Genomic DNA, 71,031 nt, shown 5'->3' with positions numbered 1-71,031 from the left:
CAGCGGTAATATAGAACGCTGACCCTGCAAATGAGAAGCTAAACACACAATTTAAACTCACGATTACACACACACATTACTAAGTAGTTGGAACACATGGATCAACTTTGTTTCTAGCCGTTTCCCATACAGTTTTCAATATATTCTTTCAATATGTTTTAAACCTATATTACAACACAGGCTCTTACAGCGAGATTGCAGAAATATTGTTATTTCTACCCTTCATTTTCCTGGTATTCCCCATAGTCGCTGAAGGATTGGTGAGGTGGGGAGCTACTCCAACCAAATGAGACTCGCTGCTCAAATGAGAACGAATGGGTTTCCTAACAGGGATATTATTAAACACACAGCACTGGTGTTTCAAACGCATTAGTGGGACTGATATGAAGTTGTTCGGCTGACTGGCGGAAACAATGAACTCTGGCTAACGTTATTAATCGGAATCATAAATCTATTTCTCATCCGGTCCATCAAACAATGAGGTAGAGGAAACCAAGCACGGTTTCCCATTAAAACCACAGAATGCTACACAATAGTGTCGATGTTCACACAGACACACACAAAACACAAAGGGAGCGAGTAAAATGGAAAGCAAAATGGGGAACGGCAGAGGAGGAATACTATTTTTGACATCTTTATGTAAGAAATTAATTTATGCATGGCCTAAGACGGACTCTAGTTTATTGGTTTCTTTATTGTGAAATGGAATTCAATGCAGCGCAAAGGAGGAAAATGGAAATAGAGGGACTTCTCCGTTTGCATCAGGAAACAGTGTTGAGGCTGTAATGAAATTAGAGCAGGCATTTTGATTATCAGTCTTTTTCGGGCTGGAAGGAAAACATCTCCAACAACAAATGAATCATTAGCAAGAAGGGTAAAAAAGCAATTTACTACACTAACAGGCACTGCAACACCCCACGGGAAAGAGTGCATTCACGAGCACTGCTGTTTGCTCCGGGTTTGTACTTCCTTGCGTCTGACTAGTCCCAATCTGTGCGAGCTCTCCTGCCGAAACAGTCCAATGAGCATCCAAATGAGACCTACATGGAGCTTGTGTGTGTGTGTGTGTGTGTGTGTGTGTGTGTGTGTGTGTGTGTGTGTGTGTGTGTGTGTGTGTGTGAGTGTGTGTGTGTGTGTGTGTGTGTGTGAGTGTGTGTGTGTGTGTGTGTGTGTGTGTGTGTGAGTGTGTGTGTGTGTGTGTGTGTGTGTGTGTGTGTGTGTGTGTCGGGGGGGTTACACAGGAAGAACACAGAGGAATCAACTAATCTTTTTTCATTAAGTTAATGTAAGTAATAGTTTATTTTATCCATTTTCAAATGGTTTTTGTTTTTTTCCACACCACTTCAGAACTAATAAACATGAAATGATGAGTTGGATCAATGTATTGCCAAGAGTTCACTCAACTCACAGAATGATGTTTCTGGGCTGAAACCATTAGCAGACCTCTGAGTGTGCATTGTTCAAGTTAAAACTGTCCAGGCAGCCGTTTCTGAAGTTTGCAGAAGACATAAGTGAAAGACAGTGGGTTCGATGCATAATAAGATTCATGATTGTTTCTCAACATAATAATTAAAACAATGCTCCCAAGATGAACGTTACGATTGAATTCAGTCCCTACCCCGACACTGCAGTTGTTTCACCTCAATATCTTAAGCTTATTACTGTGAATGCTGATTTAGCATTCATTGCTTCTGTTGTCTTCTCAAGTTAAGTTAACTTACATTTGCAAGGCAGCAGGGGAACTTACACTCTTAAGTTGAACCAGCTTAGAGTAGTTTACTGTGGAGGTGAAAGACAGAGGGACTAGATGTATAAGGAACAAATCTGTGCAACAGAAAACATCAGTTTCTGTGAAAATGATCAAACAAACTGTATTAAAGCTGAATGAAAATTCAGAGCTTACTCGGGGAGAAACCAGAGACCTGGGAGTTATTTAGGCTTCCATCTTTTGTATCATTCCAGCCTTGAAGCTACTCAGAATGCATGACTGATACAAAGGACTGACTGAATGCATATTTTACTTGGTCTCTGTACACATATCAAATATTGTCATAGTTTATTATGTTTACCTGTCCTACTATACACAAAGCACAGAACCCTTGCACTTATCAGGTTTTAGCCCCAATCTGAAAGGTTTGATGTGTTTTATGACAAGATGTATGAATATGGATACTACTGGTACCAGGGATATGATGACATTGATGATGAAGATGATGATGGTTTTGGTGATCCCCTGACCTTTCATCTATAGCCCCACCACCAGGTCAGGAGTCTACAGCCATAGCAGCGGCTCTGTGAGGCTGAACGCTAATGTCAACAGGATCCATGCAAAAGTTGTAGAGGTATTACACTCATGTGACCATGTGACAGGGTATCTTAATATTTATTGGGTGTATTTCTATAAATTAGCTGTCGATACTTATGGCCCCCAGAGGATGAACCGTACTTTTTTGACCAACTGACCACAATAAGGCCACGACGTTTACAAACAAAATATTAAATCTGATGGGTGGGTGGATCCCCATGAAGTTTCCTGAGTCCGAGTCGATGTGTAAAAATGGGAATTTTCACAGATTAATTAATTATTATTATTATTATCATTATTGTGGAACTGACAATGTGATCATGTGCCCAATTAAAATGCAAATGTACATGTGCAATAGCACACCAATCTTTCAATAAAGTACTCATTTTACATTCACTCTTATTGCTACAAAAAACATGGGAACACCTAGTTATATTTAACAGGCACAGTCTTCACAGGTCTGCATTGATGCGTTTTGTGTTAGCTTTTCAATCGGAGAGGCTGCTAGAGCATCAAATCACTTCAAAAATAACTCTTCTCACCTGCGTTTGAGGATTCGGCACTAGGCAATATGATATTTGCCACCTTTAGAAAGCTCCTCAGCTGAACTATTATGCCAAAGTTGGGCCTGCATATAAAAAAGGATTCTGGATTAGCATTTATTTAGAGTGAACTTGATGTGCAAATGCCATTTGCCTTTGTTTCAAAGCAGAGACTTTCACCAATGCAAGTCAAAAATGTCAGGTTCCCCTGACATATGTGTGGAATACCATATGTTCACTGTCTACACGAAGAACTCCAAAATGAATTCAAGAAAAAATAAATAATACAATTACAAGACACTACTGCATGGAACACGCATGCACAGTTGGATGGACACACACACACACACACACACGTCCTATGACTTGATGAGGTTGTTATGATTAATGGAGGTGAAAATCACTTGCAATATAAGAGGCCCATTTGACTCGCCTAACTCTTTCAACACACACCCATATCACATGCTGAGTGCTCAGCCCTTGGTGCTTAATGGAGCCCTCATATGGGTTATTGATCGGGCAGACCGCAGCTAGATTAATTTATTCTTCCAATCAAGCTTTAATTAATAGCAGGACACTGGTAAGACCTCCATTAAAAGTCCTGGTCATTACTCACAGCAGGAACATAGAGGAAACCAATAATCAAAACAGGGCTGATTCTCCCTTGTCCCATATTCAGGGCTTCAGCCAGTTGAACCAAGGAAACTAGAGGTGTTGTTTATCTGAAACAAAGTATCAAAAAGGAAAACCAGGGGAAATTTGACGTTGCTCTTGTTTGAGAAAGACATAACAAACCAAGGAAAATACACAGATATATACAAATACGGCGATAAATAAATAGCTGTATATGCAGTTACACACATACACCAACATGCACACAGTGACGGTGAGAATGAGTAGAAAGAGAGGAGGAGGGGGGGGGGGGGGCAGGATGGAGATGGTTGGGGAAAACAGACAGCTAAGAGGTTGAAATGTGAAAGCTGGAACATTTGCCAGACTGCATTCAGCGGACCATAAATCTCTCATGCTGCTGTCCACGCTCAGAATGATTATGCTAAAAGTGGATATTGGACCTCTCCCTGAAGTTTGTGCCATGAGCGAGCAGGAAGTAAATACTTAGACACGCACGCACGCAGAGAGAGAGAGAGAGAGAGAGAGAGAGAGACAGAGACAGAGACACAGAGAGAGAGAGAGAGAGAGAGAGACTTTGAGATGGGCCTTTAGTCCTAAATGTGTGTATGGCGAGGAGGAGCGGATGGGAGGAGGGGGAACTTAACAATTAGCGTTCATAATGAGATCAGGGTTATCAGACGGCTCGCTGGTCACGGATGATGAAAAGAACACTAATTCAGTTTGTCTCTTCCTCTGTTCCGCTGGCCCTCGCTGCTTGCTAAGGAATGGAGGGAGAGAAAGAGGAAGGGTGGGGAGATGTCCATATTAAGAATAACTCCTATCAGACATGTGCTAAATCATCTCTGCAGTGTAATTTCATTGCTTACATTGGTTACAATAACTGCGAGCTTAAGAGAGCAAAATCCATCATACAAATCTCATTCTCGCCTATCTGCAGCTCTTGGTCACTGCCAAGGTTTTTGACTCCAAAGTGTTGTTGTTTTTGCCTGTCACATGCCATTTATCTAAAAATAATAATAATAAGACAGCGCAAATGACGTCAACACTATTTTCTTTTCTTTTTTTTTACCTCTTATTCCCTTGCTTCCTGTTTACTCTCTTATTCACCTGCTGTTATAAATAGTTCAAAGTCTGCCCTGGCTGCACCTCAGTTGGAGCTAAATGAGTGTAAACAGCACTGACTGGGCCAGAGACAGATGAGTGCCAACGTCGGGGGAGGGGGGCAGAGAGATGGATGGAGACGCAGACAGAGGAGGAGAAGACAGAAGAAGGGACTTCCACACACTCCTCTCTATAGAGTTGCTCGTGATAAACGGCCTCAGCACAGCCCTCCGTGAGCTGAAGCCAGACAGCAGACCCAACACATACAAAAACACAGACCCACTAATCGGCAGCACGCATGCAAACACACGCACACAAGCAGGCAGAGACATAGTGATTTGCTGTTTAGACTTAAATATATACTTCTTCAAACCCTGAAGTAGAAAGGACAGCAGATGGGTGTATTTCCTCTGAAAGAGAGTTTTGTTGCCACGCCCTGCAACACCCACAATCCCACTCTCATCAATGGAGCCTAATCATTAAGACTGATTGGGAGACATCTCAGTGTGAAAGGACCCCCCACACAACCCATCTATCACTAACGCACACACAAAGTCACCCACACACACATACATGCAGACACGCACGCACGCCAACACGTATACACACACACACACAGACACACACAGGCTTCATCCATCACCCCCTGTGGCTGGTCTATCTGAGGTCTCAGTGATTAGTTGTCCTGCCTGGCTGAATTATGACGTTAATAAGTCACCATTAGTTCCCTTGTCCACACCCACTTCACACATGTGAGTGGGAACACACGCACACAAACACACACACACGCAAACTCACACAATGACCCAAATAACACAGCTAAATCTTCTATTTGGTCTTACCATCATATATACAAGAGAGTGAGTTAAAAAAAATAATCCCCCCTGCTGACTTTTTGCATTATTTCGTGAACTACAAGATTTTGGCTATCACCATAAAAGTGAAAAAAAAAGTATTCGTCATAAACGTTGAAGCTGATGAAATCCCTTTGTAGTACACGTCTATATCCACACAGACCTTTTCCAAGGGAGGCCTTTTAATTTGCCCGATGAGGAAAAGGTACATGTAATGAGTAACATTCATAACGACTGTATTCCATTCAGGTGAGCCTGTTTCATGGCCCTGCTTTGTGCGTGTTGTCTCACTGGCATGGTTGACTGGGACAGTTAATGGAACTGAGCCACTGTTACTGTCATTAGTGACACCTGTGCTTCTCTTGCTGTGACAAGTCACAATGTTTACCATACAAAAACTGGACTATACCAAGCTGCGATGACCATAGGGGTTCCCAATGAACACCACATAGCCTTTTCATTAGAACACACACACAGCACAACAACTTATTCCTTGAGGAAAGGCACACCGGGATGAAATACCCCAGGGCCAAATAAAGAGCAGCGTTGCTGTCCATAGTACTGAATAACAGGGGGGAACTTCTGCTGTCACAGAGAGAACATCAGTACTGAGATCTAGTAATGGCAGGGTAGTCAACATAACTCAACCATGCAAATACAGATAAGAGTTGACAGAATTATAATATGAATACAATCCCTCTCTGTCAATGAGAACACTGTGCATAACAGGTAACAAGGAGCACAGCCTCAGATTCAGTAACGGCACAAATATTACCTACACAGAATGATTTCCACTCTAGACTTCTATTGAGCCATCTTCTGTTATTGCAACATCAAATTCCTCCTTCTTGGCCCAATTCATGAGACTTTCATATCATGGTTATAGAAATGATGACCAGAAATTCCCCTTTTACATTACTTCTTGTACAGTGCTCAAAACAAAGTATTTCTATTAGATTGTTGTGAAAGAAACAACACCAATAACAACAGTTTTATATGCACATGCAGTACCAAGCTCTGGTGGCATTCAACAGCAAATACCCCATCTTCAGTCAACATAATATGCCTGAAGCATGCGAGTAAACATCATATTCATTGAGGTAAGACAAAAACAGAAGGGGGAAATAAAGTATTACGGTCATATTTCTTGGCAGAATGTCTCAAAGACAGCAAGTAAGGGTCGAATAGAGTAAAACACTCCATGGTAGTCTACTGAGAGGAAAACCCTGCAAGTCAAATATGACAGATTACCGACTAACTAGAACGAATGTAAAATACATAAAGTACTATGAAACACATTTAGATTTGCTTCCGTACCACCAATTTCTTGTTGAAAACCTTTCCGGTGTTTTTGTTTAATCGCTATGTTAATATCACCACCGCTAGTTTAGTTAGCTCACCAAACGGGTGCCGTGGCACTAACAGGAAAATATAACAAAACTCTTCTTCTTCTCCATTTAATGGTGACACACGTGAAGGTGCATCACCGCCACGTACAATGCAGGAGTGTGGAAGTCTAAAGTGAAAAACAGACTATTAATTCCGTCTATATTTAGTCGGGTTTTGTGTACGGAGCACTGGCACTGGCACCTCAAGAATGCTGCATGAAAACTGGATTAACATTTTGGTATCATTGAAAGACACATTTCCATAATCTTACCCTGCCTCAGCACCTTCGCTCACGAGCCACCATTGCATTTACTAAAAAGTATTCTCTAAACTGGGATCCACCTTAATTTAACCAAATTATTCATATTTTAGCCAGAAACTGTTTTCCTGGCTATGAAGAGATAACTGCAAATATATCAGTGTTGCACGTGAGTCTTAAATACAATACAATGATCTTATTGAATTTGATCTATTGCACAGTAGCCATAATCTGAACTGTATGAAGTGCAGCCCAACCCAACTGATAACAAACAACTGATCCTCTTTTAACATGTATTCTTAGGGTTGGTATAATAATAACAAGCCTCCTAGGACCTTTAGATCTAAACATTCCTACAGAACATTGCAGTAGGCTACACATTTAAGAGGCCCTCACCATACACCTGTGTTATGTGTTCAAGTTTTAAAAAATGGCCAATATATCATCATCATTTTTTTAACTCTTAAATATTGTTTGCCACATTGGCCTCAAAAATGTAGAATCAGATTGCCTCTAATTGTCAGTGAAGGGAATAGGGCAGACAATTTCCCCTCTCCCACTTCTTGTTGCTAATTTGTTGTGTGTCTTATCCTCTTTGTGTGTTTTTGACATCACACAAGGACCCCAGAAACATGTCCGAACAAATAGCAGCGCTGCTTTTATTGCGATATTGACTTGTGTGACCTTGACCCCTTAAAATGCACTAAAATACTGACTACTAACACTCCATTTTAATTATTTTGACACCTCCACCCTTTCCCGTATGCAGACAGAAACATCTAATTTCATCTTCATTGATTATATTTCTCCATCACCATGTGTTCATTTGTGTTCTTGTGATATCCATGGAAAACCTTCCATCAGTGGGATGACCTTTGATGAGAATCTACCTTCCAGGTCAATAACATTTTGGCCAGACATTGCCCTTACTCAATACCAGCTATATCTTAGCTCTGGCTAAATCGATATCAGAGAGAGATGGAGGGACAGAAACGGAAGGAATAGTGTGGCCATTAGGGGCTGTAAAATATGCAGGTATGCCTAGGTTTTGGGATTAAATAATTAATTAGGATGGGTCGATGGTGATATGTATCATTGTTGTTTGATAAGATATAGCACCATCTGAAGATAGCCCTAGAGAAAAATCTATGCAGTAGGTCAGACTAGACTATTGATTAGCATATATCTTATAGAAGCTCTGATGACAACTAAATGTGTGTCAGTGAAAAGTCCATTTAATCAATAGGGAATCCTCATATGCACCATTCTGTTTGATGAAATACTTAATTAACTACTTGGAAGAGGTGGGTCGTGTTCAAGCTATATCGAGTCATTCAGGTGCTTTCCTGGTGCTGTGCGGGGGAAACAGTTTAGTTGCACATTAATACCTAGTACACCTGGGATGCTCTGCCTGAGCACATCTCTTGTTGTTGCAAATTACAGTGTGTTTCAAAGTTGCATATTGCAAAAAAATATGACCCAGAATTATTAAAAGTTATTTGTTGTTTTATATTTGTTTCAAATGTTGTCAATATTCCTCAAAACATCTAAACTTTTCTCTCAGATTCAGGCTAGTTGATGAGTAGGGGCCTTTTGAGCACACTGCCTGGATAAAAGACACTACTATACTAATACTAATTGCAACATATTGCTTTTTAAGTGAAGAGTCATATAATCTCTTTTCCATACCCAAGGGTCATTACCTTCCAAAGTAATGCATGAAAATATTGCTGACAATATGTACTAGTGGTGGATGTAGGATACAAATTCCAGACAGGGCTTTAGGGAGAGCCATCTGCTGTTGAGTTCCACCATAATGACCGGCTTATGAAAGCTCTGTCCTAAAATTTAGCTCTATGTATGTAGCAGCAGACAATGAGCCGTCTGCCATCTGGGAAAAACAACAAGTCCGCTTTCCAAATACACTCACTGCTTTGGAAATGGTCTGAAGAGGTTCTTCAAATGGCTGTGCAACATACTTGCGAGGGCATGTGCTCTGGACAGATCTATTGCCTTTGGTTCGTATATTTGGAACCAAAAAAAAGACTTATCATGTCATGTGCAATACTAAAATATCTGCATGTGTGTATAGTTTTCTCATCCGACATCAGACAAACCCCTTACTTTATTCTGCCCCTCTACCGCTCACTCACGGACGTTTCAACTCGTCTGGGGTGAACATGTTTGAGTTTGAGCAAGGTGTTGAAATTTCACCAAAGCTGTGAAGCTGTGGGTGAAATGGGATAGTCACTCTAAAGTAAGCTGGGATCACATTATTATTCTTTGATACAGTGTTCATAAGTTTAGCTGACATAGTGAGTGTGCACAAATATGTTCACACAAAAAAACACACACAGAAAGAAACACACACAAAACTGAATTCCCCTGCGTGAGGAGGTAAGCATTATGCAGCTTCAGTTTCTCTCTGGCACACAGAATTAGCTGAGGTTAATGTCTGCACTTCAGCTTAGAAAGCAAGGGGAGCGTACTGTGCGTGTGTGTGCATAGAGGAGCACTGCGGGGTTGACCATTTTCTCTTCTTCTGTAACTTCATTAAAGAAATATAAAATGGCAGGCCATTAGGGCAAACACATTCAGCCGCCTCTTATTGAGAGATGCTTTTAGAAAAAATCTAATTCACCACAAATTGTGTGGCACTCCAAGACTCCAGACACACACACACACACACACACACACACACACTTCTCTAATCTTCCCCAGATGACTGTAGCTCTGTGAGCTCTGTGAGGGCTGCAGGAGGAGGAGATGGGTGGCACCGCGTTTTCATAATGATAAAGTGGCACCTCAAACATGGCCGTCTGTTCGCCCTGCCTTCTTATTAAATAGAAAGAAAGAGAAGGAGAAAGCGAGAGACCAACTGAGATTGCAAAACAGACAAATTTGAATTTCGCACTCATTTCTCCTTTACCCCGCCTCTAACAGCTTCCATGTTCTCCCCTCTTTCTTCTCGGTGTGTGCTTCCCTCTCTCTCCTCCTCTCCTCGTCTGTGTGAGTTATTAGGGATGAGAGGAAGTCATTCTCCGCGTGTGGTTATTAGTATTGATCTGAGCGCCGCTCAACAGCCGTTTCCTGCTGATTTCCTCTCGTTCGCCCTCCCTCCATTTCTTACTTTATATGGCCCCCACCCACATCCATCCATCTTAGCTATGCAGCTGCTCTACAGTGAAGTTTCAACACAGCACTTTGTCTGCTGTCTGACTGATTTACTGGATATTGTGGCCTTAATACTGCTACACACACTCATGCACATACAATTAACTGACCACAAAAACAATACATTTAAATTCAAGCCCAGGCTTGAGTATTTTATTGACCAATAAAGCCTCACACACTCATCCACTTCATTCCTGCTGTTTGCACACAGTGCAGTCCCTCACACACGCACACACACATGCACACACACACACACGCACACACACACACACACACGTGTATTATTGAAACAATCATTATTTACTATGGGGTCCTCAGACTCTTGTCACATGCACGCATGCAATACTTTGCCTGGTTTGCTGCTGCTGAGTCTGTTGTTTGCAGACTTACAATAAACAGAATGACATTTTAGGGATTGGCAGGTAAAAAGCAATAAATCAGCTGATTGCCTTCTAATAAATAAATCAAAAAATGTCAGTTTTAATCTAGTCTCGCATAGCCAGACCTGCACAGCGCACAGCTCTAAAGTAAAGTCTGGCTACACACTATCATTCAGGTATAGCGGAAAAAAACTGCGCTGGCATGTTTGTATTTCTTTAAAGGCAGAGTTGGTCATCTTGAGAAACTAGCAAGAGTACGCTAGATGTTAAAAATCGTCTGTCCAACAAACCCAGCCTAGTGTTGCAAACTCTTTTCCAATCAACACAGCTAGCAGCACTAGCTCCAAAAATTGCTAAATCTAGCAAGAATGTTGTCAAGTCGGCAACACTGACCGACTGTAACTACAAACACCAATCCATTTCAATGCACACACACAATTACACCCTATACACACATTCTGTAAAAAATCCCAGTGTGTGCAACTACTATGAAGGTGCACTGGTAACTCTTTATTATTAATGAAGAAGTGTAAATGTCACAGGTTGAAGCAGGTGTATTATTGATAGTATTCATGTCAGTTCTCACCAAACCCAGTGTATCCAGCCAACATCATCCGTCAAGAGCTGCAGACACACAAAAAACACACACAGACAAGTATGCACGTGTGTGAGCACTGTCAAAATCACACACAGATTGGGAATCAATTAATAACTAGATTAGATAAGTGCACTAGTGAGTGTGTGTGTGTGTGTGTGTGTGTGTGTGTGTGCGTGTGTGTGTGTGTGTGTGTGTGTGTGTGTGTGTGCGTGCGTGTGTGTGTGTGTGTGTGTGTGTGTGTGTGTGTGTGTGTGTGTGTGTGTGTGTGTGCGTGTGTGTGTGTGTGTGGTTACTGCATCATTGGCTTACCTCCTTTTTGCCACTGGTAAAGAGCTGACACTGGCCCCTTGACACTTTGCTGTGGATAGGAGTCACCAAACACAACCAGTTTCTATCCCTATTCATCAATGTTAGATTGTAACTCTCTAACCTCAACCTTCAGCCGTAACCTTAATCCTGCAACCAATCCAATGGATCGTTACCTTTAGCATATTTAGTGCTATTGGCATGTCCTTCCTCTGTGACCATGTCTATTAGTCTTGGCTAATAGAGCAGCCATCTGTAATGAAGACACACTACATAGTTCCTAATGGCTTGTGGAAGGGATGTAAACAAGGTCAAAAGTAAAAACCAAAACAGCTCATCACAATGAGAAGAAAATGACAGAAAACCATCATCACGGTCAGACTATAACTCGGCTCACAGCAGCAGTAGCTAACACAGCTATTTGTGAAAGGAAAAGGGGAGCAAAAGGCCAGTTAGGGGGAAATCATATTGTTATCTACAGTCCAACTTGGCCTGTCCATGTCGTTGAGAGGCCGGGGAACACAGTGAGTGTCTTTCCCAAGCTTTGTGCTGCTCTGTGACCAGGAGGACACTGGTTTAAAAAAAGTGCAACTTTTAAATAGAGTCCAGCTTCTGAGGAACAGAGGCAAAGATAGTCCCTCTTACAGCACACACTGACACAGTCACACAACCAGACGGGGTTTCCTCTTAAATTGAGGCTTAAAACTGTTCTGTTTGTCACTGCCTTTCCTGAGGACATTTAAAGATGTTACATTTTTATAATCCGGCACTTCTAATATTTTAATCTATTATCTATCTAATAGATCTATTGTATTATTATGTTTACTCTATTGTATTTCTACCTATTTTCTGTTTTTTGTATGTGTATGCTTTATGTTAAAGGGACAGTGTGTAACATTTAGGGGGTGTATTGGCAGATGTTGAATATAATATTCATAACTATGTTTTAATCAGTGTATAATCACCCGAAACTATAATTATTATGTTTTCCTTAGCTTAGAAAAAGCCATTTATATCTAGGGAGGGGGTCTTTTATCACAGAGTCCGCCATCTTGCACCGCCATTTTTCTACAGCAGCCCAGAACTACACTGGCTCTAGCGAGAGCTTTTCGTATTTAGCGCTATCTGAAGGTAGAGATGCGTTCCCAAAATCCGGTATTAAACGGGTCCGGCTGCTATATAAACAAAGATCGTAGTATTGATGTGATGAAGTGAACCAGGTAAAGTGAAAGATACTCAAGTTTCCGGCAACGCTTGTTACTGCATGTTCAATAAAATATTTGCCATTAAAAAGCCAATACTTTATCAATACATCTGTACACATGTAAACGAAAGTGAAACCTATTTCATTCGACCACCACCGCTATGTTTACACAAGCACAGCAAGAAGGATCGGCCAAAAGCTTTTTGTCATTTTTTAAACCTTCTCTGCCAGCTGAGACAAAGCAGCCAGGTGGACAGAAGACAGGAGGAATGACTGATACGGATGGATGTGTGTGTTCTTCATTCTTTATAAACTTCACTTAGAAATGTTATTTATTTTATTGATATTTTACATTTGTTTCCAGTGAGATATTAATTACTTTATATAGTGACTTTGCTGTTTTAAACACAACTGTTTAGCTATATCTAAATTATAAATAACTTCTCATTTTGTTCTGAATTTATTTGTTTTTAAAAACAATTATTTAGTCATGTAGAGTGTTGATAAGAGTAGCCCCTGTACTAAAATCCTAAAGATACCTATCACTACCTGTAGGCCACCATAGTTCTCCAACAAGCTTTGAAAGAGAGGGGTGGTTTGAAACAATAGGGGAAGTTGAAGAGATATGCGAGGAGTCTTAGGTGATCATTCCCCATCATGACATCATCAATTTACAGTCGTAGTCACACCATGATACAAAATATCCAGTGATTTAAATTTAAGTGTGGAGCTGATGTGCTCCTTTAGTAGAGCCTGGTCAAGGGACATTTTATGCACAATACGACCAAAAACAAGGAGGGAAGAGAGAAGCAGTGGCCCTGATTTTCATTCTATGATAAAACTTTATTTTAGCACGTGATAAAGCTGAATAGGAAAACAACAACAAATAAAATATTCAGTAACAGAGGGTGTCTCACTTGGATGTGAAAGTACAATCATTACAAGACATTATGTTGATATTATATTCTGGTTCCTGCATGTTGCGCTCTAGTTCCTGTATGCTCAGTATTCAGTATATAATGAAGAATACTATCAATCCAGAAACACACATGTACCGTAGCTCATTTACAAATATCAAAAACAAATGTACTCTATTGACATGCCCCATTAGTGTGAAAATCAATATACAGGGACACACGCATTCAATTATCAAGATCTAACTGGCTGCTATATTTAGAAAATGTGAAGTGCAACAAGGATTCTGAATATTTCTGCTATAGGATTTTTCATGCTCTTGGGCAGCATTGCTCTGGATTGATGACAAACCTGTATAACAGCCTCTTGTGTTCACTTCAGCCTATAGAGCAAAATGCTGAGTTACATTTCTGTCTCTCATTTGTGCTCGTTCCCTCTCTGTCCCTCTCTCCCTCCCCCTCCCTGCGACTGTGAATGATATTCAGTTGCACATTAATCCGCCCTGGATATTAATTACAGTCTCCATTAACATTTAATAAATACTTCCCAGGTGGGCTTGCTGCTGAGTGAACTGAGAGCCTTATCAAATATTAGGCCTTTAATTGGCCTTTCACTCCAATGAATGGCTTTTTAATTAGCGTGCAGTTATCATCCCTCCACCAACCACAGGGCTGATCAGCACGCGCAGATGTGCCAGTTTTGCTGAGTGAGGGTATCTTAATGACCTGAGGTAGGCCACTCGTTGCATAATACCCCATTCCTGTGGCCAAGGGAGGAATAGTGCAGTCTGTGGGTTGCAGGCCACAGCCAAACACTAAGTGATTGTCTGTGTCGTAGCATTTAGATCTATTGGGATGGCAGAGATACAGTTTTCCAGTAAGATACTCACACTCTCATACTAAAGCAAATGCAACTGGTACAAAGTAGACCAATACAATTTCACTTTTTCAAATTGACCAATCAGGACCACTGTGACTTGCAGATGTTTTCTTCATTCATGCATTTGCTTATAGTTATACCCATTCATTGTCTTTGCTGCTATCCATGCATTAAGTAGAAAGCAGGGAACCGCCATGCACTGATTTCCAACCCTGAGCTAAGAAAACACCCATATTACCCATAATATACATGTATTTTATACAATTTATTCAAGGGTTTCCTTACCATTGAATAAGGGCCAGAAACTCAAGGTGAGATTGGGACCTGGTTTAAAGAATTTACAACTAAAGCAGCTTCATCGGTTATTTTAGAGGGTTTTCAGCAATTCTGACAAAACATTTCTGGGACAAACACTTTTGAAACTGAAATGTATAGATATTGAATTTTGCCACAAAATACCAGCAATCAGCGACTTGGTCTTAAAATATCTGCATCAGCATCCGCCGTCAAAAATTAAATATTCTTTCAAAACTAATATGGAGACAATAATGAATAAAATACTCCAAGAGTTCTGATTAGAAATAATATATTACAGCCATATCCGACTATCACCAATTATTATACACACACACAGACCCAGGCACATACACATATTCACACCAATATGCTGTGAAAACATAGCAGGAGAGAGTGACAGCTGTCACAAACACTTAAAATCACAGAGACAGAGACACGACCTCGCAGCTTTGGCTGTACGCACAAACACTTCCAACATATACACTCACACATACGTAAATCACTCAAAGCCATCTCCCCTGGTCCTCTAGTGCTTTGATAAGCTAAGCTAGAGCAGGATTTGTTAAAAAAGCATAAGTGAGAAACACAGGATATAGCCCACAGACTTTTTTTTAACCCAGTCAGAATTAGCTGTTTTCAGCACTAATGGGGTAATTAGGATGTAAGTGCAACAGAAATAAGGTAATGGTGGTGTAGCTGACTTCAAAAGATTGAAAGACAATTTGCTTGATCGTATAATTTTTATGACGACAAAGAAACTAACAGCATGGGATTTGATTTCGTCAGAAACAGCACTGCTTTTCCTGTATTGATCAGATCAGTGAAATGTATGGGATTCTTTCATCTATGGACACTTCTAAGATAAATACAGTAATAAATGAAACAGTCGTACGTTGTAACTTTAGTGTGACACATGTCCTCCAGACTGTTGGCAAACTAAAAACACATGAGATAATATCAGATAGTTTAAACACAGAAGGCACAACTTGAATTGTTCCTTCTCACAGATGAAAACTCTTATTCTGTAGCTGTAACTAACATCAAGCATGCATAACAACCATTCACGATACAGATTCATGGGATAATGTTCTTGATCCAATGAGCTAAAACCTGTTTGGAAAACAGAGAGGAAGAAGGGGTTATATAGGGATGAGTTGTAATCTGGTTTAACTGTTAAAATGATGATGTCCCTATCGACTTGAGTAACAGTTGTTCACTGAAATATCTCGTTAGAAACAGAGCAGCAGTGGGAAGACATTCCCGACTGCTTTTCTCTAAATTTAAACCAGGCCAGTGTTGTCATTATTGTTCATGTTGGATGATAAATACATTACAAGATGTCAGTTCCTGTTCAGTCGGTGTCAAAGTGGGTAACAGTGGCCCTCGCTTGGTTTAAAAGAGTAGGTGTGATGTCCTCAGAAAACATTAACCTTTCAGATTAAGTCCAGAGTCACTCCAGTTCTTACACAGAGGTAACACAGTTTAGAACAGTCCAGATCAAATCCCAAAGCCAGCACAGTGCGGGTCCATTTTGCCACAGGGATTCTTTCTGGAGCTGCTTTCTGTCTCATGTCCAAAAACGGAGATGCTGTTGGGTTGAGGCAGGTCTCAGCTTTATGACTGAAATCATAAAAGGTATGATGAGCCGAGAGAGGGAGCGGGCTGAAAGCCACCAAATAATACTTTTAGAATGATAAGAGCTCCCTCTAGAGGTGCCCTCGCGCTGCAGTGGACACACACATCAGTCTGCTCTCTTCCCTCTTTCGTTCACTTTGTTCCTTTGCATTCGATGCAATGATGCAGATTTCCCCTGTTCCAGAGATTTGAATGGTTGATGAATCCTGTAAACAGAGTCTGGACACAACACGGACTGGTGACTTCATTGAACTACATGCTGATATCACACACACCTTCCTCTCCCCGAGTCCAGTGACTTCAACTGTGATGATCTCACAGTCTCTTGCTTACCTCACAACTACGAAAACACACACACACACACACACACACACACACACACACACACACACAAACACACACAGCCTTCCTTTCTCCTGTACTCATCCATTTTCTCCAGCAGCTACTCTTGGCTTTAATGCAGTCTGAGAATGTGTCGTCAGTCAGACTCACTGTCTTCTCCAATCGTTAGACTTAAAGGAAGGAAAATGCCTTTGTGTTTACCATTGTTTTCCTTTTCAAAGTAAGGATGCTGGGGAGCACACTCACACACACTTAAATTATTTACACTCTTATCAGCGGTAATGGACCCGTCAATTATATTGCAGGCTCAACCTATAAGTCCTCCGCAAACTTTTTCCTTCCCATAATGAACAACAGCTTCATATCAATTGTATCTGAGAGAATGTACATGACATGCTGAATGATAATGGCCGTCCTACCTTAATACCATATTACGATCTTCTTTGCTGAGGATAATATCATCTCAGATGATATTAATTAGCCGCTCTGAGTTGAGTCTTACTGACATCTCTTTTCTACCTTTGTACATTTCTGTACTTTGCCCTTGTTCTTCCTTCATAATACTAAGTTTAGCCTCCTTTGGAGGAAACTGAAGCTATCCACCCACAGTATGTGTTCACTCTACTGTAAATAGCTGCTTCCCTTTGCCCTCCCAGTGTCTGTCTCCTGACAGTGTCTGTCTCTTTCTCCCTCTCTCTGTTCTGCTGCCCTGCACCCATGCTCTTTCCTCCTTTCACTCTAGTCTTTCATATATAATGCATGTTAAACAAACAGTCATGTCAGAGTCACTCAAATGCATGGCCGTCCCCTCGCTGCTGCGCCATTGACCCTGAGAGTGGAGGTGCACGTCTACAGTCAGCTACAGCAAATAGACTGCACATTCTACAGGGGAGAGTATATTTGTTCAGAAAGGTGAAACCCGTTTCATCACATAAAACCAAACCAGATCTGAGAGAGGAGCTTTCATGCAGAATCACTGCAAATGTGGGCTAATCTCTCATTTTCAAGGAAATATAACAAAGGAGTTCCTTCTGAAGCTATTTGGAGAGTGGATGCCTATTCAAAGGAGAAACGTCTCTTTTATCAAGGATTTTACCACTGCTTTCTTGTAAAGGAGTTCCATTTGTGTGCTTGTTTGTTTCTTTGTAAACACATAAAAGTCCATACCCGTGTTTTGTGAAAGCGCGTGCAAAGAGATGTTTGATCCAAACAAATGTAGAACCAACTCCATTGTGTCCCTTGAGGTTCAGAGTGCTAAAGACTGTCAGTAATAGCGATTTCCCTTGTCTGTTACTTTACATGTAAATCTAATTTCTCAGTTAAGGCGTGGAGGGGATAAGCTGCTGCGCTGGCTCACTCTTGAATTGCATACATGCATAAATAAACTCACACACACACACACACACGCACATGTTCTCTCTTCTACAAAATCCCAATTTTCCAGGTGCAGAGGTCTGTGGAATAGAGCCAGAGCCACTCATCAGGAAACAGCATTATTCTCCACCAGCACTGTGGAGCGTCCAAGCTATTATACCATCCACCACTAGCATGCACATACAAATGGAGTTTACCACTTGACAGAGAGTGCGATGGGGCCTGAAAAGCATAAGGGTATGAGTGGTACCGCACTCGATCAGTGGCAGAGTGAGTTCATTTTCATCTGCCATACAGAGTATGCTCCACTTGTGCTGCAGTGATTTAATGCAAAATGACTAAATGCACATTCCACAGGCACATTATACAGCATTTGGAGTTGAAAGCTCACCAGAGTGTCAACACATGTATATTTTCTTAGATCAGTAGATCACTGCATTTCAGCTTTGTGTAAGTCTTCACAATGTATCTTCTCACGATCAAGTCTGAACATAATGCAAATGTATGGCATAATAAAGTCGTTAGAAGTACATAAAGGCAGATGAATGGTGCATTCCTCTCTTACAGTCTCACCTGGGTGGAAAGAATAAACAATAAGAATAAATGATAGTTCTCTTTACTCTTTCCACCCACTGTAGGCAGAGACAACTGGATTTATTCAGACAGCTAATACACACAGTGACTCAGAGTGTATACAGTGTGTGGATGAAATGGGCTCGAGAGGCTTTTCCTCTCACACAAAGCAAATATCTGTCCAGGAATAAGATATTGATTTGTCATTTCCCAGAGCTGAAGCTGAGTAAACAAGCTAAGCAGACGTGTGACCGGTGGCGGCTGATAATTGTTGTCCGGTTACAGTCAGACGCCTTGGGAGGAAATGATACGCGAAACTCAGATGTGCTGTGTATCCTACATCATTCACATGACCGTACATGTACCTGGAAACACACACACACACACACACACACATCTTCTGTTTGGTGGTCATTCGGGGAATCTTTTCTGCTCAAACAAATCAATCAAATATTTATTCCCATGTTAACAGCATTCCACTTCCATGGCATGAACAACAACGCATTTCTCAGAGTCGACATGAATGTTTGATCTTTTTGTTAGAAGAGAGGCCGTTGAGTTTACGGTTTAAGAATTTAAATGTATAACAACAACAGTGAGTGTTTGTCTCTTTTTTGAGTTCATTCCAGTGAAACAGCATGACACATCGTACTTTTCTCTTCTAGTCTCCTTTTATGTTTTTACAAAGGACATACAGATAGATAGATAGATGGACAGACAGGCAGACAGACAGATAGATAGACGGATAGATGGGTGGGTGGGTGGATGGATGATAGATAGATAGACAGACAGACGGATAGATGGGTGGGTGGATGATAGACAGACAAACAGACTGACAGACAGATACATAGATAGACGGACAGACAGGTGGGACCTACATATCTATATATTGACACTACAGTAGTTGCACTACTAGACTTCTTTGCAACACAATTCATTTCAATATAGTCTAAGGTATAATCTCTGTATATATTGTATAACGGGTTTTTTTAACACCACCTATAATTTTGTCCATTTCATATTTTCATTTTTCATGTGTTTCATTCAAACAGTTATTATCCGTCTTCTTACCTCTCAGACTGTCTCTGTCTCTGCTGTGACATGTGACTCAATAAAGGGTTATCTTTATTACGACATTGTGTTATTTATCCATAAATAAAATATCTCTGAGTGCCTTTCTCAGTAGCGAGTGCAGTGTGTGATCAATTCCACCAGATGTCTCTGAATCCTCACAGCCTCGTGCAGATTATTGCAGTGAAGTCATCCATCCAGTGGAGGGAAGCACGGTGAAATGCTGACGGTAACATGAGCGCATAGTAACGCATTAGGCTGTAGAAAACAGACGAAGAAGGAAAAGCAGCGGGAGTAGTCAGAAACAAGTGATCCACACCATGTAAACAAAGAAGCTGTTTCCCTTATGTCCGCAAACAACCTGCTTCTGTTCAATCGTGTTGTTTTCTCTATTCTCCAGCTGTTACAATATGGTAAGAGTCTTAATGTGAATAGATTTAGTTTGAAACATAAAGCCGCACTTGGTGAAAGAGAGTGAAGCGCATCTGGTGCAGATCAACAACAGATGCTGCGCGCACCAGGAAGTCTAGACACAGATATTCAGCGCGCGACTAATGACACATAAACGCTATTGAAATGCAGTATCAGAACGTAAATAATATTGCGTTAACATATCAAACACATTGTTCTGAAAGTGTTTTTTCTCAGAATATTGAGTTGTATAGTTGAGCTCTTATTGAATTGTTGTAGATTAGTGCATTAGTAGCGCACAGTCGGTCTATACATGAACTTAAATGAAAAATACTGTATTTCTTTTTAGGCTTGACATTCTTCATGACCAAGGCTACTTACTTTCACAAACAATCAGTACTTGTTTAAGTAAACAGCATCACTATTAAGACATCTCACTTGCTGTAGCCCCCATTACAAAATGCAAGTCTTTCAAGGAATTAAACCCCATCGGCTGTATTTATAAATGGGTCATAATAACCTTGTTTCAGATGTACATACGGTAACCCAAGATTCCCTCACAGTGTGCTTAAACTAATCAGCAACAAGAGGAATAGACTCTTTATTGGGCAAAAAATGCTGTAGATGCAATCGAGACAACCTGTCACCATATCACTCACATCACTGATCAATATCTGTGAAGGTTGCATTGCTTAAAGAAGTACACCGTGACCTCATTGGGAGAACCTGAATGTGAAATATCTGACTTGAGGACAAAAGATAACTGTTTTGCTGAATTGCCGCAATGGAATCAATAGTTGGTTTCACAGTTATTTCAGATTTGCACGTGCATTAAAATAATTCATCATCACTTTTTTTTTCTTATTTAAGTGACATTCAGTCATGGCTGAGGAACCAGCAGCAGAAATCCAACTACTCAGAAGCCGGAAGGTCAAGCTGATTGAAATTCTAAGCGCAGATGCCGATTTTGTCCTGCAGCATGCAGACTCTCGCTGTTTGCTGTCTGCTCACGGCTACCAGCAGGTGAAAGCTTGCCGGGTTCCTAGTGAGAAGGTGACGGACCTGCTGGATCACATCATCCAGAGGGGTCCTGAAGCAGCGCGAGGTCTGCTGGAACTGCTGAACGACCAGGCCCTGCAGGACACCTTCCCAATGCTTCGCTTTATTAAGGATGTGCAAGTCAACACACTGTCTTCAGGTAGGACAAAGTCTGTTCAGTAATCTCATTATATAATACTGGTAGTTTCCAATGTGAAATATAAAAGTGTTCTCTTTACAAGGAAAGGGCGAACCATCACAAAAGAGAAAACCAGCTTCTGACTTACAAGAGACCATTCCATCCAAAAAGATCTGCAACAAAGGTGGGTCACACTACACTCAAAGCTATTCTCCTTAAAGCATTGCAGAGAACGTCACCTACTGTATCCGCCTCTGTCTCACTGCACAGGCCCGGGCTTAGTGAAGGAGAGGCAGCTGATGATGGTGGCTCGTACCATTGGCAAATCTTGGAGGGAGATCGGCAGACTGGCTCTGGACGTCCCCTCTGTGAAGCTGGAACAGATTGAAGAAGACAATTCGGTCCATGTGGAGCGAGTGTTCGCCATGCTGCGCTTCTGGAGAACCCGCCAGAGGGAAAAAGCAACTGCTGCTCGCCTGCACTCGCTGCTCAGTCAGAGCGACTGGGCGCTGCCACCTGAAAGCATTGACTCGCTGTTGGAGACTGACTGAGGCCTTCACTGTCGGGTACTTGCTGAGACTGCAACCCTGTTTTAACTCACAATGAGTGTGTTTCTCTAGACTCATTCCATATCAGGAAAAACAACACTTGAAGACGTTCATACTTTATGGAGTGCCATTTAGTGCCACTGAGGCCTTTTGTTCAAGGTTCTTCATACACAGAGTATGTATTGAAGTTTGTCATCCTGATTGTTCATACTGTAATTCTGCTACTATGCCGAATTACGGGACTGAGGACAGAGGGTGTCTGGCCGATTGTAAAGCCTTAACCTTAAGATATTAAGGTCGATGATCTTCTTTTATATAACAGCTTTCATTACAATAATATAAAAAGAAACTGAGTTTTGTTTTATGAAAGTTCTTTGAAAGAACTGTTTTTTTAATTCTCTGTTCATGGTGTCTATGTTAATGATTATTCTCCTTCCAGTCATATTAAGACGATACACCATGGCATTTAAATCAAATTTTTATCTTTGTATGTTTTGGTTTATGTTTTTCTTAACTCAACATTTGATAAATGTACAGTTTGTGAGGGGACATGTGCCTTATTCATCTAAATATATTGGTCTTTAAATGTACTGTTTACCTAAATTGTACCTAAATTAAATGAACCATACATCTTGGTGTGTCTTTTGAGATAGCGACTCGGTGCCTAGTTCCACTGCTGTATTGCTCCTCCCATTCTTTTCCCTCCAGGCAACATTATATTTATGGGACAAAGGTAAATTCTATGGAAGCCCATTTCCATCAGCAAAAAAAAAAAATAATAATAAAGTTATTATTATTTTTTAAATTTGTATTTACAACAACAAAAAAAAGAGAAATTATGAAATAGAAACTCGAAATTATAAGACACTTTACCACAACAGTCATAGAAGCAGCTCTTCATAGGTCACCCTACATTTGACATATAAATGGATTGTGAGTACATTGAAGACTACTTTAAACGTGTCTGTACAACAGAATAAATACTTCAATTGCAGTGGTGGCTGGTGGAAAATGTTCTAGGTAGGGCCATCCAATCAATTTCAGCAAACATCCCAGTATGATTTAATGCAAAAAAAATGATGGTATCAAACACGCATTACTACTTTGCAGTTAAATATTTAACATTTATTCCAACACGAAAAAAGCAGTAAATAACGCTTTGACAAACACGTCAGGACATCTTATTTTTGTCACCTTCACAGGGAATTCAGTATAATATATATATATATATCATATAATAATATTCAGTACAATATAAAACACACGCATACATATATACAGTATATATATCTATATATATATAATATAATAGAACATGTTTATTTATTGAGATGCCCCTATGGACCTTGTTGTAGGAGGTAAAGATCAGGAGAAGTAAACATGAAGTATAATTAGGAATACTGATGTTAAATTAAGCTATGATGAGTTTTCACTGTTAATCTACCATCTCAATTAAATGTTGATGCCTCCATGACCAAGTTAAGCGGATGAGACTGAGGACAACTATGTACAAGAACAGATGTTCACTTTGCCTAATATGTAGCTTGACAGCGTTCTCCATGTGTGCCCTGGTGTTCTCATGTTTCCTTCTGGGATCAGCTCTTTTATGGAGCTAAATCCAGGTCAAATGTTTTGTTCATTTGAAAAAAAAAATTTAACCTGAACATTGAAAAATACAGCAATGTATTCAAAATAAAAATAAGTGAATGAAAAGTTTTTTTGGGTTGAATATAATTTTGATTCAGTTCTGGAATTTTTTCGAATACATTTTTTTTTTCGGTTTTCAGTTTCATATATATTTTGATATTTGAGTTCTTATATTTTTCAGTTTCAGATTTTATATTTTCAGATTCAAATCTTTTTTTTTTCGGTTTCAAATCTTTTTTTCACTTTCAGGTTGTTTTTTTTCAGCTCAGATCGTTTTTTTCAGTTCAGACTTTTGACCCTGATCTAACGTGGGGGGCGTGGTATCAACTGAGAGGGGCGTGTCATCATGAGTGACAGCATAACAACGAGGGCTGAGGAGTTCCTCAACCACGTTGCCTTCAGGTAACGTGGGCACCGCGAGAATTATGATTCAACACTTTCTATACACCATATTCACGTGATTGGAAGTAAAAAACATTACGCTAGTGCCAAAATTCTGTTTAGCAAGCTGTTTTAGCCTCTACTTGGGACGAATCACAGTAAAAGAGCAATAAACTATGCCATATTGGGCCGTTCAACTACCACACTTTAAGATCTGACGTTTCGCACTTCCACACACAACTGTGAACGCAGCATAGTATCCTTGCGATGGCGTCCGCTCCACCCGGACCGCCTGCTGGCGCCAGCGCGCAGGTAAGAAATCGACTTTATTTTTTTATAGATACTAGAAATTATCCTAAATATTAGAATGATGATTGTAAGATAGCGTCATACATAAAGGGAGAAGATTTATTTAAGTGGGGATTTCGCCAAAGCTAGAAATTAAGCAACTAGCTTAATGCTATTAGCTAGTGTTTGTGAATTTTTCCCTCCTTACACTGTCCAGCTCAAGTCCTTCAATGTGTGTTGTCTTTCGTAACAGAATGTCGACTATAATTCGACAGTGGCTGCAGCTGCACAGAGCCTTATAAATGTGCTCGCACAGAACCTCTCTCAGGGACAGCAAGAGCAAGGAAGAAGGCAGCAAGAGCCATCGTCTTCTGTAGAACAGGACATGGCCAGGTTTTAGTTTTTATGGAATTTCATTTTTCATGTTCATTTAATGGTAGTTTGACTAGTTCATATGTATATTCATCATATTTTAATCTAATTGTTTTTTAAAATCATGTAGATCTTTCCCTGGGTTTTCCACAAGAAAAAGTAACCGTGGAAAGCGAATGATGCAGAGTCTAAAGACCTGTGGCACAGCATCCACAAAGACCTGGAGGCCTTTTAGTTTCTATGCATACCTGTTGAACATTAATGCAGAGACAACCCCAACCTCCTCTGAAGAGTTTGACCTTGCCCAGGCAGGACTTGGAAAAAGACATCTCAAAATGTCCAGGGATATGGGCCATGAAGAGGTATTGCATAAAGAAAACATACTAGTTACAAATTGCACAATTGTTTATATTTGAAACATGCAACTTCATCCTAGTGTTTGGCTTTTCTTCAATATTTTTCTTTTTCACAATATTTATTTTGGCTGAGCAAAGCCATTATCACAATAAGCATACATATAGATTGTGATGGAAGAAGTAATCTTTGACTTAAGTAAAAGTAGCTATACCACTGTAAAAAAACGTTTCAAGTAAATGTCCTGCATTCAAAACCTTAATTTTGTCAAAGCACAAAAGTATTACCATCAAAATATAGCAAAAGTATAATTAGTCATTTTGAAGAATGGCCCATTTCAGTATCATATATACAGTATATATATATATATATCATGTTATTGGACTATAATTATTGATGCATTAATGTTGATCACTTTAATGTTGCGGCTGTTGAAGGTGGAACTAATTTTAGTAATATGTATTAATAATCTAAATCTGCAAAGTAACCAGTAACTAAAGCTCTCAATGAATGTTGTGGAGTAAAACGTACAAGATTTCCCTCTGAAATAGTTGAGTAGAAGTATAAAGTAGCATGGAATGCAAATACTGAAGTTAAGTACAAGTACTTTTAAATAGTACTTAAGTAAAGTTAGTAAATTAAATTAGTTACACTCCACAACTGCATATACATTATACATACAAATAATACATTTTTTCCTAAACCTGTAGTTCTTAATGAGAACTTTTACAAAGGCCAATCTATATCTCCATTCTATGTAGAAAGACTTAATGTTAACACAGAATGCCATTTATAACCATTGTGCTTGGCCGAAATAGTGGAATATCTCCAAACCTCAGGAAATCACACACATTTGATTACATTTGTTTTGGATCAGCTGTTCTTCTGTGACCGAGAGTACCTCTGTTTATTTCACTTCTTTAATTTCAAGACCTGCATTGCAGTAAAAAAGGAAAACTACATTTTAAACTGTCACATAACTTCTTTTTTTTTTCTTCTTTGCTTCATAGCTGAAGATCATGAAGAGGACGAAGAAGGCCCACGGTCCATCACACCTGCAAGGTTTCTGCAGTGGATCACGGGCCAAGGTCACATCCCACTTCTCCCATCCGAGAAGAAGGATTTTGCTGTGATGCTCAGATTTAACCACGACTGCAGTGCAGACTTTGGGCATCACAGCATCTGTTACCCTGTCGTCTCAGCATGTACAGAGACAATTGCACTACCCGTACGACATATGAGGTCATATGTCGAGTTCAAAAAGGTTATGATGGAGGCTTTTCATCTCGGGCAGGAATTTCACAATGTGTAGACAATTCTCTCTCTACCCTCTATTTATTTTTTTTTGCCTCTGTTCATGTTTAGCAAAAACTGCTGTTTTAATACTCTCATGTTCTGAGAAAAGAAAAGTATTTAATTGTAATATTTAAAAATACTTGTTTTGAAAAATGAGTTCCGTAAACACAAAAATTGTGTTGAATGTTTATAAAAGAGAACAAAATGTTAAGGTTTGGAATTAAAAAAAGATTTTATACGATTAATTCATTTTTTTTTTACATGTGGCTTCACTGTTGCCAGTCACAACAAATAAACATTTAAAACACATTCATTGTATACTTGGTGTTAAAGTGGTAAAACCCTTGAAACACAACGTTTGCATTTATTGTACATGAGTTAGTACATAGTTCAATACAGCTAAATAAATGTCTCGGCCGTTGGACTCAGATGGTCTAGCAACATCAATAGCGGCCCTAAGGCGTCCCATATCCTGCTCACATAGGGGACATGCAATGGGTGGAAGAATCACTCCAGAACTGGTCGCATTTTGCTCACTGGCACTGTTGAAATCAAGATCTGCATCCTCGATTTCCTTCATTAAAAAAAAAAAAAAAGCAGATTTCTTAATTAAACATTTGTCATATAGAAATCAGAGGACATAAAGTAAAACTATAAAGGTAAGCAGATTTTAAATAGATCAACATGTGAACGTAACTGATACTATGCTGATGCAAGTATCAACATAGTATCATTTAATTTGTTTTAATGTGAACAAAGAGAAAACACTCTTCCACTGGACACGGTGGCCCATGGCCTGCAGCATTCCTTTCATCATTCGGCATCCTACGTGTGGTGTCCTGGCTTTCACTGACCTCATGAAATTGTCTAGTTGTTGATCAGTTAGGCTAGTGTAGAACTGCATTATGGAAAGGCCATTATCGTGCATGCGCCGTTTCACTGTACTCTCAGAAATACCCAGAAGTTTTGCAATGGATGACACTGGTAAGGACATTTGTATCAAGCTTTGTAGTTGCTGAGGAGACACAACATATTTTGGCCGTCCCATTTCTCCTTGCAACACTGGCACCTGACTAGGGGTCGGATCAGAGTCCTCTATATTGATAAGTGTTGACAACTGCGTCAAAGCATTAATGACATCCTCTGGCATCTGAACCTGGCCCGACAATGACCTAAAAAGAGCCATCTCCTGGTTGACTACAAACCGCAAATAGTTCACATCTAGGGGCAGTCTTTGAGTGACCTGGGAAACTTTAGTCAGTCGTCTCTGAAGAAAGTCCCTTTTCAGTTGGTCCTAGAAAAAACACACACAAAGTATTTTACTGGCTTGATTACATCTTTTAAGTTACAGACACATACATATAACAAACAAACAGCATGCAAGTTATTACTTAAAACATATGCAAAGTGAGCCAACTTGGAAGGCGTCTATCATAGCCTAAATTACGTATCAGAATACAACAATAAAGAGGACTGCAAAGGTTATGCTGTGTAAACTAAAGGTCTGTCCACACCAAGAACTATAACTATAAAGATAACCACAGTGATAACGATGTGAGGATCCACACTGATGAACGACAAAGTTCTGTAAGCATTGGCGCCAAGCAACATTTATAAGGCTCTGTGCAGCTGCAGCCACTGTCGAATTATAGTCGACATTCTGTTACGAAAGACAACACACATTGAAGGACTTGAGCTGGACAGTGTAAGGAGGGAAAAATTCACAAACACTAGCTAATAGCATTAAGCTAGTTGCTTAATTTCTAGCTTTGGCGAAATCCCCACTTAAATAAATCTTCTCCCTTTATGTATGACGCTATCTTACAATCATCATTCTAATATTTAGGATCATTTCTAGTATCTATAAAAAAATAAAGTCGATTTCTTACCTGCGCGCTGGCGCCAGCAGGCGGTCCGGGTGGAGCGGACGCCATCGCAAGGATACTATGCTGCGTTCACAGTTGTGTGTGGAAGTGCGAAACGTCAGATCTTAAAGTGTGGTAGTTGAACGGCCCAATATGGCATAGTTTATTGCTCTTTTACTGTGATTCGTCCCAAGTAGAGGCTAAAACAGCTTGCTAAACAGAATTTTGGCACTAGCGTAATGTTTTTTACTTCCAATCACGTGAATATGGTGTATAGAAAGTGTTGAATCATAATTCTCGCGGTGCCCACGTTACCTGAAGGCAACGTGGTTGAGGAACTCCTCAGCCCTCGTTGTTATGCTGTCACTCATGATGACACGCCCCTCTCAGTTGATAACACGCCCCCCACGTTAGATCAGGGTCAAAAGTCTGAACTGAAAAAAACGATCTGAGCTGAAAAAAAACAACCTGAAAGTGAAAAAAAGATTTGAAACCGAAAAAAAAAAGATTTGAATCTGAAAATATAAAATCTGAAACTGAAAAATATAAGAACTCAAATATCAAAATATATATGAAAGTGAAAACTGAAAAAAAAAAATGTATTCGAAAAAATTCCAGAACTGAATCAAAATTATATTCAACCCAAAAAAACTTTTCATTCACTTATTTTTATTTTGAATACATTGCTGTATTTTTCAATGTTCAGGTTAACATTTTTTTTTCAAATGAACAAAACATTTGACCTGGATTTAGCTCCATACTCTTTGGCCTGCAGAATCTCCGCCAAAGTTCTCCTCTCAAACGGGTCTTGGAGGAGTAGTGCTCGCCTGTAGAGTAGAGACTTCTCCTGGCGAGGACGCGCTAGCTCGTTGTTTGGCCAAAGTCGTTTTGGCCCCGAGCTGAATCTATTTGAGGATGCTGATTGGCTAAATTGTATGTCACTCATTTATATCTTTAATCAGCAATTGGCTAAACTGCTTCATAGACCCGCCTCCTGTGGGCCCCAGCGCTGCTGAGATATGCAGACAGGCGGAGAGGACGTGCAGGAAAAGCATATATTTTGCGCAGATATCATATTTTACAAATATTACTGGGTGCATTCCATATGTCAAAAACACAAATATTGACAATTTATTTGTTTGTGGCTCAAGGAGGGGCGCTCAAGATGGGGCCGCGCCCCGTGGCCCTCTATTGGCCAGCCGCCAGTGTTCAATTACACTCAGCAAACGCACCCTTGAGAGGAATTTCAGCAAGAAGCAGCTCTGGCGTACAAAGAATAAAACCAACTTTCTATCTCATAATGTCTCTCTTTTTTTTGTGTGTGTGTGTGTGTGTGTGTGTGTGTGTGTGTGTGTGTGTGTGTAAATAAAATTTAAAAAAATAAATTCTTCTTTTTTTTTGTAGTGATTTTTTATTTGTTTGTTGCTGGCGGAAACGGGCTTCCATACTATTCCCTCCCCCTACCACGAAACTTCATAAGAAGCCATTTTCTGCCGTCTACCTTCTCAGTACAGCCGCTAAAAAGGAACAGATGGCAAACATGTTCCCGGTCTCATGTAAGTAGAGTGTGCTATACATGTGTTGTTGTTTATAACTCTTCTGGCAGTGTTTGTTCATGCGTTTAACTGTTCTGACAACAGTGGAAGGGCAGGAATCAGGCATTCTCCGACACCTGGATGAGCCTCTAGTTGACCATACAGAGGGCCAACTCTTCTTAAACGATGCCTTTAAAATTATTGTGGAGGAGGTGCTCTGCAAGGGCACGGACGTCAAGCAAAAGGTCTCGTGCTGCCTAAAAATGACAATGGTGTCAGATTCGAGTGAGTACTCTGAGAAAAACTCATAAGCCATGTGTTCTGGCAGGTTTGTGAGTGGAAAGAGCCCGAGGAGCTGGCTCTGCTGCTGGATCTGGAGCTGAGGGAAACGGGGGAGCCCTCGCACAGGCTCCTACAGAGGGTTAAAGATGTCGCCAAGTACAGCATCAAGACAAGTAAGACTGCTGAGACACTGATTGTCTATAGACTATAGATTGTCCATTGTTATTTCATGATAAGACTGCTCTGGTTTCTTTCAGGTCACCCACGTTTTCTTAATCAGCTGTTTGCAGGAGTGGACTATCATGCCCTGGCTGGCCGATTCCTCACTGAGGCTCTCAACACTAACCTGTAAGAATCAACCTAATGTATAACTAAAGCATGTAAGCCCATCATTTTTGGGTGGATGAAAAAGTCTGTTAAATATGATGCAATATATAAGATAATGTGACCGTATTAGTCTGTGGAGGAAGAAGTAAATGGAGCAATAACCTGGCACAGAACAGACTCAAAACAGCAAGTTGAGAGCATGTTAATAATACAAATAACAGGCAATGATCAAAACCAGGTATGCAAACAGAGACATGGTGCAGGCAAAGTATCAGAGTCTGGATTATTTTACTATTCTAACTCATTGTATCACAAAATGACTTGCAAAAGGCCCCAAGGACTTAAAAATATAACTCGACTGTATACTATTTTATCTGTACTTGTACTTCAGAAGACATTTACCTGCAATGTTACTGGTAAAGTTGCAGATTCAGATTTTACTCAAAAATATAACAATTCTAATAAGATGCATAATAAGTCATTAAACTATCCAGCATCACATTCAAATCGAAAGTTTGAACAGATGTTTAGTACATTTTGTGCTGATAATGCCTCTTTTTCACTTGAAGTTGCAGGATAACTGTTGCTCCATTTGGTTTAATCTTAACTATTGTTGCTTAATTTATGTGAGCCTTCAGTCCAAAGGGCCTTTGTCAGCCTTCTTCTTCTTCTACCACTGACAAAATGTACATTTTCAGTGAGACAAAGGGTGAAAAGCGCTGCTCCTCACAGTCAGAAACATCAGTGAAATATACACTTAGCAGAGCTTATTTCCAAATTAGTGGCTTGTTTTGACATAACTGCCGCGGTTATAAAGAAGAGAGTGGATTTCATTAGCGGAGGTATTTTGATGGCGGTAAGGTTATTTGGTTTTTTTATCATGATGTGTTCAAATGTAATCTTGTAAAATTTAGTTTTGGGCGAGAAACCTGAATAAATACAGTTGTTTGAAGATGTTTTCACAGCAATGTAAAATAGATATTAGAGAGGTAATTATGACCTGTTTAACTTAACACTAACATTAAAACTAGTATTGCCCAACAAAAATGTGTTTTTTTACAAATAACAACTCTAGATGACTATAAGTCCCCAGCAATACACCCGCCATGTGTGGAGTAAATTGGATTAATGGTACTCGAGATATGCAAAGGACACACAGGCAGAGATTCCTTGCTTCATAGGAAGAGGTACAATGCTTGAGTAAATGTACTAAATTACTTTCCGCTTCTGGTGTGGTAATGTTTGTGTGTATAAAATGTAGAATATAATGCAATAGTATGAAATACAACTTAAACATTTTGTGTGTCAATGGCAGCTACACCTATGAGGTGGCCCCAGTGTTTGTGCTGATGGAGACTGAGGTTCTGAGAGGACTGTGGCAGATGATTGGCTGGACAGAAGGTGACGGTCTTTTCTGCCCAGGGGGTTCTATCTCCAACATGTACGCCATGAACCTCGCACGCTACCAACGTTTTCCAGAGGTCAAAAGTAAGGGGCTGTGTGGTCTCCCAAGACTAACCATCTTTACATCTTCAGAGGTAAGGAATGGCCACCAAATATCTATCTATCTCACACAGAGAGTCCTGTCTATCTATATGACAACATGAAATACAGCAAATAAGGGCTAAATGCAAGAGAACGGTCTTATCAATACTAATTTGATGTCCGCAGCTGTTTGCACCTCTAAACATGATGTCACGATTATAGCAGTTGAATTGGATGTAGCCTACATTTAATATATAAACACAAGTAATATCCAGGGGAAATGTTATCAAGGAATTCGTTTAGAAAAGCGTGTTATGAAGCACTACACACAAGCAGTGAGGGGCAGAAAGTTTGATCGTTCATTTGATCATCTGAAATAACTACAAATTATGAATACAAAAGGAACTGTTAGATTTGTAGAGTTCTGGTTTGCGATCATTCCACGCCTCTTTTATTTGTAACGGGTGCCGAAAAGGCTTCCGCAAAGGATACAGCGGTGTTTCCTTCCTCATAGGTCTTCTGGCAAGCTCCTCGGAGCTCTGAGGGAGGAGACGAGGAGGCAGAAAAAATTGTGAAATGAGAAATGCCCTACGTGTGGTTTTTTCAGAGCCATTACTCTGTGACGAAAGGGGCTGCCTTTCTGGGAATTGGGACAGACAATGTCATCATAGTGAAAGTGGATGAAAGGTAAAGTGCTTTTCATAATAAATGAGCTCACTCATTTTCATAATCAATTAGGTGCTTAAAGGTGCATATAAGTGATTCAGAGCATAAATATAGCAGCAAACAACTATTGGCTATGTAAATATACAGTGGATGATGTTTACCTGGAGGTGTGAATCTTCACTGGCGATTTACATGTCAACGATTCGAAAGCATCACAATTTATCTTCGATATTTTCGATACTGTACATGGCTACTTGTTTAACTTTTTCAAAAGTTAAAACAAGCAGTCAGATAAATCGGAACGCCCTTTATATATAGAAAGTGCTTTCAAAAATCAGATTAAAACCGTCTATAATATAAAAAGTGTGTGAACCACCTCAGCACATAAACATTACAAAAACAAAATTTCTTCTGCAGTGCATTCCAAGTGTTCTGTAATCTACAGAAATAAGGTTTTCACATAGAAGCTTTAAGACAGGGCATTGTATGCTTATGGCATTTTACACTGCAAGAATTAGCCCAGCGGTTAGCTGACTTTTCCTTACTCATAGCGCCTCTACTCCGACATGGTTTAAGTGCCTGTATCTCCTGGCAGAACAACACCACAGTTACATTTCAACCTGCATGCACATTTTTTCAGCCCATTATTATTATTAACAGAGCAGCTAATATTAATAGCAAGAGCAACCAGCTAGTGGACTGCCAAGTGTTGTTTGTCAGCCCCGCCCCCCGTTAAACACAGATCAAGGACAGGAGTGATAAGAGACAAACAAGAGCAACAAACAGTAAGTGACAGCAAAACCCAGTTAAGACTCTCTGTGCTGAAATGAAACCAAACTCCTGATTATGTTCTGTCGCTGCATCGCAATGCATCTCAGAATCTAAAGATTTTACCACCTCTATTCTCTGTGTGTTATCCGTGATGCTCTTTGCTTTGTTAAAATATCTGGGCCGAATGCGTGTGCTTTTAGTGTATGGTTGTTCATGTGAGCGTGCCCCACTGACTAGATCACGGCTGCCGCTCTGCAGAAGCGTAGCACCCACCCTCTTGCTTGCATTGTAAACACTGTGGGCACCGTGACGGCTCAGCCGGCTCAGCTGTCACCATGTTGTGAGCCGTTAACAGGCAATAGAAATGCTCCCAATCGATGATGATTATTCAAAAATCGATGCTTTATGATCATTGTTAGTTGCAGCCCTATCATTCAAAATGTTAACTTCTCTATGTTCTCTTGTGCGCTTTAGAGGCCGCATGATTCCAGATGACCTGGATGAAAAGATAAAGCTGGCACAATCTCAGGTAAATTCACTGGCCTTCAGTAACTACTAAGATGTAACGCATGTTGTGGTTTTACGGTCTCTTGTATTGGTTTTAACAATAATTATCCACAAAGTATAACTAACCATAAAACACTTTGTACATCTTGCAAACCGGAGAGCAGCAAGTGCAAGAAGGCTTTGTTCATTTTCGGTTTGTGTCTACCAGGGTGCAGTGCCATTCTTTGTAAGCTGCACGTCAGGGACCACAGTGCGAGGTGCGTTTGACCCACTGGACCGCATAGCTGATGTCTGCGAGAAACACAAGCTCTGGATGCACGTAGACGTGAGTCATCCTGTCGAAGACAAATGCCTGTTGTCAAGCTTCTGTTGTATTTGTTCAAGTTTAAGAACATGCAGAGATTTGTCTGTTTTGTTGTGTTTTTCAGGCTGCCTGGGGAGGGAGCGTGCTCTTTTCCAAGCAACACAGACATCTGATGAAAGGGGTTCACAGGTATTATGCCAGAAATTGCATGTTTCATTATGAGGAAGGCCACATTTTGTGCCGATATGGTCATATAGAGATATAGACAACATGGCTTATGATGTGGGTGTTTTTATGTGTCTGTGAAAAGAGCAAATTCGGTAGCCTGGAATCCACACAAGATGCTGGGGGCTGGACTGCAGTGTTCTGCCTTGCTACTACAGGATACCATGGTTTGAGGCTACAGCATTATCTATTTATCACAAAATAAAGGTCTATGTTTTAAAAAAATCTTTGACAATCAGTAATTTCTGCTTGTCCTCAGAACTTGTTGAAGAAGTGCCACAGTGCCAACGCCACATACCTCTTCCAGCAAGACAAGTTCTATGATGTGAATCTGGATGTCGGGGATAAGTCGGTGCAGTGCAGCCGCAAGGTTGACTGTCTGAAGTTATGGTTGATGTGGAAAGCTGTTGGCTCCATTGGCTTTACCGAGCGCGTGGACAAAGCTTTTAGCCATGCAAGGTAGGCATGCAGCTGAAGCACAACACGAGCCTGGCGAAGGTTGAGACAAGCAGCAAATTCCAAATGATCTAATCCATATGAGGCATAGGCTAATATGAAAGCACTGCAATTTATCTGTTTTCATGTTATAAGCTTTTCAGTGAGTTGGCTATTTACATCTTTCTTAATATAAACATTAAGGAAGAAGGATCATTTGGGTCCATGTTGCACAGCAGGTTAAGATACTTCTTTTGACATCTAATCCCCCCCCCCCCATTTTCCTCATCTTTGCTAACCATTGAGTTATGATCCAAGCCAACAGGAAGTGAAAACATATCATAACATCTCACCTGCAGATATCTGGTGGAGCAAATGAAGGAAAGAGAGGGGTTTCATCTTTTGCATGAGGTAAGTAAATATCTCTAGCATACTGACAAAGATAAGGTGTTTTCTCGTTGAAAAATGTTTATCACCTGTGTTTGTTTGTCTCCATGGACAGCCAGAGTTTGTGAATGTGTGCTTCTGGTTCATACCACCCAGTATGAGGGGGAAGGAAGGGAACGCAGATTACCAGGACAGACTGGCAAAAGTAAGTTTCTGTATCAGTGGACTGGGAAAGATTAAAGACAACACACACACACACACACACACACACATGATGGCCACCATCTTCAAGTATGTGCAACACATCTGAATCAAACAGTTAACTCTGTGCGTGTGTGTGTGTCTTTTTGTTCTTAATTAAAGGTAGCTCCAGTCATCAAGGAGCGCATGATGAAACAAGGCACCATGATGGTGGGCTACCAACCTTTGGGAAACAAGGTCAACTTCTTCCGCATGGTTGTTTTCTCTCCGCAGCTTTCCCAGAAAGACATGGACTTCTTCATTGACGAAATTGAAAGACTGGGAATTGACTTGTGAGCAAAACCCAACCTACAAGATGTGTACCCCTTGACTATCTAGAATGCAGGGATATGCACAAAGCTTGCCATAATAATGTCTCAAATTGTAACAAAAAAACAAACTGTGATTTGATCGATTAAGACAGTTTGTGATGATATATGGAGAGATACTAAACCCTGAAATTTGAAGACAATAAACCAAAGAATGAATAAATAACCAAAATAAAGGGTCACTTTCTTCATAAATGTCAAGAATAAAAATAAAATAATTAGGACTTTGTGTATTCATTTGAATTGAATCGAATGTATTTGTGCCCTTTATTGTAAAGGTGTTTTGAAACATTTCAAGTGAATTAAACAACTGTTCAAATTGGCTCTGTTCACTTTTTTTGAAACAATTTTTGCACAACTGGAGAACTGGATGTATCCTTTAATATTTCACCTTTTGTCCACGGTACAGTTTCTGAATGGAAGGCTTTCATTCAAGTTTCAAGTTATTTATAATAGAACGCAGATTAATTTCAGAAGCAGTCATCGTCAATAACAATCTTGGATCTCAAACTTCCTCCAACAATGGTAATTAAATATGTAAAATAAAATCAAACTAAATGAGAATCTGAGACATATATTAGTGCAAGTTAGAATATAGCACCATTTTATGTCTTGGATTCTCATTTAGTTTTTTTAGAGACCCCCCTTATTTTGCCTTCATAGCTGTATGCTGCAACCACCGATTATTGTCATTAATGTTTTGTATCCTAAAACAGAAAACAGTAAAAAAATAAAAATAAATCCCATCACACTTTCTATTGCTTGGTGTGGTGGCTGGAAATGTCTTGGTTTGTCTGACCAACAGTCTCAGTCGTCAAAGATTGTTCATTATAATGTACGACTAGGTGGAAAGAGTAAGTATTGTACGCAAATAGAAATATAGTTACATTATAGAAAATGTATTCAAGTAAAAGTACTAAAAATGTTGGCTATTTGAGTAAAAGTAAAAAGAAAGTAGGTAGGTACTGTTACATAGAGGGGGGGTGTATAAAAATAAGACATGCAAAATTGGATGTCATTAAGTGTCAACTTATACAGAAGTGGGAAACAGCAACAAGACCCCTTCTGTCAAAACCAACAGATGGGCATTCTGTAGTCTGTTCATAAAACTGATTATCAATTATACAAATACACAACTTCCTTCCTCAGTGTAGCCTCAAAGAACCAAAATAGACAATGCTCAGACAATGAAGCTACGCACCCTGTAAATTGTGAACACCCGAAGTCCTCTAAAATCTGCTCAATGTTCAACTTCTCTAGTCGGTCATTCTCACAGCAACCAGTCCACTCTCTGGTCCCACAGGCTCATCGAATTCAAAACGATTAGATTTGAGTGAGGCTCATCAGGGATTAACAATCTCAAACAGCCCTCACTCACCTCACTGAAGGTATAAATCCCTCAGTGGAGGATGCACCAGACCATGGATTTAGCATGTTAGCCAGGCCCAGGGTGTCCCTTCTGTACAGTTCACGAAATTGTGGTTGTGTCACTTAGCGGGCTCGCGGGTGGTGGTGCATTAAATCAGATAAGTAAGATAGATGCAGACACACCTGCAGCTTCTGAATATCAATCAATTCAATGTGATTTTATTGGCATGGAAGTTTAAAAACAAGAACAAAACAAGTTTTCCATTCTGATTTGAACACAGTTTATCAAGACTTTTTCATGTGACTTTTGTTTTTACTCTGTAACAGATGTAACTTGAAATGTAGTGACGTGCTATTCTGATAAATAGTAATGTAACGTTTCTTGGATAATAACTGGATACTCTGAGTAACGTTATAGAAAAAAAACGACTTTGTTGCCATAACGAGAGTATGTTTAATTAGCTATTTCCAATGTTTGCAATTAAATGATTTAAATGTCAATTAATAATGTCATCCATGGGCTCACTCCCTCACAACTATGGCCGCATATGTGGGTCGTTGAGCCTCGGTCACGTGACAGGGCGTCTGGCCAATCACCACCAGATAGATAGATAGATAGATTGACAGACAGTGAGACGGAGAGAGAGACGGACGGACAGGTGGGATCTTCCTATATCTATATATTGACACTACAGTAGTTGCACTACTAGACTTCTTTGCAACACAATTCACTTCAATATAGTCTAAGGTATAATCTCTGTATATATTGTATAACGTTTTTTTTTAACACCACCTATCATTTTGTCCATTTAATATTTTCGTTTTTCATGTGTTTCATTCAAACAGTTATTATCCGTCTTCTTACCTCTCAGACTGTCTCTGTCTCTGCTGTGACATGTGAATCAATAAAGGGTTATCTTTATTACGACATTGTGTTATTTATCCATAAATAAAATATCTCTGAGTGCCTTTCTCAGTAGCGAGTGCAGTGTGTGATCAATTCCACCAGATGTCTCTAAATCCTCACAGCCTCGGCAGATTATTGCAGTGAAGTCATCCATCCAGTGGAGGGAAGCACTTTGAAATGCTGACGGTAACATGAGCGCATAGTAAAGCATTAGCCAGGGGTATTCAATTAAAATTCCAAAAGGTCCAGATTGAGAAAATCTCCTCGGGCAAAGGTCCAGAATATTACAATAATATCTAACTTGCGCTATTTAGTGCCATATATATATATATATATATATATATATATATATATATATATATATATATATATCCAAGAAGCCTATAACGCCTTGATAACGAATTGTGCAATTTAAGTAGCATGTCAGAGCTTCCTAAAGATAGAGCAACTTTGAAAGTGTACACCAAGTCAACCCTTGACACGGCAAGCCCGTCCTCATCTGCCCTTGAGGAGGGCCCCAGTGGTAGCCAAAGTTGTCAGCTGCCTCAGCCACTTGTCATTCCTGCCTTTTCTTTTGATGTGGAGTCAAAACTGATGCAAGGAAATGAAGCTTACCATAAAGATGGGACACTTCTTGACATATCAAAAGACACGAAATCAGACATCTTAGATAAGTTAGCAGAAGCTATATATTCCCGCAACCCCTACCCAGCACGTGAAGAGTATGATAATGTGGCCCAAGCTCTCATCCAACAAGCATCCATGTCTGACATCCAAGGAGACATTCGGAAAACACTATTAAGACGATACATCTTGGTGTGTCTTTTGAGATAGCGACTCGGTGCCTAGTTCCACTGCTGTATTGCTCCTCCCATTCTTTTCCCTCCAGGCAACATTATATTTATGGGACAAAGGTAAATGCTATGGAAGCCCATTTCCAGCAGCAAAAAAAAAAAAAAAAAAGTATAATAAAGTTATTATTATTTTTTCAATTTTATTTACATCAACTAAAAAGAGAAATTATGAGATAAAAAGTCGGAATTATAATACACTTTAACAGTCATAGAAGCAGCTCTTCAGGTCACCCAACATTTGACATAGAAATAGATTGTGAGTACATTGAAGATTACTTTAAACGTGGCTTTACAACACAAATACTTCAATTACACTCAGCAAACGCACCCTTGAAAGGATTTTCAACAAGAAGCAGCTCTGGCGTACAAAGAATAAAACCGACTTTCTATCTCATAATTTCTCTCTTTTTTTGTGTGTGTCTGTGTGTGTAAATTAAAAAATAACTTTATTCATTATTTTTGTAGTGATTTGTTATTTGTTTGTTGTTGCGGAAACGGGCTTCCATATTATTCCCTCCCCCTACCACGAAACTTGTTTCGAAGCCATTTTCTGCCGTCTGCCTTCTCAGTACAGCTGCTAAAAGGGAAGAGATGGCAAACATGTTCCCGGTCTCATGTAAGTAGAGTGTGCTATACATGTGTTGTTGTTTATAACTCTTCTGGCAGTGTTTGTTCATGCGTTTAACTGTTCTGACAACAGTGGAAGGGCAGGAATCAGGCATTCTCCGAGACCTGAATGAGCCTCTAATTGACCATACAGAGGGCCAACTCTTCTTGAACGATGCCTTTAAAATTATTATGGAGGAGGTGCTCTGCAAGGGCACGGACGTCAAGCAAAAGGTCTCGTGCTGCCTAAAATGACAATGGTGTCAGATTAGAGTGAGTACTCTGAGAAAAACTCATAAGCCATGTGTTCTGGCAGGTTTGTGAGTGGAAAGAGCCCGAGGAGCTGGCTCTGCTGCTGGATCTGGAGCTGAGGGAAACGGGGGAGCCCTCGCACAGGCTCCTACAGAGGGTTAAAGATGTCGCCAAGTACAGCATCAAGACAAGTAAGACTGCTGAGACACTGATTGTCTATAGACTGTCCCTTGTTCTTTCATGATAACACTGCATGGTTTCTTTCAGGTCACCCACGTTTTGTTAATCAGCAGTTTGCAGGAGTGGACTATCATGCCCTGGCTGGCCGATTCCTCACTGAGGCTCTCAACACTAACCTGTAAGAATCAACCTAATTTATAACTAAAGCATGTAAGCCCATCATTTTTGGGTGGATGAAAAAGTCTGTTAAATATGATGCAATATATAAGATAATGTGACCGTATTAGTCTGTGGAGGAAGAAGTAAATGGAGCAATAACCTGGCACAGAACAGACTCAAAACAGCAAGTTGAGAGCATGTTAATAATAAAAATAACAGCCAATGATCAAAACCAGGTATGCAAACAGAGACATGGTGCAGGCAAAGTATCAGAGTCTGGATTATTTTACTATTCTAACTCCTTGTATCACAAAATGACTTGCAAAAGGTCCCAAGGACTTAAAAATTGTATGCTACTTTATCTGTACTTGTACTTCAGAAGACATTTACTTGAAATGTTACTGGTAAAGTTGCAGATTCAGATTTTACTCACAAAATATAACAATTCTAATAAGATGCATAATAAGTCAAACTATCCAGCATCACATTCAAATTGAAAGCTTGAACAGATGTTTAGTACATTTTGTGCTGATAATGCCTCTTTTTCACTTGAAGTTGCAGGATAACCGTTGCTCCATTTGGGGTAATCTTAACTATTGTTGCTTAATTTATGTGAGCTTTCAGTCCAAAGGGCCTTTGTCAGGGCATACAAGATTCAACCGTAAATCTTCACTTGAAGTAAACGTTTGAATGCAGGACTTTTACTGCGCTCTATTAATAATTAATAGTTTTACTTCTGAAAAGTTTTGCGCAGCCTTCTTCTTCTACCACTGCCAATTCCTGCTTGGGTAAATAACGGAGCTAACAGCATAGCAAGATTTCAGAATCTAACTTCATCAGACACGTAGGCCTGTTATTTTATAATTCATTCCCATGCATGCTGCTGACAGCTCCTCTACCGATAGCACAGAGTCTCTCCCTAGCACAGCTCCACTTGCAACAGCTGTTAAAGGAGGTTTAATTCAGTAACATAATGGATCCAAAGTCCACACAGTAAAAATGATTATGGGGCAAAGGTAAACATTATCATGATGTGTCCAAATGTAATTGTCACGGGGTGTGGTGGAGGACTCAAATGCAGGCCAGACAGAGTAGCGTGAAGCAGGTATTTAATGAAGAATTAAATCAACACAGGAAACTTACAGGACACAACAGGGGATCCACGGACAAGACAGGAGACAAGGGGGAAAATCCAGCAGAATGAGGCAGGGCAGGCAGGTGGGGAAACCCGGGAACAAGACGAGCCAAACTGGCGGTAGACATGAAAATGATCTGGCAGTGAGTGCGTGTGTGACTGGGGTTTCAATAGTGAATGCAGCAGAGTGAGCAGGTGAGAGTAATGAGCTGACGAGGTGGGTGTGACTGGCAGGTGCGCTGAATAAACTGATTAGGTGAGAGATGGAAAACAGTCCCCAAAAAACAAACAAAAAAAACAAAAACGTCTCCCAAGTGGGGGCCCGGAGGAGGGTTAGAACTCTAGAGACTGGAACTCGGGGGAACGGAACTCTAGAGGCTGGGGATCAAGAGGGGAACGGAACTCTAGATGCTGGGGCTCAAGAGGGGAACTGAACTCTAGAGGCTGGGGATCTGAACTTTAGAGGCTGGGGATCGAGAGGGGAACTGAACTGTAGAGGCTGGGGATCGAGAGGGGAAATGGGCTCCGACTCTCGGAGACGGGGCTCCGGGGAACAGGATTCAGACTCTCGGAGACGGGGCTCCGGGGAACAGGATTCAGACTCTCGGTGACGGGAGGTCGCTGCTGCTCAGAGGCGGCAGCAGCAGGAACCGGAGGTCGCTGCAGCGTGCAGGCGGCAACGGCAGGAAACGGAGGTCGCTGCATCGCGGAAGCGGCAGCAGCAGGAACCGGAGGTCGCTGCTGCTCAGAGGCGGCAGCGGCAGAAACTGGAGATCGCTGCAGCGCAGAGGCGGCAGGGGCAGGAACTGGAGGTCGCTGCATTGTGGAGGCGGCAGCGGCAGGAACTGGAAGTCGATGCGGCTCGACGGCAGCAACGGCAGGAACTGGAAGTCGATGCGGCTCGGAGGCGGCAGCGGCTGGAACTGGAGCCCGCTGCGGCCCGGTGGGAACGGGAGTCTGACCTTTCCTCTGCCTGGATAATGGAAGCAGAGCTGTGACAGTAATCTTGTAAAATTTAGTTTTGGGCGAGAAACCTGAATAAATACAGTTGTTTGAAGATGTTTTCACAGCAATGTAAAATAGATATTAGTGAGGGAATTATGACCTGTTTAACTTAACACTAACATTAAAACTAGTATTGCCCAACAAAAATGTTTTAAGCAAATATTTAAATAAAAGACAATAATTTACGTATTTTAGGTGTTCAAAGGGCCTTTGTCAGCCTTCTTCTTCTTCTACCACTGACAAAATGTACATTTTCAGTGAGACAAAGGGTGAAAAGCGCTGCTCCTCACAGTCAGAAACATCAGTGAAATATACACTTAGCAGAGCTTATTTCCAAATTAGTGGCTTGTTTTGACATAACTGCCGCGGTTATAAAGAAGAGAGTGGATTTCATTAGCGGAGGTATTTTGATGGCGGTAAGGTTATTTGGTTTTTTTATCATGATGTGTTCAAATGTAATCTTGTAAAATTTAGTTTTGGGCGAGAAACCTGAATAAATACAGTTGTTTGAAGATGTTTTCACAGCAATGTAAAATAGATATTAGAGAGGTAATTATGACCTGTTTAACTTAACACTAACATTAAAACTAGTATTGCCCAACAAAAATGTGTTTTTTTACAAATAACAACTCTAGATGACTATAGGTGCCTAGCAATACACCCGCCATGTGTGGAGTAGATTGGATTAACGGTAATCGAGATATGGAAGATATATATATAGAGGTACCATGCTTGAGTAAATGTACTAAATTACTTTCCGTTTCTGGTGTGGTAATGTTTGTGTGTGTATAAAATGTAGAATACAATGCAATAGTATGAAATACAACTTTTGTGTGTCAATGGCAGCTTCACCTATGAGGTGGCCCCAGTGTTTGTGCTGATGGAGACTGAGCTTCTGAGAGGACTGCGGCAGATGGTTGGCTGGACAGAAGGTGACGGTCTTTTCTGCCCAGGGGGTTCCACCTCTAATATGTACGCCATGAACCTCGCACGCTACCAACTTTTACCAGAGGTCAAAAGTAAGGGGCTGTGTGGTCTCCCAAGACTAAACATCTTTACATCTTCAGAGGTAAGGATTGGCCATCAAACAGACAGAGATGTTTGTTGACACACACTGTAGTTTATAGGCATTTCTCATTTCCCACTTTGTACATCCTTGATTCATTTCCTTGCGATGAAGAGACGCAAGGAGAGAGGAGTTAAGGCAACAGACATTTAACAAATTCCTTTTAAAGTGACATCAATCAATTATGACGTGAGTCACAGCTGCATCAAAGATGCTCTAGAACTGTCTCCGGCTGCATCAGTGTACTATACGAAGAAAGAGTGACTTATGATTGAGTGATATATTATATATATAGATATATATATATTATATGCACACAAACACAGTCCTGTCTATCTATATGACAACATGAAATACAGCAAATAAGGGCTAAAATGCAAGAGAACGGTCTTATCAATACTAATTTGATGTCAGCAGCTGTTTGCACCTCTAAACATCATGTCACGATTATAGCAGTTGAATTAGATGTATTCTCCATTTAATATATAAACACAAGTAATATCCAGGTGAAATGTTATCAAGGAATTCGTTTAGAAAAGCGTGTTATGAAGCACTACACACAAGCAGTGAGGGGCAGAAAGTTTGATCGTTCATTTGATCATCTTAAATAACTACAAATTATGAATACAAAAGGAACTGTTACATTTGTAGAGTTCTTGTTTGCGATCATTCCACGCCTCTTTTATTTGTAACGGGCGATTCGCTTCTCCGCGAATCGCCACCTTAACGTGGTGGAGGAATTTGAGTGGCTCAGTGATCCTGGGAGCTATTTTGTCCGGGGCATTAGCCCCTGGTAGGGTCTCCCAAGGCAAACAGGTCTCAGGGGATAGCCCAGAGCGGTTCAAAACAACCCTAATGATAAGCAGCCCACGGACTTCAGCCACCTCGCCCGGAGCAGGGAAACCGGGGCACCCTCCCAGAGCCAGACCCAGGAGGGGAGCTTGTCGGCGAGCATCTGGTGGCCGGGCCTTCGACCATGGGGCCTGGTCGGGCTCAGCCCGAAGAAACAGCATGGAGCAGCCTCCCTGTGGACCCACCACCCGCAGGGGCAAGCATCGGGGTCGGGTGCAATGCAGACCGGGCGGCGGGTCAGGCGGGAGGCCTGGGCGAGCCGTTCGCCGGCAGCATAGACTAGCTCTAGGGACGTGGAACGTCACCTCGCTAGCGGGGAAAGAGCCAGAGCTGGTGCAGGAGGTGGAGCGATACCAGCTAGATATAGTTGGACTCACCTCCACACACAGCGCTGGCTCTGGAACCAAGCTCCTGGAGAGGGGTTGGACTTTGTCCTTTTCCGGAGTTGCCCAGGGTGAGAGGCGCCGGGCGGGAGTGGGGATACTCACGAGCCCCCGGCTGAGCGCCGCTGTGTTGGAGTTCTCCCCGGAGAACGAGAGGGTCGCCTCCATGCACCTACGGGTTGCGGGGAGCAAGGCTCTGACTGTGGTTTGTGCTTATGCACCAAACAAAATCTGAACCCGAATGGTGTCTCGTTATTGGACTTCTGTGCTTGCCACGGTTTGGCCATAACGAACACCATGTTCGAACATAAGGTGGCTCATAAGTGTACCTGGTACCAGAACACCTTAGGCCGGAGATCAATGATCGACTTTGTAATCGTATCATTTGATTTGCGGCCGTATGTCTTGGACACTCGGGTGAAGAGAGGAGCAGAGCTGTCAACTGATCACCACCTGGTGGTGAGTTGGATCAGATGGCGGGGGAACCGGTTGGAAAGACCCGGCAAGCCCAAACGTGTAGTGAGGGTGAACTGGGAACGTCTGGCGGAGGACCCTGTCCGGGAGGTCTTTAACTCCCACCTCCGGAAGAACTTCTCACACATTCCGAGGGAGGCTGGGGACATGGAATCCGAATGGACCATGTTCAAAGCCTCTATTGTGGATGCGGCCGCTAGGAGCTGTGGCCGGAAGGTCATCGGTGCCTGTCATGGCGGCAAACCGAGAACCCGGTGGTGGACACCGGAGGTGAGGGAAGCCGTCAAGCTGAAGAAGGAGACCTTCAAGGTCTGGTTGGCCCAGGGGTCTCCTGAAGCAGCTGACAGGTACCGGCAGGCCAGAAGGGCTGCAGCTGCGGTGGTCGCGAATGCTAAAACTCGGGCATGGGAGGAGTTCGGGGAGGCCATGGAGAAGGACTTTCGATTGGCATCAAGGAGGTTCTGGCAAACCATCCGACGGCTCAGGAAGGGAAAGCAGGGCTTACGCCAGGCTGTTCTCAGCAGGGGGGGGGGACTGCTGACCCGGATGGGGGACATCGTCGGGCAGTGGAAAGAGCACTTTGAGGAACTCCTAAACCCGACCAACATGTCCTCTGCAGGATGAGATCCGCCCTGAGATGCTGAAAGCGCTGGACATAGTTGGGCTGTCCTGGCTGACACGCCTCTTCAATGTCGCATGGGGGTCGGGATCAGTGCCCATCGACTGGCAGGCCGGGGTGGTGGTTCCCACCTTCAAAAAGGGGGACCGGAGAGTGTGCTCGAACTACTGGGGTATCACACTACTCAGCCTCCCGGGGAAGGCTTATGCCAGGGTGCTGGAAAGGAGGCTCCGACTGTTTGTCGAACCTCAGAGTCAAGAGGAGCAATGCGGATTCTGTCCCGGCCGTGGAACAGTGGACCAGCTCTTTACCCTCGCAAGACTACTGGAGGGGTTCTGGGAGTTTGCCCAACCAGTCTACATGTGCTTTGTGGACTTGGAGAAGGCTTTCGACCGGGTCCCTCGGGGGTTCTTGTGGGGGGTGCTGCGGGAGTATGGGATGCCGGACCCATTACAACGGGCGATCCGGTCTCTGTACGACTGCAGTAGGAGCTGTGTCCGCATTCTCGGCAATAAGTCAGACACGTTCCCGGTGGGTGTTGGCCTCCGCCAGGGCTGCCCTTTGTCACCGGTCCTGTTCGTGACTTTCATGGACAGGATATCTAGGCGCAGCCTGGGGGCGGAGAACGTCAGATTCGGGGGTCTCGGGATCGCCTCTCTGCTGTTTGCAGATGATGTGGTCCTGTTAGCCTCCTCGGATCATGACCTCCAGCATTCACTGGGGCGGTTTGCAGCCGAGTGTGAAGCGGTGGGGATGAGAGTTAGCACCTCCAAATCTGAGGCCATGGTTCTCTGCCGGAAACCGGTGGATTGCTCCCTCCAGGTGGGGACAGAGTGCCTACCTCAAGCGAAGGAGTTACCAAGTACCCCAAGTATCTCGGGGTCTTGTTCACGAGTGAGGGTAAGATGGAGCGGGAGATCGACAGGCGGATCGGTACGGCTGCAGCAGTAAAGCAGGCTCTGCACCGGGCCGTCTTGGTGAAGAGGGAGCTGAGCCGGAAGGCAAAGCTCTCAATTTACCAGTCGGTCTACGTTCCTACCCTCACCTATGGTCACAAACTCTGGGTCATGACCGAAAGGACAAGGTCGCGGCTACAAGCGGCCGAAATGAGTTTCCTCCGTAGGGTGGCCGGGCTCAGCCTTAGAGATAGGGTAAGGAGCTCGGTCATCAGGAGGGAGCTTGGAGTCGAGCCGCTACTCCTTCGCATCGAAAGGAGTCAGCTGAGGTGGTTCGGGCATCTAACTAGGATGCCTCCTGGACGCCTCCCACTGGAGGTTTTCCAGGCACGTCCAACTGGGAAGAGACCCACGGGGAAGACCCAGAACACACTGGAGAGATTACATCTCCCAGCTGGCCTGGGAACGCCTCGGGATCCCCCCGAATGAGCTGGAACATGTTGCCAGTGAGTCTGGGTGCCACCGCAACCCGACCTCGGATAAGGGGAGGAAAATGGATGGATGGATGGATGGATGGATGGATGAATGGATGGGTGCTGAAAAGGCTTCCGCAAAGGATACAGCGGTGTTTCCTCGCTCATAGCTCTTCCGGCAAGCTCCGAGGAGCTCCGAGGGAGGAGACGAGGAGGCAGGAAAAATTGTGAAATGAGAAATGCCCTACGTGTGGTTTTTTCAGAGCCATTACTCTGTGACGAAAGGGGCTGCCTTTCTGGGAATTGGGACAGACAATGTCATCATAGTGAAAGTGGATGAAAGGTAAAGTGTTTTTCAGAATAACAGCAGAAACCATTGATAATAAATGAGCTCATTAATTTTCATAATCAATTAAGTGCTTAAAGGTGCATATAAGTGATTCAGAGCATTAATATAGCAGCAAACAACGATTGGCTATGTAAATATACAGTGGATGATGTCTACCTGGAGGTGTGAATCTTCACTGGCGATTTACATCACAATTTATCTTCGATATTTTCGATACTGTACATGGCTACTTGTTTAACTTTTTCAAAAGTTAAAACAAGCAGTCAGATAAATCGGAACGCCCTTTATATATAGAAAGTGCTTTCAAAAATCAGATTAAAACCGTCTATGATATAAAAAGTGTGTGTGAACCACCTCAGCACATAAACATTACAAAAACAAAACAAAAATTCTTCTGCAGTGCATTCCAAGTGTTCTGTAATCTACAGAAATAAGGTTTTCACATAGAAGCTTTAAGACAGGGCATTGAATGCTTATGGCATTTTACACTGCAAGAATTAGCCCAGCGGTTAGCTGACTTTTCCTTACTCATAGCCCCTCTACTCCGACATGGTTTAAGTGCCTGTATCTCCTGGCAGAACAACACCACAGTTACATTTCAACCTGCATGCACATTTTTTCAGCCCATTATTATTATTATTAACAACAGAGCAGCTAATATTAATAGCAAGAGCAACCAGCTAGTGGACTGCCAAGTGCTGTTTGTCAGCCCCGCCCCCCGTTAAACACAGATCAAGGACAGGAGTGATAAGAGACAAACAAGAGCAACAGACAGTAAGTGACAGCAAAACCCAGTTAAGACTCTCTGTGCTGAAATGAAACCAAACTCCTGATTATGTTCTGTCGCTGCATCGCAATGCATCTCAGAATCTAAAGATTTTACCACCTCTATTCTCTGTGTGTTATCCGTGATGCTCTTTGCTTTGTTAAAATATCTGGGCCGAATGCGTGTGCTTTTAGTGTATGGTTGTTCATGTGAGCGTGCCCCACTGACTAGATCACGGCTGCCGCTCTGCAGAAGCGTAGCACCCACCCTCTTGCTTGCATTGTAAACACTGTGGGCACCGTGACGGCTCAGCCGGCTCAGCTGTCACCATGTTGTGAGCCGTTAACAGGCAATAGAAATGCTCCCAATCGATGATGATTATTCAAAAATCTATGCTTTATGATCATTGTTAGTTGCAGCCCTATCATTCAAAATGTTAACTTCTCTATGTTCTCTTGTGCGCTTTAGAGGCCGCATGATTCCAGATGACCTGGATGAAAAGATAAAGCTGGCACAATCTCAGGTAAATTCACTGGCCTTCAGTAACTACTAAGATGTAACGCATGTTGTGGTTTTACGGTCTCTTGTATTGGTATTAACAATAATTATCCACAAAGTATAACTAACCATAAAACACTTTGTACATCTTGCAAACCGGAGAGCAGCAAGTGCAAGAAAGCTTTGTTCATTTTCGGTTTGTGTCTACCAGGGTGCAGTGCCATTCTTTGTAAGCTGCACGTCAGGGACCACAGTGCGAGGTGCGTTTGACCCACTGGACCGCATAGCTGATGTCTGCGAGAAACACAAGCTCTGGATGCACGTAGACGTGAGTCATCCTGTCGAAGACAAATGCCTGTTGTCAAGCTTCTGTTGTATTTGTTCAAGTTTAAGAACATGCAGAGATTTGTCTGTTTTGTTGTGTTTTTCAGGCTGCCTGGGGAGGGAGCGTGCTCTTTTCCAAGCAACACAGACATCTGATGAAAGGGGTTCACAGGTATTAATATGCATGCCAGAAATTGCATGTTTCATTATGAGGAAGGCCACATTTTGTGCCGATATGGTCATATAGAGATATAGACAACATGGCTTATGATGTGGGTGTTTTTATGTGTCTGTGAAAAGAGCAAATTCGGTAGCCTGGAATCCACACAAGATGCTGGGGGCTGGACTGCAGTGTTCTGCCTTGCTACTACAGGATACCATGGTTTGAGGCTACAGCATTATCTATTTATCACAAAATAAAGGTCTATGTTTTAAAAAAATCTTTGACAATCAGTAATTTCTGCTTGTCCTCAGAACTTGTTGAAGAAGTGCCACAGTGCCAACGCCACATACCTCTTCCAGCAAGACAAGTTCTATGATGTGAATCTGGATGTCGGGGATAAGTCGGTGCAGTGCAGCCGCAAGGTTGACTGTCTGAAGTTATGGTTGATGTGGAAAGCTGTTGGCTCCATTGGCTTTACCGAGCGCGTGGACAAAGCTTTTAGCCATGCAAGGTAGGCATGCAGCTGAAGCACAACACGAGCCTGGCGAAGGTTGAGACAAGCAGCAAATTCCAAATTATCTAATCCATATGAGGCATAGGCTAATATGAAAGCACTGCAATTTATCTGTTTTCATGTTATAAGCTTTTCAGTGAGTTGGCTATTTACATCTTTCTTAATATAAACATTAAGGAAGAAGGATCATTTGGGTCCATGTTGCACAGCAGGTTAAGATACTTCTTTTGACATCTAATCCCCCCCCCCCCCCATTTTCCTCATCTTTGCTAACCATTGAGTTATGATCCAAGCCAACAGGAAGTGAAAACATATCATAACATCTCACCTGCAGATATCTGGTGGAGCAAATGAAGGAAAGAGAGGGGTTTCATCTTTTGCATGAGGTAAGTAAATATCTCTAGCATACTGACAAAGATAAGATGTTTTCTCGTTGAAAAATGTTTATCACCTGTGTTTGTTTGTCTCCATGGACAGCCGGAGTTTGTGAATGTGTGCTTCTGGTTCATACCACCCAGTATGAGGGGGAAGGAAGGGAACGCAGATTACCAGGACAGACTGGCAAAAGTAAGTTTCTGTATCAGTGGACTGGGAAAGATTAAAGACAACACACACACACACACACACACACACACACATGATGGCCACCATCTTAAAGTATGTGCAACACATCTGAATCAAACGGTTAACTCTGTGCGTGTGTGTGTGTCTTTTTGTTCTTAATTAAAGGTAGCTCCAGTCATCAAGGAGCGCATGATGAAACAAGGCACCATGATGGTGGGCTACCAACCTTTGGGAAACAAGGTCAACTTCTTCCGCATGGTTGTTTTCTCTCCGCAGCTTTCCCAAAAAGACATGGACTTCTTCATTGACGAAATTGAAAGACTGGGAATTGACTTGTGAGCAAAACCCAACCTACAAGATGTGTACCCCTTGACTATCTAGAATGCAGGGATATGCACAAAGCTTGCCATAATAATGTCTCAAATTGTAACAAAAAAACAAACTGTGATTTGATCGATTAAGACAGTTTGTGATGATATATGGAGAGATACTAAACCCTGAAATCTGAAGACAACATGAATAAATAACCAAACAAAGGGTCACTTTCTTCATGAATGTCAAGAATAAAATAATTAGGACTTCATTTTTTCATTGAATTGAACTTATTTGTGGCCTTTATTGTAAAGGTGTTTTGAAACATTTCAAGTGAATTAAACAACTGTTCAAATTGGCTCGGTTCACTTTTTTTGAAACAATTTTTGCACAACTGGAGAACTGGATGTATCCTTTAATATTTCACCTTTTGTCCACGGTACAGTTTCTGAATGGAAGGCTTTCATTCAAGTTTCAAGTTATTTATAATAGAACGCAGATTAATTTCAGAAGCAGTCATCGTCAATAACAATCTTGGATCTCAAACTTCCTCCAACAATGGTAATTAAATACGTAAAATAAAATCAAACTAAATGACAATCTGAGACATATATTAGTGCAAGTTAGAATATAGCACCATTTTATGTCTTGGATTCTCATTTAGTTTTTTTAGAGACCCCCTTATTTTTGCCTTCATAGCTGTATGCTGCAACCACCGATTATTGTCATTAATGTTTTTTATCCTAAAACATCAGAAAACAGTAAAAAAATAAAAATAAATCCCATCACACTTTCTATTGCTTGGTGTGGTGGCTGGAAATGTCTTGGTTTGTCTGACCAACAGTCTCAGTCGTCAAAGATTGTTCATTATAATGTACGACTAGGTGGAAAGAGTAATAGAGTATTGTACGAAAATAGAAATATAGTTACATTATAGAAAATGTATTCAAGTAAAAGTACTAAAAATGTCAGCTATTTGAGTAAAAGTAAAAAGAAAGTAGGTAGGTACTGTGTTACATAAAGGAGGGGGGGGGGGGGGGGTGTATAAAAATAAGACATGCAAAATTGGATGTTATTAAGTGTCAACTTATACAGAAGTGGAAAACAGCAACAAGACCCCTTCTGTCAAAACCAACAGATGGGCATTCTGTAGTCTGTTCATAAAACTGATTATCAATTATACAAATACACAACTTCCTTCCTCAGTGTAGCCTCAAAGAACCAAAATAGACAATGCTCAGACAATGAAGCTACGCACCCTGTAAATTGTGAACACCCGAAGTCCTCTAAAATCTGCTCAATGTTCAACTTCTCTAGTCGGTCATTCTCACAGCAACCAGTCCACTCTCTGGTCCCACAGGCTCATCGAATTCAAAACGTTTAGAGTTGAGTGAGGCCCATCAGGGATTAACAATCTCAAACAGCCCTCAGTGGAGGATGCACCAGACCATGGATTTAGCATGTTAGCCAGGCCCAGGGTGCCCCTTCTGTACAGTTCACGAAATTGTGGTTGTGTCACTTAGCGGGGCTCGCGGGTGGTGGTGCATTAAATCATAAGTAAGATAGATGCAGACACACCTGCAGCTTCTGAATATCAATCAATTCAATGTGATTTTATTGGCATGGAAGTTTAAAAACAAGAACAAAACAAGTTTTCCATTCTGATTTGAACACAGTTTATCAAGACTTTTTCATGTGACTTTTGTTTTTACTCTGTAACAGATGTAACTTGAAATGTAGTGACGTGCTATTCTTGTGATATATAGTAACGTAACGTTTCTTAGATAAAAATAAATTGATCGATTTTTTAACGTTATAGGAAAAAAACGACTTTGTTGCCATAACGAGAGTATATTTAATTCGTTATTTCCAATGTTTGCAATTAAATGATTTAAATGTCGATTAATAATGTCATTCATGGGCTCACTCCCTCACAGCTATGGCCGCATATGTGGGTCGTTGCGCTTCGGTCACGTGACAGGGCGTCTGGCCAATCACCACTCGCTCCGGGGAGCACTTCCGGTGGCGTTTCCTGTCAGTGTTTGTAAACTGAGAAAAAATTGGAAGTGCGACAAAAAAGAATAACCTACAAAACTCTAAAAATCGAAAGGTAAGTGGTCGCTTTTCACGCGAATTTCCTTCGCAGCTCTTGACAACATTTCACGATCAGCTACGTGTCTGTTTGTAGCCGCTGTGGCCGGTGAAGGAGGTGTTATTTGGCGGTCGGCGCTGAGCCTGCACCGCACGCCCTGCCTGGCTGTTGTTGTGTTGTCTGGGGCGCGGGTGGGGGTTCAGTCATACAAGAGTTGTACGAAAACCCAACTCCTGGCTGGCTAGCTAGCTAGCTAGCAGGTTAGCCTCTTCTGTTTCATTCGGCAGAGCCTCTCAGCATGCTTCACATTGTTCAACCTATTGTCTAAACACCGCCTCCCCCCCGTGGTCTCTAGATAGAGTCCCGCTTGATTAGTGAAGCTCATTTGCTCGGAGATGACCGCTTCTTCAACAGAAACTCGTAACAAACCAACGTTTGCAGGATTAGTCGCTAGCTAGCTGACTTGTGCACAAATGCACCATTTTATAAAACGGCCATCGTGTTTGTTTTTGCGAGATCATAAACCACACGCTTACAAATGAGAGTGACGCACAACCCAATCCGTTTCAATTCATGGCTAGATACAAGAAAACGTCTTCCACTGAAGTGAGGAATAGGCTAGTTGTTTGTTTACTATCAAAGCTTTTGTGCATGGGCTGTGTATATCCATCTGCTGTGTAATTTTCATTTACACAAAAAACTGCAATAATCACAATGCTCCCTGCGGTTTATCAGTCATTGAGTAGGTCTGTGCGTTGTGGTTTTATGTTAATTTCTCTGACTGCCTGGGAATCATTTTTATATCAAATATACAGCTTTCCAGAGCCATGGATTAACCATTCCCCACTGAGTTTACGGCCATTCTCTTTAACTTAAAGGAAGGACAAACTGCTTGATATTTTTGAGCGTTTTTAGGTGTTCTATGCTCAACTCAAACCAAGAGTTAGTCCTATTTTCCAGATTAATTGTAAGTGTGTAGGGTCTAGAAACAGCTGTTTTTTGTTCTACATTTAAAACAATGTGTTGTAAGAACCACACAAAGCACTAAAATAGCTATCCCACATACTTAAGGATGCAATAAGTAATGAATGTGTCTCAGTCTCTAGTTCAGTAAGTACTAACTAACTGCTCAAGAAGTCAGACACTTTCTCAGGTATTAGAGGTATTATTGCTGACATCATTTGGCTGTTTAAATAAGTAAAGTACAACATAAACGCCCACTGACTGAAGGTAATAGAGCAAACATGGAAGATGAGAAAAATTCCCTTATAAACGTTTGTTGTATGTTACAAGTATATACACAATGTCTTCGTTTTATTATTAGTTATTTTTACACGATGCCTATTAATTCCAAGAAAATACTCTTGTGGTGTTCGACCATTATCATGCAATGCCTTAGAATTGCACCACAGGTCATTGAGTCATGGGCTGCACAACTCATTTTAATTTGATCAGAATCGTTACATGGTCGTTGTCGTGCTGCCGAGACGTCCCGGCCTTCACATCTTATTCTACAGATGTAAGAAAACATCTTTGTTTGATACAAATCCTTGCAAAAATCGCACCTCAAACATTTTAATGTTTTAAAATGATCGCTAATAATATCACAATTGCAATATCAGTCAAAATAATCGCAATTACATATTTTTTTTTCAAATTTGTCATTATTGAGTCAATCATTGCACCTGTAACCTCAGTGCCAGGTTTGATTGCCCAAAATCCAGTTCACTGTATTAATCGAAAACACCCGATCATTGCCTGTGTTACATTTTATGATGGCCATAATAATTTAATATACGGTAGATAAAACTGTGCTTACGGCGCACTTGCTGCTCTCAAACAGCAGCTTTTTTTTAAATACTTGTCTTTTATATATTTCAGTATTATAAAGGCTTTATGTATTTTGCTTTATTTTATTTTTTCCCCATTTTCCTTTTTCCCATTCGATGTCATAATTTTCCTCAATCTGTTTCTTTTGCTTTCTGTCGACCCTGGAACATGGCATGCACCAAACCATTGGGGCTTTCTTGCCTGAAACCTGCGCATAAGAGTGCTGGACCTACATTTTTGGTCATAAATCCAGATTTGGTTATTGGTAAAAGTCATTAAATCAGTCTGGATTTCTAGCTCCTCATTGCAGCATGTAAAAATGTTAGCCTCATGTTGTCATGCCTCTACTTTCAGGCTTTGGCCCCAGATGAGTTGGGTGGGTGTGGTCTCTTCTGTTACCCCTCATCCTAAGTGAAGCCCCCTCTGTTCCCACAAACACACACGCATTCAAACCCCCGACGATGACACACCATTCTAACAACTCTGTTCGAGACCATATGAAATGGGTCAGTGGAAGTCTCTTCACCATCATGTTTTTAGCTTGTACTCCCAATCCTAATGCCAGTGCATTTCTCTGTAACTCCCATTACTCAACTCCTTCTCATTCCCCTGACTCCTCGTCTCTGTGAGGAGTCCTGCGCCGCGCCCCCCCTCCCTCTTTCTGCTCTGACATGGTGTTTGTATTGCCAGGCTGGGTTGCTGGGCTGCGAGGCGGTGCTCTCCAGCATGGCCCTGATGCAAGCCAACAACATCCCAGGCCAAAAGAGGATGATGTCACCGTTAGGTCAAGGGCACAGGTCCAGTCCTGAGAGCCACCAAACCCACTCGCAGCACAGCCACAACCACCACGGACACCAGGTTCACCATGGACAACCCCACCACAGTAACATGGGCCACCCTTCAGCCGGGAGCTGTCCACCCTTGGTATGAGAGAGAAGCCTGTTAAAGCTGTTAGTGCTGACTCTGTTATTTGTTTGCTTTCACGAACAACATTTAAGTTGGTAATTGTGAAACGCTATGGCAGTAAAAATAAACCTAAATAAACCTAAAGCTCAAAAGCAGGTAGCTCTAATTCTGTGGTTGGACTCACAAGGACACATTCATTGGAGTTGTATGATGTGAATTGTTTTAAGCATTTTACAAACATTTAATTCATATTTAATAACACACTATAATGTAGTTGTAAGCCGATATTAAACGTTTATTAGTATTTATCAATGTTTTTCAATAATTATAATTTCTCCTATGAACTTTTTTTAATATTACAATCTTTTTTACTAAATTGTCATTCATTATGTGTTCATACATCAGCCCGCCCACAGGAGGAGTTCTAGTTGTTGGCAAATACATTAATATCTGCTCACAGCTCCACTATAGTGAACCATTTAGTCTATGTTTATACACGGCGTATAGACGGGGTTGAAGTATCATCCTGTATATGTACCTGTATGTTTACGTTACTTACTACCGTTTCTTCCTTCAAAAGCTGATACGAAAAGACGGGGATTATCACTCATCAAGAATGATGGATGGAAAGGACATGCAAGCAAACCAGAATATGCAACCCAAGAAGAAGCACAGAAAATCAGGGTCATCCAGCAAAGTGAAGGTGGAGGTAAGGATGGTTACAAAGCTACAATCTTAGGAATACACGCCAAAGTGCAGAGATCTACCCTTGATCATCAGCTCTCTTTCAACTAATTTTGTCGTTGTCGTTAGCATTTACTTCCACAAATCGATATGAGCGATGACAGTTCCTTGAAAGTCCAGAAGAACTTCATCTGTGACCACTGCTATGGAGCTTTCCGGAGTAGTTACCACCTCAAGCGACACATCCTTACACACACAGGTGAGAACTCACAGCGCACGTCTTCAATGCTGTCTTTCTCACTCTTCTACATGTGGTGGTTAGATATGGGAAACGGGGTAGTGTTATGAGTAATGAGTCCACTATTCAGCCAGCGAAGCACTCTTCTTAAATTCCATCTGCTTATTTTAAACTACAAAAAAAGCACAGACTCAAACCTTCTTAAATGATTTGAAGAACTAAATAGGGCGTGTACAGTTGTTTTAATGCATAGTATTTATGTTTTTAATTTGTTATAATGCCGTATACCTATTTCTCCCTGTCCTTACTCTTCTTTGTGTGAAAGTTGGTCCTGTGTTAGTCCACATGCGTGTGCAGCTCTTTTGGCCAGGACTCGCAAAAAAGACATTCAAAATGACTAATTAATTAAAAGAATATCTTGCCTCCAGTGAAATAGTGAGACTTGATATAGATTATATATATACTGCTAAATGGTCGGCTTGTGTTCACAGGAGAGAAGCCATTTGCTTGTGACGCGTGCGACATGCGGTTTATTCAGCGTTACCACCTGGACAGACACAAGCGGGTGCACAGCGGAGAGAAGCCGTACCAGTGTGATCGCTGCCATCAGGTTAGTTAGCCGTTGTGTATGCTTCACATTTCCATTTTGTACTTTTAGGTTCCTGCATTTTAGTCAGGATCAAATAAATCCATCTGTCAGCATTGTCGGTATTATTACTCTGCTGACTGAAACGCACGTCTTTCCTTGCCTCCAGAACTTCTCCCGGACAGACAGGCTGCTGAGACACCGGCGCCTGTGTACAGTGGGGATGAGCAAAGAGGAAAGCCAGTTCTCACAGGATGCATCCGCCCATTCAGCTTCCTGGAGCCCCCTACAGCCTTCCAACAACCGTCTGACTGTCTGACCCTCCGCTCCCCACAGAGACCCTACAGACAGCAGCCTGCAGCTCAGTAATGTCACACGGTAGAGCTCAACAGTACTGTCAGCTGAAAACAGCGTTGCTTAATCACAACCAAACTTTACTTTTGCTCTCGCCAGCTCATTGACAGAGCTCGATAATGGATTTTTATATTTTTTTAATCTACTGTTCCATTTACAACCCAGGCAAAAGGGGAAGGACTAATTCATGATCTTGGACAACAGGTCTTGGTACTATGGCAATAACTGAATTAAAAATGCACACGTCTCCTTTTATCTGAAAGGTTGCAGGTATTTTTTTTTTGCTATTGCTGCCGAGGGATTGCAAGTATTTTTGACTGTGTTGACTGTCACCGTATCGCGCAGCATCTCTTAGGTATCCTGTTGACCTGCAAACAACCCCAGTGCTGGCCTCTACTCCATCTGGACAGTTCACTAAAGGACACACACACACACACACACACACACAGAACTGTGTAGCTTCTCAGTGTTCAACTTCTCCTCATTTTGTGTTCCTTACGCTACTAATCCTGCACCAGCTACTGCTCAAAGGTCACGGCAGACTTGTGGTCCTATTCAATACTGAAGGTGTGCGTAACACATCTGAAATAAAATTTTATGTAATTTTTTTACGACAGTGATCTAAACATGAATCGGGCTTATTACAGAGTAGAATGCAACTGGTATTCCATTTTCACTTCATGTAGAAGATCACCTTTTTTTAAAAATGGATTTCAAATAGTTTCTTACATGCTATTCGCCTCGCTGTAAAACTGGATAACAGATGATGTGTACAAACAGGTGGAAACACACTAAAAGTTAACTAGATGCTCCTGAAATGTAAAATGTCCAACTAATGTTGGCATTAGTTAAGTTGTGTAGCGACTGTTGGCTTACAATCCTCACTGTTCTACCTTGTTTTAAAGGGGTTTGTCCTGACTGTCTATATATTACACTGTTGAAATACAGGTTTTGTAGGAAGAGCCGAGGGTTTTTTTTTATGCTCTTGAAGAAAAAAAAAAAAAGTTACTGAGCTTCTTTATCCTTTAATGACTGGATGTAGAAACCGCCTGTCTGTTGAAGAAATTAGAAATGAAGGTGCCTCTGTAATAACCCGCTCAATATAAATTGTTTTTACCGTCTCTCTGTTCCCAGAAACAACTGTCAGTCTTGTTTTTTTTCCTGCTCAGCGTTTATAGATCTTCCTGAATTTGAAAACATCCGTCCTTTCAAATGTATTTTGGTAAGTGAGGCGGGACAGCGTGTGATCAGAAATCCTGGGATTTACCCTGAAAGCCCTTGAGAGTACGTCAGCACTCAACTCAATTAAAACTAGTCCAAGGCCTAAAATTAACTTCAGCTGGAGGTACTGGGGAAATGTGGTGCAGATTAGTCCAATTCAGAGCCCAGATCAATTCAAACTAAGTATTTTTTGGTTCATCCCCAGAGTCCGAGAGCTCTCCTCTGTCTTGACCTAACTGAATGTGATCTGAACACAGTGCCATGTCATTTCATCTCCAGGTTAACCGTGAGCGTCTTCAATGAAGATGATGAGCTGTGGACAGGGGAATATACGGTCCGCGTGGTGTTTTGTAAAGTGATAACCTACATGATGTTATTTTTAGGCCTCTGTAAGATGAAGTCGGACTGTAAACACTGGACTGAAGATGTTAGCTCAAATGTAGAGGATCGTATTGTAGACTGGTACTTCTGTTGCTGTCAGACTTTTAGATTATGTAAAGGGGGTTTGGGGCCTACCACTGAGTTGACTTTTTATGAAGTTAATATATATTTAAATTGTATTAGGGGTAGAGAATAGTATGTATGGGACCTACACTTCAAGAGAAAATCAAAGTATTTACAAAGTTATAATCCTTAGTCTGATGATTTCTTACGACAACTGAAAAGTCATCTCTCAACTTGCTATTAGGAGTCAAATAAAAGCTGCCACTCTTGCTTTTGTTAGTATAGCAGCCATGATTAGTCAGCATATTTTTTTCTTTTGCATGTATTTGTTGGATCTTCTATACATTTTGTTTTGGAAAGGAGTATTTTTTATGTGAGCCCCACCTTTTTCTGTCATTTCAGGGGTGAAGTGAAATCTATTTTGACTCAGTCAATCATTCTGTAGTGAACGGAGTTTTAGGGCCCCAAGTCTCAATAAAGCTGTTACACTTTTTAAACAAATGCTTGTTCAAATCTGTGTGAGCCGTTTCAGCTGCCTTCCACTTAGGTCAACGTCAAATGAGAAATTCATTTACTTTTCAAATGGCTGTAAATACTTACTGAAACTCGAACGACTGCAAAACATTTCAGAAATATGTAATGCGCCAGTCTTGTCAGCAGATGGCAGCCATGACTACATGAGGGGCAATAGTCTCTATAGCAGGATGAAAAAACACCAAATAAATGTTTTCCCATATTTGTGGAAAATGATCACACAATACTATAAAAAAAACACTTAGAAGTAATTAACATAAATGGGATAAAAGCAGATAGTCCTCACTTTATTGCTCCTCTCGTTTGTTGTTATAATAAATGAAATGGGAGAACATGGTGCGACACACATAAACAAGTCTTGGGAGTCGGGTGTGTGGAAAACAAGCAGTGAGATCAATGCCAAAAGGGGAACTCCTGCCTCCACATCAATTTGGCGTTAATACAAAGTTTGGGTCAGAAGACCGTCGATCTGCATTGAGACGGGTAAATATCACATTATATACATCATTTTGGTACAAGCCACTTAATCACACTGTATGAGATGATGGCAATTAAAATTTGTATTTCAAATTAGGCTGCAAGTTTTACCTAACTGTTCTAATCTACTTTTCAAAAAAATTGATTTTCTGAAATAATGACAAACCTCCTTGAACCAAAGTCTTAAAACTGAGTCCTTTTTTTCTGATCATTCAGAACCCAAATCCAAATTCAGTGATTAATTCCCTCTTTAATGCCTTAAATAATCAACTAGCAGTACAGTTTGATCATATTGGTCGTTTTATACAAAGCCGAGACAGCACCACAAGAGGGAGGTGTATCCCAAATTACTGTGTGTTCACAACCTTCCTCGAGACGGGAACAAACAGACGTTACTTGCAGTGTGCAAAGCCAAGTGTTCTGTAGCTTTCAGGGGCTTTGGCTTTTTGGAAAGCGGAGATGATCAATACAACTCGTTCATGGGCCAATCACTGATATCATGGCTTGGAGTTGGTTGGGAATATATGACCTAGATCTGAAGTTACATTCCACTCTTTGGAACTTGCAGTTAAATGTTAAGTTTAGGTCAAAACAGTCACATGGAGTTTGCTAAATCCAATTTTATTACAAAACTTGGAAAAAATATAGACCACAGTCAGTCCTTTAAAGATTTGCTATAGGTGTTGGTCGAATGAAGAATTAAGTCAAACTGGGTAATTAAACACATTCTTTAGTAAAAAGGGAAGAATTTCTTCGAGTGCATTGGCCCGTCATTGGGACTGCGTAGGTATTGCCACATCCGTCTTACGTTAGGCGGATCATACCCTTTAGCACCTTCCTCCTTGCTATTGACCAGTTCCTTAATTAAAGCATTAGGATAGGCAGGATGAGATCAGCATCAAGGCTGCTGGGAGTGTGCGCCTTCCCCCATGGGAGACATCCCCTCCCTCTGCAGCCTGATTTACAGCACCCACAGGCCCCTGGCACTTAACAATGGACCTCTTTAAGTGAGGTAGATGGGGAGGCGACCAGAGAGGGGGGAGATAACACTCCATCTTCATACACAAAGTGCTGAAATCATCTAGGTTCGAAATCATCTCGGCGAGACAGACTGATCATGGAGTCAGTCCAGAGTTAAAGTGTAGGAGTGCTGCCATGTGCTCAGTCTGGCTCACTCCATCAGGGAGGAGAGCTCTGTTTAAGAGTGATAGCCAACTCTCTACAAGCTCACCTCTCCTGTCAGAGGGATACAAAAAATAGGCTCTCCAAACAGAAATTCCCCCCAACAACCAGTAAATCTCAGGTGACTGTGCATACTCTGTTCTGTATACATGTGGGTGGATCAGAGGTTCACAAAAACAAGCGCTCAGAAGCAGAAACGTTCTGTCTCCTGCAAATGTTTGGATGCCCCCTGATCAAATACACCTCAAGCACACGGCAAATGATTGAAACCCTCCCAACAATAGCTGCTGCTATCTCCCTCTCCCCGAGGTGCGGGAGAGCCTTTTCATCTCAGGCTTTGATTAATAAAGGAATCGCTGGTTGGTTGAGGGCAGTGATCAACCCCCCCCCCCCCCCCCTCCCCTCAACATCCATCATGCCTGTGACAGCCCACCTCTCTGTGTTAATTAGCGTTGATATTTAAGCTGTCTGAGGTGTTCCATGGCCGTCAGCGTGGTGGTGGTGCTGCTCATCATTAAAATTTCAATTCCTCTTTCCGGGTTACTCCCATTTCCCTGGACACCTCAGTGAACACGTCCTCAGACATTCACACAGAGGAACAGGCCGAGTGTTTACTGCAGGTGGCAATCAAGACAATGAGAGACAACGGCAGCTTTTCTTTCAATGAAAAACAGACATGCGAAGAATCCTTAATTAAAAGAATCAACTGTGAACATAACCCTCACATGCATTTTAATGTCAACCCAACTGTGTCAGCATTAATGTAAAAGCATCAATTTGACTTATCGCACTTGCTCAATAACTATTTGATATTATATTAAAGAATTTGCCATAAATCTAAAGTTCTCGTCAAACAATGAGCAGTGAAAGTGTAAAGGCATTACTTATTAATGATTACCAAATATTGTAATATTCTCTTATACTGGGGGCTATTATTCAGAAATAAATTATGTATGTAGCTGAATCTTGGTCTGCCTTATAACCAAAAGGCATCCTGCACCAGTATGAGAACTTTAGCGATTTAAATTAAAGAATAGCCGGGTCAATTGAGGGGCGTCTTAGCAAACGGCAACCATTTCACACTGATCTGAGATGGAAGAAATGGCCTCCAAAGTGTACTTGGTGTACTCACAGTTTCCAGTATTTCTGTTAGCGTTGCCAAAGTCTAATGAATGTATGGAAATTACTGACGGGACATCAGCCAGCCTCCTGCCTCACAAAACATCTCTGACGGGGAATGTTTGGTCACATCATGCTTCAGACTGTCCCATATTCAGATGTCTGCCACTACTTTTCTAATTAGTGTAACTCAGCAAGATTAATTAGCCTTTGCATATCATTCCCAGTACTACAAACTATATCACAGAGGAGAAGAGAAGCGAAAGCCATCATCCATTTGACTGGTAACAAGGGAAAAGTAAAGTTTGCCCTACTTACATGTTGTGATACATTCAAATCATGAATATTTATACATTCAAACTAATCTCCAGTCAAGTCAGAACTTGCATCCTGAATCTTCTAAATTAACTTTTTGCATTTTGGCTCAATCGCACGTTTGGAATGAAGCCCGAGAGATTTGAGAGTGGCGGTAGTCTGGTTAGGGAGAACGGGGAAGCAGAGGTTCAAAACAGGCTGGAATCTTTTGAATACGGATGTAAATAATACATTAATTCCGTTTAGTTGCTTCAGTTTCTGGGTGTACACTTATTTCTGATATCTATGTGACAGCAACGTGCAATACTGCACTGGACTGCCAGTCCTCAATTCAAACAATCACTAAAACCGCTGCGTGTGAGGGCCTCCTGCTCCACCATGTACACCTATAGGTCTGCAGTATGCAGATTAAATTCAAAAGATCAAGTTCAGTTGTGCAGGACCTTGTTGCTGAGATTAATGCGGCCACACAGGGTAATCCACATTGCCCTCAACTGGATGGACTTCCCGGGCACCCTGCCGACCGAGTAAACCAACAGAGGTGTGTTAGGCCTCGACAGATACATTAAGATGCCTTGGCCTTACGCCTCCCTATTAATCTACAGCTTGTTGGGACGTGTTTGGGCCGAGCTGCTTCTCCAGGGAACAACCTACCAGACACAACAAGAGTCCGTATTTGGGCTTTAGAGGTGCTGGATGCTCACTGCACTGTGGAAAGACATATTTATCTGGGAAGCCACAACCTTTCCAAAGACCAGAAACACATTGAACAAATATTAGGAAAGATGTTAATTAAAAACCACTAATTTCTTGTCTAGTATACATTTATCGAAATGCTAATTATTCACCAACTCGAGGCCGTAGATTTGATAGAACCTTTACTAACAATGTCATTTTGCCAGTCCAAAAAGAGTTACAATCATATAAAGGTTATACTACAAACAGCAGTGCACACATAAAGCTTGATTCTACAGAAAAGACCTCAGTGAAATGGTTAACTCTATACAGGTATATTCCTCTCAACCTCTTCAAACACACCGCCAAACTATCCGTCATCGCTCGGAGTTCAGAGGGATCATGTCTCTTAAAGATGAAAAACCTGTTTTCTTTCCCTTACATGGCACACTGTCAGAGGGCATGTGTGTGACCCCAAGTTATCAAGTTCACGAGAAGGTCTCTGATGAAATTATGCAATCTCACTTGACAAGGAAAATCCAGGGATTTCCTCTCTCTCTTTATTTTCCGACAATTTTCCACTTGAGCAGACGACCTCAAGTGTGAAGTGAAAGAGTAAAGAGAGGGATTTGCTATCCAAGGGAAAGGAGGCATGAATTCACTCGGGGTTGATAGACAGGGCAGTCGCAGCCATGCTTTTTACCCTTAGAGGTTTGGGGTTAAGGCTGTTAACAGGGCCTCGCTCTCTCGCCCTTCTTGATCTTGTCAGGATAAACTGTCAGGCTGATGAAGAGATAGGCCGCAGACAGATGATGGCGTTGCACGAACGCTGGAGCTGCACTGAGCAGATACAGTAGTCGGACGCCAAAGTGACTTTGGTGCCGCTGTTGATCAGCTATGATATATATGTGTGATTTACTCAGTCACTTCTGACCCTAAAGTCAAGCAAAAACCTGCTGAACATTAAAGACGAGGAATGACAGAAGAGGAAAAAGACAAATGCACATTCCCATGCAGGTAGAAAAAGCTCGAGAAGCAAGATGTGACTGGATGCAGACTTGCACAATCACACACATTTTCCATCCCTCTCTCTTTGCAGCACAACTGAATTTATGTCTTTGGCATTAGCAGAATATTTTGTGAACTCTTGAAAGCATTTTGGGGGTAGACACCTCGCAATTTATACCATCACACATTTCTCTCTTCTCCATCTTTGCTCCCAAGAAGGTTTCTTCTCCTCTCATGACGTCAGGACTATTATACTCCAGCGCACCTCCCTTCAGGGATACGATTTTACGATTGCAACCTGACACCGTTTCTGTGTCCTATAAGCGACAGAGCTGTAACTCACTTCAAAGGCAGAAGGCATCAAATCACAGTGCACCCATAAATTAACCTGTCAAGTCTTGGCCAATGAGAAGGCGGCATTAAATCTCTGCTGTCATGCTGGCGGCCAATGGAAAGACGATGGCAGTAAATCTGTCAAGGCCGCGTCTGTTAACGGTGTTGTGGTGTGGTTGGGGAATCCACGGGGAGGGAGGGGAGAAAGTGAGAAAGAGTAGATGACAGAGGAAGGAGGGAGCAAATGGAGGGTTCACAGCTATGCAACAGAAAAATGCTTTTCTTTACATTCTTCGGTTCTGCTGCAAAACTACATACACACATGCAGTAGTAAAACAGTGAAGCGTTTACAGAGGATTTTTTTCCCAGCAAAACAAGACCAAACGTGGCCATGAAAAAAAAGGAGAAGCAGACATGTTTTCCTAATGGATGCAGTGGGAGTTGAACAACCAGGAGAAACACTCATAAAGCTTTACGGCCAACATGGCTGTGTCTGATGTGGACTGTGTACAGTGAAGATGACGAATGGCTCTCCTTTGCATCCTTTTGAGACCAAAACCTGGTGTTGACTGTTTAATAACGTCAGTAATCTAGGAGGCTAACCTCTGACTGTTATGACACAGCACCCCCAATGGCAGCGACAAGCGCCCAGCTACACGCTGCCCTCTGGACTACAGGGAGGGACCAGTCGAGCACATCCAGAAACCAGATGTGCCCCAGTTGTGCAGCTTCAGAGGATGATGGAGTTGCCCCTACGGCAAAGCAACCCTGAGCAACTACAGTATGGCCATCGAACCACAAAGAAACACAACATGGTACTGCTGCATCTAACCCCTACCACCTTTGACCACAGAGTATTTTCACATCCACTATCACTCTGCTAAAGCATGCGTTCAGTAAAGAGTAACGCACTGCACTGGCACAAGAGAACTGTGGGGGGGAAACAGCAGAGGGAAAACACATCAGGTAGAATATTTCCTCGATTAACAATGCCCTTGGTGGTGTGCTTTCATTATCCTATCAAAGTTGAACATTTTCATGTAATAAATCTTACAGGTATCATAAAATAACTGGTCGTGCAAAGGCAATGCTACTCCTAACCAAAGGAAAAAAGCATTCCCTTAACAAAGCCCACAATTTTTTTTCACCAACCTGTAACGACATCCAATAAACCAGCCACATTTGTGGTGACATTTTTATCTTACATCAACCACAAAAAAACTAAACATTAGCATCAGAATTTACAGTCATCTTATGTCATTACTATGAATACGTTTTTTTCTTCGGAAACATAAACAGCGCGTTGAGTTATTGCGAAGGCAGGCAGGAGTGCAATGGTGGAGGTGTTGTTTTTGGCTGGCTTTTCCTGTAGTGGCCATGATTCTCTGTTCTATGGGAATCCATAAACAGACCCAGAGAGGGCAACTGGAGCCATAAACCACGTCAGCCTGCTGAGATGCTGCTGAGGCAAAGGGAGCAGGACTGGGCCCATACCTCCTCTCTGCATGCACACACACACACACACACACACACACACACACACAATTATATGCGCTTTGAGCAGCCTTTAATCATTATAAACATTTCAAAAGTATATAATGATTCTGCGGGTATGAGGGTGGTTGACTTTATTTTGAAAAATGAGAAAATGCAGCTCAACAATAAACAACGAGCGGTCTGATCTCGTGTCGTTTCTCCTGACATTATGTTAATATGATTATGTTAAATCTATGCATTAGCTACTAGATGGAAATGTGAAAGCAGCAGAAGTAAAATGGCCTTGTTAATTTTAATACACTGGGTCATTAAACATCATGTGGGTCTTGGCCTCTGTCCTGCTCGGACAGTATAATGATACTTCCTTTAATATGTTTACTGTGCTGCATCCAACATGCTGTCATTGGTTGTCCCCAGTGTTGTTTCTCTTTAGCAGGGCAAGCCATTGGATGGGTGCTGAGGCCCATTGACTATGACATAAAGACTCTGTAAGCTTACTGATGATGATAATTTATTGACTCTAATTCACACAATCCACTCACACACACACACACACACACACACACACAAGAGAAAGAGAGCGACTCTTTCACTGTATGCATCGATCAATTACAAGGCTCTAGCCCACACGTCTCTGACAATTTTACTGCATGTTATGTACAGCATGTCAAGCCATGGCGTTTCAAACGGTTATACTCGTGCCTGTATAATTAATATAAATTACCTCGCTGTTTTTTTTTATGATGGTGCAACTGTAATTAGCGGATGAAAGCGAGTCACTGCGCCCCTGACGGTGCTGCTGGGCTATCTAGATGAAAAGTGAGGGTCTGGACAGGCACCTTGGGTGGGATCTGTTTTAACCCTCTCCCTTTCCCACCGGGCCCTCGCTGGGATCTCATCTAATCACATTTATTGCCGTCTGCTTCTGCTAACCTCGTCCTCTTTAACCTTCATGTTTGCCTCTCCCTCACTGTAACCACACACTGAGACAGAAGCTCCTCATTATACCAGCAAACTAGTGCGATAACAGTAAACGGGTGTGATAATGGAGTCCATTTAGAATGATTACCATTCCCTTTCTTGCTGCTCTCTCTCCAGTAAAACCCTTTGAAAGTAGCATCAACATGGCCCCCATCCATGCTATCTGTGCAGCAATAAAGAGACACAGATTCAGGGGCTGAATCAAACTGAAGCAAAGCCAAGACAATAGGTCCACAGTTCAGAGTCAATAACACTTTCATTGACTACACTCCCCTCTGTTATGTGAAAACATCAAGCCACATGCATGCATCCAGGCGTGAACACACACATTCTGTTGCCTTTTTGGTATCAGCTGTTGTCTGCCAGCAGTTCACTGGTACAACACGCAGAGAGCTGTTCGTCAGGTATTTCATGTGCAGTAATAACTGAAATCAAGTCAGCCATCTGCCCCAGAATAACTACAATGTCATTTCCTCATACAAATTTAAAAAAACAGCTCCACAAACCCTCCACTGTGCCTCAAAATACCTGGACTATTTTCCTTTGGACTGTTTTCTGCACTACAATGTTTGTGTGGTGCAATAATCGCAAGATTCAACTGTGTCTGGCAGACACACGGGTGAAATGCTCTGATTTACATTCCGCATTCTGAAAATTCCCACTCTGTGTGATCTTTTCCACAAACTGCTCCAGGCCAAAGACATCAAGAGCTTTCACTCCGTCGGCTTCTCACTTTGATGCCTCGGCCAAGTGACTCATTTAGGTATAGAGAGAAAGAAACAAGGCAAACTTGCTACAAACGGTAGCTGAATGACCTTTTACTCAGCCTAACAGACACGTTGCTGCATGCCACTTGCAGTAGATGGTGGCGTCCGATTGTACAGACAAGGAAGGAAGGAGACGTGATCTGTAATACCGACCTAATGTGGTTCAAATTAAGCATGGTTGGATCTGTTGCTTGCACACCCAACACAAATCTCTCCCAGGAAAAATACCTTCAAGTGTTCATCATGAGAGCATATGGAGCTACGTGGCTGGAAGAATGCAGATAGATCATTTCTACTCCTGTAATATGCATCAGGTACCAACATGATGTAGTGCCCTCTCTCACATCCATTTCTCTCTGTAGTGTACCCTTCATTTGCATTACAATGAGAGTACGGGGTTAGTGTTTGAAGGTGGGTGTGCATACATCGAAGCACACAATTCATGTGGCTCTCCACAGAGCGGAAATTAATCAAGTATGACTCCATAAAACTTATCCGCATGTCACTGCAACATAGTACAGTGTAAGCTCCCGATCACAGCGGCATGAATGAGTCTCCTCCCCACTCTGCCCTCTTTGTCTTCAGTATTTATGTACCTCAGCCTGGCAGTTTGCTGCAGACGCCAGGAGATGGAGCACTTGCTCAAGCGTCTCTGGCTCTTGCGGAGAATCTTTGAAGAACAAAGAGCGCACAGCATGGCAGCTCTGAAAAAAAACCACTCGTAAAAACCTGCTACATTTACAGATGTAAAAAGTACGACAAATGCTTCTAAATTATAGAGTTCACGTCAATAACGCATTCCTAAAATGAATGGCAATTAATGGACATATCACAGCTGTTCACATATTGGTGTCAACAAATATTTATTGTAAGTATCTGATGAATGGAAGATCCCCGGACAACATGTATTCACAACATACACACCGTTGAGATTGTTGGTATGACTACAGTACAAGTTGTACACCTTTTTTTTTAAATCACAATATTCATGTAAATCATATAGTGCCTCAATACTTTGTACAGTAAGATGACGGTGCTGTCAAATGGGATAAAATTATTGTTCAAGGATACACGTGGAATGTTGCAACAGGCTATGATGAGGTTTACGTGTGAGAGTGATTCACTGGTTTAATTAACACCTAGATGCCTTAATGGAAAAACAAACTAACAAAACAGGCAGTACTGGAATGTACACCACATCTTATCCTCATGTTGATTAGGTCATACAAATGCAAGTCTGTGCAAAAAACAAAGTAAAAGGTTGGAAAATGAAACTTTGTCGAGCAGTAATCCTGGGAGTGTGACTGGATCAGCCAGTGGTGCTCCTCACAGCTTTAATTGAAGGAGTGGAAATGAGAGGAAAAGGAGTATGCGGATCAGTGCCACTAAGACTGGGCTCGACAGCGGCTCACTGGTGGACTGGTGCAGCGGGGACTTTACCGGAGAAGCGACCACTTGATCTGTTCTTTGGCAGACTGAAGAACCTGTGGATGAAAACTAGGTTTGAACCAAGCAGATCACTCAAATGACAAAACATCAGCAGCGGGAGGGAGGGGGCTGTGTGAGAGCAGAGGAGCGCTCACATGCACTAGAAGACATGACCGGCCAGCCCGGCTATAAGAATGGCTACAGCAGGAGATAAACCTTTAAGGAAAAAACTATCAAATAAAACAACATGAGAAACAAGTGGCATCTTATTAAGGAGGATTATGGGAACAATGGTAAAAACAAACATGCATATTATTGTTAAAAAAAACTATCAAAAAGGGTATACGAGTAATGTAAATGCAAGATCTAATTAATCATCTTAATTCACTGAATGAAAGGAGAATCATAACCATAAAGTATGGGGACTGGGGACAGCCATTAATCCTGGCTAGATGAGGGATGGTGGAAGCCAGTCTCAGGCCTCTTAAATGACAACATTAATCAAGAGGAGCTCACACACAGACACGACTCCTGTAAGAACTAAAAGACAGGAACCACTGTTGGCTACACCAACACCTTTACAATGAATAACTTTTATGTACACTGTTACTCATAGAAGATAATGCAATGGGGGGGGGGGGGGAGACACACCCAAACTACAGGAGATGGAGGACATAAGAAAGAAATAGTGGTTTTTTTCAGATAATCTATATTAGGTTGTAAGTTAAGACGTTATGTTACAAATATTTATTGTGTAATCATGTTGGAAAATCAATATAAATTTGAAAACATATTTTTTCTTTACATATTATTTCAAAAGAGCACAATCGGACCACCACTGTGGTCACGCAACACATTCTTGAAAGAGTTTCTATTCTTTGGAAGTCATATATTATTGTCTGTAGCTCAGTAGCAGCAGCTGCCCAAGTAGGTGATAAGCAAGGTGCAAAGACAGCATGTATGAAGTGGAGAGGTGACTAAATTAGAAGGAATAATTACATTATTAATGTTAACGTATCAACGGCTGTGGTAAAGATGGATGACTACTTTTAAAAAAATCTAATTAAATGCATTTTATTTGGCTTCTGTAAGGTAAAGTGTATTTTTTCTTTTTCTAAACTTTGTCGTTTACAATGTTTATGTTTCCTTTCTGATCACCACGGCCTAGAAAAACAAATGTCAAAAGTCTTGTCCACTATTGTGCCATGTGTGACTTGAATGAATTACTTTCAGGCACGAGCCTCTAGAGCAGCTTTGTATCTAAAAGTTTACTGAAATCCAAGCAATGGGTGAAAAATGACACGATATAAAGTAGGTCTGCAGAGTGGTTTTATTCTGCACTTTGGCCAGCTGCAATATGGTGATCAATTTGATCACTTTTTGCTGTGTTTTTCTTCAATAAGATTTTTGATTGATGACCATCCATCATGAAGAGGACATGTCATGTCAAAATTAGGAAAAATTATGGTTGTGTTTTGTTCCACCCCTGCGGATATGACAGCTTAGACTTGCGTGATGAAGTAGAGGAGAATGACGCTATAACAATGCCCTTGTAGTCGTAGGTTCTGAATTAATGAGCTTCAACAGTCAATAAACTAATGGAGCTTTAAAACTTTATAGCAGGGAGAGATGCAAGGATTGTTTTCCTCACCTGGGTGACTGTCTGCTCTGTCAAAGGAACATCATCCCCCTACAGGAACAATCATGTTACGTTAATATCGGACATAACCAACATCAAACTGTGGAATATTTCTGAAAGGGGAGAAGAGGAGCTTACTCGGAGAGCCACACGGTGCACAACCTGTTGTGGGTCACTCTCCAGGATCACCCTGCAGTAGGCAGCAAAGAGACAGACCAACAATTATTAATCCCAGAGAAAAACATGCTGTACTAACATCAGGCTCTTTTTTTAATAAGACTGCTTACCCTCCATCTACAATTTCATCCACAGCCAGGAAGAGCCCCTCCATGTTCTCCA

At 41.5% G+C, this 71,031-nt stretch overlaps 5 protein-coding genes and 1 long non-coding RNA gene across 8 annotated transcripts in view; 4 read left to right on the top strand and 2 right to left on the bottom strand.

Annotated features, from left to right (window-relative positions):
* The first annotated feature begins 20,106 nt into the window (after positions 1-20,106).
* On the top strand, positions 20,107-22,615 carry LOC142954955 (uncharacterized). The gene is made up of 4 exons (XM_076096334.1): positions 20,107-20,244; positions 21,113-21,440; positions 21,523-21,603; positions 21,690-22,615. The coding sequence occupies exons 2-4, from the start codon at positions 21,125-21,127 to the stop codon at positions 21,968-21,970; spliced, it is 678 nt and encodes a 225-aa protein (XP_075952449.1). The 5' UTR covers positions 20,107-20,244; positions 21,113-21,124; the 3' UTR covers positions 21,971-22,615.
* Positions 22,616-26,518: 3,903 nt separating this feature from the next.
* LOC142954973 (uncharacterized) lies at positions 26,519-28,630 on the bottom strand. Its single transcript, XR_012955776.1, has 3 exons — positions 28,195-28,630; positions 27,511-27,599; positions 26,519-26,879 (listed from the first exon to the last, which is right to left on the bottom strand). It is a non-coding gene; the product is annotated as an uncharacterized LOC142954973 (long non-coding RNA).
* A 954-nt stretch (positions 28,631-29,584) lies between these two features.
* On the top strand, positions 29,585-35,985 carry LOC142954946 (cysteine sulfinic acid decarboxylase-like). Its single transcript, XM_076096322.1, has 14 exons — positions 29,585-29,726; positions 29,811-29,950; positions 30,034-30,160; positions 30,245-30,335; positions 31,630-31,852; positions 32,407-32,486; positions 33,711-33,765; positions 33,952-34,068; positions 34,172-34,236; positions 34,358-34,439; positions 34,532-34,731; positions 35,067-35,118; positions 35,210-35,299; positions 35,458-35,985. Exons 1-14 carry the CDS (start codon positions 29,702-29,704, stop codon positions 35,629-35,631), a joined length of 1,521 nt encoding a protein of 506 aa, XP_075952437.1. The 5' UTR covers positions 29,585-29,701; the 3' UTR covers positions 35,632-35,985.
* Positions 35,986-39,383: 3,398 nt separating this feature from the next.
* LOC142949492 (cysteine sulfinic acid decarboxylase-like) lies at positions 39,384-50,578 on the top strand. Its single transcript, XM_076091164.1, has 14 exons — positions 39,384-39,408; positions 39,493-39,632; positions 39,715-39,841; positions 39,918-40,008; positions 42,976-43,198; positions 47,156-47,235; positions 48,476-48,530; positions 48,717-48,833; positions 48,937-49,001; positions 49,130-49,211; positions 49,304-49,503; positions 49,841-49,892; positions 49,984-50,073; positions 50,236-50,578. The coding sequence occupies exons 1-14, from the start codon at positions 39,384-39,386 to the stop codon at positions 50,407-50,409; spliced, it is 1,521 nt and encodes a 506-aa protein (XP_075947279.1). The 3' UTR covers positions 50,410-50,578.
* Positions 50,579-52,382: 1,804 nt separating this feature from the next.
* Positions 52,383-59,238, top strand: znf740b (zinc finger protein 740b). Of its 3 annotated transcripts, none has more exons than XM_076096297.1 (7): positions 52,406-52,492; positions 54,659-54,810; positions 54,995-55,228; positions 55,791-55,919; positions 56,024-56,153; positions 56,624-56,742; positions 56,888-59,238. In XM_076096297.1, the coding sequence occupies exons 2-7, from the start codon at positions 54,766-54,768 to the stop codon at positions 57,035-57,037; spliced, it is 807 nt and encodes a 268-aa protein (XP_075952412.1). In that variant the 5' UTR covers positions 52,406-52,492; positions 54,659-54,765; the 3' UTR covers positions 57,038-59,238. The 3 variants fall into 3 exon arrangements, with proteins under 3 accessions (XP_075952428.1, XP_075952412.1, XP_075952419.1); XM_076096304.1 differs by lacking the exon at positions 52,406-52,492 and adding an exon at positions 52,508-54,569; XM_076096313.1 differs by lacking the exon at positions 54,659-54,810 and having other exon boundaries at positions 52,383-52,492.
* A 9,233-nt stretch (positions 59,239-68,471) lies between these two features.
* The window catches only part of copz1 (COPI coat complex subunit zeta 1), a 5,642-nt gene continuing 3,082 nt past the window's right edge, over positions 68,472-71,031 (bottom strand). The window contains exons 6-9 of the mRNA XM_076096276.1: positions 70,980-71,031; positions 70,831-70,882; positions 70,705-70,743; positions 68,472-69,109 (exon numbers count right to left, since the gene is read on the bottom strand). The exon at positions 70,980-71,031 is cut by the window's right edge and continues 26 nt beyond it. Coding sequence (XP_075952391.1) covers positions 69,062-69,109; positions 70,705-70,743; positions 70,831-70,882; positions 70,980-71,031 — 191 coding nt within the window. The 3' untranslated portion in view covers positions 68,472-69,061. The remainder of the gene's footprint in view (positions 69,110-70,704; positions 70,744-70,830; positions 70,883-70,979) is intronic.

The sequence above is a fragment of the Anarhichas minor genome, unplaced genomic scaffold (assembly GCF_050575085.1).
Source record: "Anarhichas minor isolate MPS153535 unplaced genomic scaffold, ASM5057508v1 ptg000003l, whole genome shotgun sequence".
Lineage (NCBI taxonomy): Eukaryota > Metazoa > Chordata > Actinopteri > Perciformes > Anarhichadidae > Anarhichas > Anarhichas minor.
This window is presented reverse-complemented; position numbering and strand designations above follow the sequence as displayed.

What these genes read in the sequence shown, in the direction of transcription:
- znf740b (XM_076096297.1), top strand. Translation starts at nt 54,766, where the DNA reads ATGACACACCATTCTAACAACTCTGTTCGAGACCATATGAAATGG. An exon ending in TTCGAGACCATATGAAATGG is followed by an intron (nt 54,811 to 54,994) that starts GTCAGTGGAAGT and finishes TTGTATTGCCAG; the next exon opens with GCTGGGTTGCTGGGCTGCGA. An exon ending in CCGGGAGCTGTCCACCCTTG is followed by an intron (nt 55,229 to 55,790) that starts GTATGAGAGAGA and finishes TTCCTTCAAAAG; the next exon opens with CTGATACGAAAAGACGGGGA.
- LOC142954946 (XM_076096322.1), top strand. Translation starts at nt 29,702, where the DNA reads ATGGCAAACATGTTCCCGGTCTCAT. An exon ending in GCACGGACGTCAAGCAAAAG is followed by an intron (nt 29,951 to 30,033) that starts GTCTCGTGCTGC and finishes GTGTTCTGGCAG; the next exon opens with GTTTGTGAGTGGAAAGAGCC. An exon ending in GGTTTCATCTTTTGCATGAG is followed by an intron (nt 35,119 to 35,209) that starts GTAAGTAAATAT and finishes CTCCATGGACAG; the next exon opens with CCAGAGTTTGTGAATGTGTG.
- LOC142949492 (XM_076091164.1), top strand. Translation starts at nt 39,384, where the DNA reads ATGGCAAACATGTTCCCGGTCTCAT. An exon ending in AAACATGTTCCCGGTCTCAT is followed by an intron (nt 39,409 to 39,492) that starts GTAAGTAGAGTG and finishes TTCTGACAACAG; the next exon opens with TGGAAGGGCAGGAATCAGGC. An exon ending in ATAGTGAAAGTGGATGAAAG is followed by an intron (nt 47,236 to 48,475) that starts GTAAAGTGTTTT and finishes TGTGCGCTTTAG; the next exon opens with AGGCCGCATGATTCCAGATG.
- LOC142954955 (XM_076096334.1), top strand. Translation starts at nt 21,125, where the DNA reads ATGGCTGAGGAACCAGCAGCAGAAATCCAACTACTCAGAAGCCGGAAG. An exon ending in AGTCAACACACTGTCTTCAG is followed by an intron (nt 21,441 to 21,522) that starts GTAGGACAAAGT and finishes TCTCTTTACAAG; the next exon opens with GAAAGGGCGAACCATCACAA. An exon ending in CAAAAAGATCTGCAACAAAG is followed by an intron (nt 21,604 to 21,689) that starts GTGGGTCACACT and finishes CTCACTGCACAG; the next exon opens with GCCCGGGCTTAGTGAAGGAG.